A 71,157-nucleotide genomic window follows, 5' to 3' on the forward strand; every position below is an offset into this window, starting at 1 on the left:
AGGTTCCCCACCCCTGTATTAGATTGTAAGTATCTTTAGGACAGGGTCTTTGTCCTATTTATCTTTGGATCTCCCCCACCACCTGGAACCTAATAGGCACTTACTAGATGCTCCTTGAATTGAATTAGTAGGTGCTTAATAAATGTTTGTTGAATGGCCAGCCAACAAAGGGATACAGTAAACCTGGACTTGCCTCCATTTTAGCAGAGGTGGGCCTTTCTAGAATTAAGCATCATTTAGGACCAGTGTTTTCAGAAACATAGTATTAATTCCTAGGAAAAAAAGGTGGGAGATGAAAGGGGCCTCCCTTTTATAGAAGGCATTGAAACTAAGGTCAGTCCATTTTTTTTCCATTGGCAAAATGCCCTAAGTGGAGGAAGAAATTGATTTGAACAGTGGTAAGAGATAATATAGATATTGTTAATGAATATATGAAAATTCAATTAAAATTACATTAACTATTATTCTGATCTCCTTAGCTAGTTACTTTCAATTCAGAGTAGCATTTGAAGAGCAGTAGCAATTTTACAAGAAGATTTTATTAACTAATTTTTTTTTAATTTACTGCGTTTGAACTCAATAAGAGACCTCATTACAATGCATTATGAACCTTAGCTAGTTCATTGGTTGGGATTTGTTGAGATCATTATTTTGACAGGGTATTTTTAAAAGGCTTTGGAAGAAAGCTGGGCTCTCACAGAAATTCCCTGGAATTCACAGAAGATGGCAGCAGAGCCAGGGGTATAGGTTGGAGAAAAGTCATCTTGGCCATGCTTTGTCAGTCTTGATGGTTCCTTGCCAGCACCTAACGCAATGCTGGCTCGATGGCACACACTCCAAGACTTATTTTTCATTTGTCGACTTGACCCAAATCGTTTCCCTACCAGCTCTGTTGAGATGTGATGATCAGACCCCACTCCATCTGAGCCAAAGATGGGAGATCTCAGCCCTGAGTCACCAGCTTCTGCTGGCTTCGTAAAAAGGCACCAGTCCTACTTGCCGATGACTCAGGGAGTAGATCTGGACTAGTCTCATCTTCCTTTCTGTTTTCGTTTGTCAGAACTGGGCCCCTCCTGGTTGTAAGAAGTTGGGAAAGTGCTTGAGCCCGCCAGAGTCCGCACCAAAGAAGTGCTTTTGGCCCCACTAGCTGCCCCGCCTCCCCGTGGATCCCAGACACCCACGTGGCAGGTGTGGGGAGCGCATCTGCCCTGGTGGGGTTGGTCATAAAGGCAAGAACATCAGATGTGAAAAGACAAGTTGTCACATCCCTCGGTTCCAGCAGTGATTCTCGTCAGCTCCCTGGTGAGAGACTAGAGCGTATGCCTGTCTTTGCAAGCTGTTGCCCAGTGTTAAATTTCTCTGTAACGTTTCTTTAGCGAGTGAAGGAGTGTGGCCCAGAGAAATGACCACTCAGGAGAGAAACACGAAACTCTCTTCTCTCCCTATTAAAAATCATGTTTCCCAAAGACCCGCATCTGAAAACAGAGGAGTAGACTTGAACTTGTCCTAAAACCTGTTGCCAAGGGACCTCCCCTCCCATATCAACCACAGGGTCACTGATTGGCAACAGATAAGGAGGAAAAACAAATACCCTATATTTCTATTCTCTTTTCCTCTTAAAACCTCCAAAGGCTTTCTGACCTGTGTATCTCGTTCATCTTCACATTGGTGCTGTGAAGGAACAGGTATTATTATCCCCAGTGGTTCTAATTACCTTCTTGACAAGCTTTCTCTTGGGCCTGGAACCTCAGTTCAGATAGCCTGAGAGAGAGAGAGAGAGTGTGTGTGTGTGTGTGTGTGTGTGTGTGTGTGTGTGTGCACGAACCTCTATCATCTTTCTCCTTCATATTTCAATCCCAGTATTAACAGTTCAGCTGCCAAACTTGGGTTTCAGTAACGAAAGATGGAGGATAGAGGAAGGAACCTCGCATTGCAGAGAGATCCTTATATTTGTCATCTAACCCAGCACATCCTGCCCGAAGGCTTCCTAGTTTCCTCTTGAGCCACTCTCCCCACTGCTATGGTCCACCGATGGTCCAAATGGATAGATAGTGTGTGTGAGGAAGGAAGTCTAGAAGAGGGCTGGGGTGGGTATTTAAAGAGAAGGGGATACTGAGGCTATTGCCCTCAGCCTACAAAAAAGTGGAAAGACCCTGCCTGTGTGCCCCACCCCCCAAAACACACACACCGCTGAAAATGGAGATAGCCAGATTCCTGTTTCTTGTGTTGTCTTCAGTGAGAATCTGCAATTTCAGCTCCATCAATTTCCCTGTTTTTAGTAGGGATTTAGAGAGGAGTGGAGAGTCACTTATCCCATCCCCCAAGGCTGGCATTAGACTGGAGAGCACTCCAGAGCCCAGCAGGCCAGCCTGCAGTTCTAGAAGACAGCTTCAAGTTAGACAGTGGGGTGGGGGAGGGAGGACCATGGCTGGGAGCTTCAACTCTTCTTTTCCTCACCACAGTGAAGAGTCAGAGGGAACAGTGGGCATCTTTTCCTCTCCTTGAAGTGACCTCAAGGGATGAAAAATGGGAGCCATGCTCCTCGTCCCTACTGCAAGCTAGATAAACGTAATGTTTTCTCTGCCTCCAGAAAGCTGGCTCTGATTTGGAGATGCCTTCTTGGGGCAGATGCAGCATCCTCTGTGTGCCTTACTAGAGAGATGGGGGTGGTGGGGTGAGAGGGGGAGGGAGAGAAACAGGTCTTCAAGGATGGGAAGCAGGAATTCCAGGTCTTTCCATCTCTTCTTCCCAAAGACATTGGCAGAACTGAAGGCAGTGTGTTCCCCACCTTCCCAGTGGCCCTCTACCTCCATGACGAGTATGAAATACGACACAAGAGACATACCTGGGAGCTGGGGCCCTTCAGAGCAGGCTTTGTGCTCCTCTGTCTTTGCTCTGGAGCAGCAGGATAGGGAGTCACAAACCTAGTCCTCAACGACTGACATATTTAGGAATGCCTAGAACTATACCCTTCTCCCTTCCATTATTAGGTGTTCATTGTGGGCGTGGAGCTATTTCTTGGGCGTAGGTACATCTGGCTCCCTGACCTTCCTGTCATCGAGGCAGGGAGGACCATCTAGGTTTTCACAGTGACACTGCCTGCCCTCTCTTGGTTCTTATACTACCTGTGACACTCTCTCCTCAGTCTCCTCTGCTGTATCTTCATCCACATTATGCCTGTTGACTGTGGTTGTCTCCCAATGCTCTATCTTGGCCCCTCTTTCTTTTTGCTCTGTGCTCTTGGTAATCTCACCAACTCCAGGGGGCTCAGTTGCCTCTACATAAATGATTTCCAGATCCATACTTCCAGCCATAGCCTGTATCTCATGGTTTTCATTCCTACATCTCCAACTGCTTATAGACCCCTCAAATGGATGTCCTATAGACATTTCAAACTCAGCAAGACCAAAGCAGAAGTCATTATCTTTCCCCTCAAACCAACCTCTTTTCCTGAACTTCCCTGTTGCCATTGAGGGCACCACCATCCTCCCACTCAGCCAGGTTCCCTACTTCTCTGTGGTCCTGGACTCCTCACTCTCGATAATCCAACTTAGCCAATCCATTGCCAAATCTTGTTTTTATCTTCATGATATCTCTGTATAATTCCTTTCCCACTGCTGGAGAAAGGCCCACTATTTATTTGTCCATTATATTATTCAAGATTACTGATGCAGTTCCAGAGATTTCAACTAATGGTTTTTAAACATCGATAATGCTGATTTTAAGAGTGGTTTGGTATTAAGGATGTAAAATAAGTATTGGATCAAAAATAGTGCTTGTTAAAAAAAAAATAATTTTCTATTCAGGATGCGAAATAAATGATTGCAAGGAAATAACCACTTCTGCTTATCTGAATGTATTTTTTCCCCATCAGATTTGAAGGTTGGCAGTTACCCACAAGGCGATCTACATTTATTAAGCACTAAGTGCCAGGTACTGTGCTAAGTGTTAGAGATGCAAATAAAGCCAAAAGAAAGACAATCCCTGCCCTCAAAGAGCTTACACTTTAATGGAATAAAACAACATAAAAGGGAACTGAAAAGCTGGGGTGGGAGGGGGAGACAGGTACTCATTGGGGGACCATGGCGTCCAAGTCCTGAAAGTCACAAGCAGAGCCAGGAGAATGAAGTTTGACTAGCCTGCTCCCTCCCCAAAATGGAGGCATCCTGGGAGGAAGTCACCAGTGGGAGAAGGGAACTAGCAAGGCAAAGGGATGCTCCAGGTGTGGAGGCCCCAGGCATAGAAAGAAGTACCAGGGTGACCAGAAAGCCAGACAGAGCCAGGAAGGGAAGTTAAGCAAACTTGTTTTTGAATTAGAGACCTATTTTCTCTGGCTTCCTGGACTTTCCTTCCTCTTTCACAGGGGAAGAAGGTTAAGGCTGCTGTGATCATGCCCTTCTCCAGGGGTGTTGTATTAGATGAGAGAAAACACACACACATACCACAATGCCCCTCTTTCTCCCGCCATCACCTCAGAGTCCAGAACTTGGTCCCAGAACCCAGTTCCCATCTTGGTTCTACTAATTATTCCCTGCTGTCCTTGGGCAGTCACCTAAATTCCGTGGGCCTCATTTTCCTCAACTGAAAATAATGGTGTTGGACAAGATCAGTGCTTTCAAATTCAAGTAGAAATGGATCCCATCTTGACTGAGAAGACCACAAATTGACATGATCCCGTGTTGCATTTTAATTTGTTTTGTTAAACATTTCCCAATTATTTTAATCGAGTTCTGATACCACTTGGGGGTTTTGCAGGCTTTCGCCCCTGGGCCCCAAGTTTGATGGTGACTTCTATAGGCCTTTCCAACTCAACATCAGATTGTTAATAATACCTTCATCTCCAGCTGTCCCCAGGGACATTTCCTCTGGAGCGCCCTACTGGCACCTTAACCTTTTGCCTTGTATTTATCTTGTACAAATCTCATGTTATCCCCATCCTGGGTTGTATCCCCAAATAGAAAGTAATAAGCATATTGTATCCCTAGCACTATAGTAGGTATTTATGCCCATATTGAATTGAATTGAATTGAATAACTCAGCATTGCCTCCCAAATAAAATCCCCAAACTCCCAAGACAAAAACTGGGACAATGGGTCAATGAAAGAGCACAGGAGTGAAAAGAGATTCTGTTGCCTGTAGGATAAATAGCAACCTCAGTTTAATTTAAGAAATATTTATTAAGTGCCTGTTGTATGCCAGGAACTGTGTATGCAAGATCAGAATAATCCCTGTCTTCAAGGAATTTACCTTTAACAATAAGTAAACATTTAAGTACCTACTATGTGTCAGGCAGTGTGTTAAGCACTGGGGATACAAAAGAAAAGGAAAAAGGAAAAAAATGTCCCTAGTCTCAGGGAGCTCACAGTCTAATTGGGAAGATGACATGTGAATGGCTATGTACAAACAAGGTAAAAACAAGATAAATTGGAGATAATCAACAGAAATAAGACACTTGCATTAAGAGGACCTGGGTAAGGCTTGCTGTAGCATGTGGGATTTTAGCTGAAATTGAAGGAAGCCTGGAAGGTAAATCTAAGAAGGGAAAGAATTCAAGGGATGGGGGTGGGGTGGGGAGGACAGCCAGTAAAAATGCATGGAGTTGGAAGAAGGAAACCAGTGGTACCAGATTACAGACTGTGGATGGGTTTGGGGGAGAGGAATAAGGTGGAAGAAGACTGGAAAACTGGGGTTGGGAAGAAAGCTAGGTTTTTATGAAGGGCTTTGAACACCAGACACAGGATTTTGTATTTGATCCTAGAGATGATATAGGTCTACTTGAGTTTATTGAGTAAGGGGGTGTCATGGTCAGACCTGTGCTTTAGGAAAATCACTTTGGAGGCAGAATGGAGAATGTACTGGAGTGGGGAGAGACCTGAGGTAGGTGGACCCCCAGCAGGCCATCGCAACAATCCAGGTGTGTGATGATGAGGGTCTACACTCGAGGGTTGGTATAGAAGGGGGCACATTCGAGAGATGTTGCCAAGGATACAGCGACAGGATATAGGGGATGAGAAGGAATGAGGACTCCAGTTGGACTCCTGGGTTGTGAGCCCGAGGGTGATGTTGCCCTGTACAGCAAAGAAAGGATGGTTGGGACATGTTGAGTTTAAGGCATGTCTACAGGACATCCAATTCCAGATGTACCATAGCCAATGGCAGATGCTAGACTGGAGGTCAGCAGAGAGGTTAGGGATTCTATTTGTAGAGGGTCTATTAGTGAAAAGCAACAAGCAACAGGCACATCGGAAGTTGTATGCAAAATAGATACAGAGTTATGTTATCAGGTAGGAGAACAGGTCTGATGTGAAGGACGGTTTGTTAACAATAGAACAGGGAGGTTTTCATCTTCTGGGCACCAAGATGGCAGAGTAAGCAGTAAATTGCCTTAATTCTCCCATATTCACCTCTAAACAACCATAAAATAGCACCCCAAAACAAATCCTGGAACAGCAGAACCAGCAAAAACATGGGGGTGAAACAATCTTTTAGGTCCAAGAAACTTGGAAGACCAGCAGGAAAGGTCTAACTCAGGTAAAAGGGGAGTACAGTCCAGGACAGAAAGTGACCAAGCAAGCTAGCAGCATGCCCCACCTCAGCATACCAGCAGGAGTTCCAGAGCCCCAATGTGGTGGAGTAGGCATACACCAACACCAGGACCCCCACATGCCTCAGCATAGCCAAGGGAAAGGGCAGACTCCAGCTCTAAGAATCACTTCATGCTTCAGTGTAGCCCCAGGCAAACAGGCAGCTGCCAGTGGCCAGACCACCACTTGCTTCAGTGTATCCCCTGGGGAAAAGACCAAAAAAGATGAGCAAAAAAACAACAAAAGAATCTGACCATAAGAAGTTATTATGGTGATAGGGAAGATCAAGACAAAATTCAGAAGAGGACAACAATGTCAAAATACCTATGGTCAGAACCCCAAAGAAAAATGAGAAGTGGTTTCAAGCCCAGAAAGAATTCTTGGAAGAGCTCAAAAAAGAGCTTAAAATCCTATAAGAAAGGTAGAAGAAAAATTTGGAGAAGAAATGAGAATGATGCAAGAGAATTATGAAAAAAGTCAGCAGCTTAGAAAAAGAAAACAACTGCTTAAAAAGTAGAATTGGCCAAATGGAAAACGAGATACAAAAATCCACCGAAGAAAACAATTCCTTAAAAAGTACAATTGGTCAAATGGAAAAGGAAGTACAAAAGCTAATTGAGGAAGACAATTCCTTAAAAGTTAGAATTGGGCAAGTGGAAGCTAATGATTAGAATGAAAAAAGTAGAAGGAAATGGAAAACAATTCATTGGAAAAACAACTGACTGGAAAATAGACCTAGGAGAGACAATGTCAGAATCATTGAACTACCTGAAAGCCATAATCTAAAGGAGGACCTGGACAGCATCTTTCAAGAAATCATCAAGGAAAACCGTCCTGATATCCAGAGGGCAAAATAGGCATTGAAAGAATCTATTGATCACCTCAGGAAAGAGATCCCAAAATAAAAACTTCAAGGAACATCATAGCCAAATTTCAAAACTATCAGGTCAAGGAAAAAATACTGCGGGTGACCAGAAAGAAACAATTCAAATATTGAGAAGCCACAATCAGAATTACATAGGACTTAGCAGCTGCAACATTAAAGTATCAGAGGTCATAGAACACGATATTCCAGAAGGCAAAGGAGCTAGGACTACAACGAAGAATCACCTGCCCAGAGAAACTAAGCATAATATTCCAAGGGGAAAAAATGGTCATTCAATGAGATAGGATTTCGAGCTTTCCTAAGGAGAAGACCAGAACTAAAACAAAAATTTGATCTCCAGTATCAAGGCCTCAGAGAAGCATAAACAGGTAAAAAGGGAAAAGAAAACATAAGGAATTCAATAGAGCTAAACTGTTTAATTCCTACATGAGAAGATGATAATTGTAATTTTTTTTTTTTTTTTGGCAATTGGGGTTAAGTGACTTGCCCAGGTCACACAGCTAGTAATTGTTAAGTGTTTGGTCTGAGGCTGGATTTCAACTCAGGTCCCCCTGACTTCAGGGCTGGTGCTTTATCCACTGCTCCATCTAGCTGCCCCAATACTTGTAATTCTTAAAAAATTGTATCACTGATAGTACAGCTAGAAGGAATATGATATGACAAAAAATAATTAAGGGATGAGAAAGAGGAGTACACTGGGGGGGAGGGTGGACAGTGGGCATCATTTGAACCTTACTTTCATCAACATTGGCTCAAAGAGGAATAATATACACAATCAGTTGAATATAGAAATCTGTCTTACCCAACTGGGAAGTCAAAGGGTAGGAGAATAAGGAAAGGAGAGAGGAAGGACTGACAGAAGGGAAGGAAGATGATAGACAAAAGCAGATATTGGTGAGGAAGGAAAGGGTAAAAGGAGAGAGGACAAACAGGAAAAATAAGAAGGAGAGAAATACACAGTGAGTAATCATAACTGTGAATGTGAATGGGATGAACTCTCCTATAAAACAAAAGTGGATAGCAGGATGGATCAAAAACCTGTATCCTACAATATGTTGTTTACAAGAAACACACTTGAAACAGAGAGAAACACACAGTAAAGGTAATGGGCTGGAGCAGAATCTATTATGCTTCAGCTGAAGTTAAAAAAAAAAAAAGCAGGGGTAGCAGTTCTGATCTCAGACAAGTAAAAGCAAAAATAGACCTAATTAAAAGAGATAAGGAAGGAAATTACATTTTGCTAAAAGGTACTATAGACGACAATGAAGCAATATCAATATTAACATACAATAATTAATATTATTAATATTAATTAACATATAATAACATATATGAGCCAAGTGGCATAACATCCAAATTCTTTAAAGGAGAAGTTAACTGAGTTACAGGAAGAAATATACAGCAGAACTATTCTAGTGGGAGTTGAAACTGCCCCCTCTCATAACTCGATAAATCCAACCAAAAATAAACAAGACGGAAACTAAGGAGGTAAATAGAATATTAGAAAAGTTAGATATGACAGACTTTTGGAGGGAACAGAATGGAAACAAAGGAATATGCCTTTTTCTCAGCAGCACATGACACCTATGCAAAAATTAACCATGTATTAGGGCATAAAAACATCAAAATCAAATGTAGAAAGGCAGAAATATTAAATGCATTCTTTTCAGATCATAATGCAATAAAAATTACATTCAATAAAAAGCAACAGAAAGAAATTAAAAATTAATTGGAAACTAATCCTAAAGAATAAGTGGGTCAAAGAACAAATCGTAGAAACAATAATTTCATTAATGAGAATGACAACAATGAGGCAACATACCAAAATTTATGGGATGCAGCAAAGCATTACTTAGAGGAAATTGTATTTCTCTAAATTCTTACATCAACAAAATAGAAAAAGAACAGATCAATGAATTGGGCATGCAACTAAAAACTAGAGAAAAAAAAGCAAATTAAAAATCCCTAATTGAGCACCAAATTGGAAATCCTGAAAATCAAAGGGGAGATTAATGAGATTGAAAGAAAAAAAAAACTATTGAGCTAATAAATAAATCTAGGAGCTCGTTTTATGAAAAAAAAAACCAGTAAGATAGATAAGCCATTGGTTAATTTAATTTTAAAAAGAAGTAAACCAAATATCCATCATAAAAAATGAAAAGGGTGAAGTCATCACCGGAGAAGAAGAAATTAAAGCAATCATTAGGAAGTATTTTGCCCAATTATATGCCAATAAATCGATTAATCTGAGCAAAATTGATAAATATTTACAAAAATATAAATTACCCAGATTAACAGATCAGGAAATAGAATGCCTAGATAACCCCATCTTAGAAAAAGAAATTGAACAAGCCTTTAATGAACTCCCTACAAAAATATCCCCAGGGCCATATAGGTTCATAAGTGAATTCTATCAAACATTCAAAGAATTCATTCCAGTACTATATAAACTATTTGGAAAAATAGACAAAGGGTACACAAATATGGTGCTGATACCTAAACCAGAAAGAGCCAAAACAGAGAAAGAAAATTATAGACCAATTTCCCTGATGAATATTGATGCAAAAATTTTGAACAAAATACTAGCAAAATTACAGCAATATATCACAAGAATTATACACTATGGCCCGGTGGAATTTATACCAAGAATGCAAGATTCATTCAATATTGGGAAAACTACCAACATAATTGACCATATCAATAACAAAACCAACAGAAATCATATGATTATCTCATACATGCTGAAAAAACTTGGGACAAAATACAGCACCTATTCCTATTAAAAATAATAAAGAGCCTAGAAATAAAAGTAGCATTCCTTAAAATGATAAGCAGTATCTATCTAAAACCATCAGCTAGCATTATCTGTAATAGGGATAGGCTAGAAGCCTTCCCAAATAAGATCAGGGATAAAGCAAGGATTCCCATTATCATTGTTATTATTCAGCATAGTACTAGAAATGCTAGCTATATAGCAATAAGAGAAGAAAAAGGAATCAAAGGAATTAGAATAGGTAATGAGGGAAAAAAAACTTTCACTCTTTGCAGATGATATGATGATATACTTAGAGAACCCTAGAGAATCAACTAAAAACTACTTCAAATAATAACTAACAAAGTTGTAAGATATAAGATAAACCCACCTACATCATCAGCATTTCTTTATATGACCAACAAAGCCTAGCAACAAGAAAGCGAAATTCCATTTAAAATAACTGTAAACAATATAAAATACTTAGGAGTCTACCTGCCAAGACAAACCTAGGAACTATGTGAACACAATTACTAAACTCTTTTCACACAAATAAAATCAGATCTAAACAATCGGAAAAATATCCATTACTCATGGGTAGGCCAAGCCAATGTAATAAAAATGACAATTCTGCCTAAACAGATTTACTTATTTGGTGTCATACTAATCAAACTACCAAAAAATTATTTGATAGAGCTAGAAAAAATAATAAAAAAAATTATTAGGAAGAACAAAAGATCAAGAATATCAAGGAAATTAATGGGAAAGAAAAAAACAACACAAAGGAAGGTGGCCTAGCAATACCAGATCTCAAACTATATCATAAGGCAGTAATCATCAGAACTCCCTGGTACTGGCCAAGAATGAGTGGTGGATCAGTGGAATAGATTAAGTACATGAGACACAGTGGTCAATGACCATAGTAACCTAGTGTTTGATAAGCCAAAAGACCCTACCTAGCCTTTACAATAAGAACTCACTATTTGACAAAAAGTGCCAGGAAAACTAGAAAACAAGAGGACACAAACTAGGTATAGACCAACATCGCACAACAGTGTGTCAAGAAAAGGTCGAAATGGGTACATTATTTAGACATAAAGGGTGACACCATAAGCAAATTAGAAGAGCAAGGAATAGTCTACTTGTCACATCTATGGGGAAGGAATGAATTCATGATTAAACAATAGAGAGCATTATGAAATGTGAAATAAATATTTGATTATATTAAAAAAAAAGCTTTTGTACAAACAAAATCAATGCAACCAAAACTAGAAGGAAAGCAGAAATCTGGGGAACAATTTTTATAGCGAGTGTCTCTGATAAAGACCTCATTTCTCAAATATATAGAGAACTGAGTCAAATTTATAAGAATACAAGCCATTCCCCAACTGACAAATGGTCAAAGGATATGAACAGAAAGTTTTCAGATGAAGAAATCAAAACTATAGGCATATGAAGAAGTGCTCTAAATCATTTTTTATTAGGAAAATGCCAATTAAAACAACTCTGAGGTACCACCTCACACTTATCCAGTTGGCTAATATGACAGAAAAATAAAATAAATGTTGGAGAGGATGTGGGAAAATTGGGACACTAATGCATTGTTGATGGCGTTGTGAACTGATCCAATCATTCTGGAGAGCAATTTGGAACTATGCCCAAAGAGCAACCAAACTGGGCATATCCTTTGATCCAGCAATGCCACTACTAGGTCTGTATCCCAAAGAGATCATAAAAAAAGGGGCAAGGACCTACATTTGCAAAAATATTTATAGCAGCCCTTTTTGTGGGGGCAAAATATTGGAAATTGAGGGGATGCCCATCAATTGGGGAATGGCTGAACAAGCTATAGTACATGAATATAATGGAATACTATGGTGTAATAAGAAAATCAGAAAAGCCTGAAAAGACTCGTATGAACTGATGCAAAGTGAAGTGAGCAGAACCAGGGAAACACTACGCAGTATCAGCAACATGGTGTGATGACCAACTATGAACAACTCGGCTTTTCTCAGCAACACAACGATCCAGGACAAGTATAAAGAACTCGTGAAGGAAAATGCTCTCCACGTCCAGGTAAAGAACTGATGAATTCTGAATGCAGATGAAGCATATTTTTCACTTACTTCATTCTTTTTTGTGTTTTTTTCCCTTTTGATCTGTTTTTTCTTTCACAATTGTGACTAATATGGAAATATGTTGTTTACATGATAGCACATGTATAACCTGTATCAAATTGCCTACCATTTTAGGAAGAGGGGAGAGGAGAGAGGGAGAAAAATCTGGAACTTAAAATCTAAAAATTGTCTTCACATGGGATTGGGGAGGGGGGAAATAAAATACTATTAAAATTGAACAGGGATTTCAGAGGGAACCACTCAACCCAGCTTTTAAGGCCCTCTCGAGCTTAACTCTCATTATTTCCCTTTATGAACTCGCCGGCCTCTGGCTAACCTGGACCCGCCATCTGTCTTCATGTCTTTGGGCAGGCCATTCTTTCCCCTCTCCCTGTAACTCTGCCTCTTAGAATCCAGCTTCCTTCAAGATTTGGCCTAGATCCCTCCTGTCCTTCCCAGCTCTTAGTACCCTCCTTTTGCAGCAATTACTTTGAATGTAATTCTCTGTGTACATGCTGGCTTTCTCCCCCCTCCCTCATGCCCCAAGTAGAATGTCAGCTCCTGGAAGGCTGGGATCATTTGATTTTTGACAGCACCTATGGTAGCGCGAGACCCCAGATTTTGGGTTGGGAGGGACCTCAGTAGGCCATCTGGCCCACCCCTCTCACTTCCCATTTTATAGTTGAGGAAATGGGTGCCAGGGAAGATTCGGTAGTTTGCCCAAGGTCACATAGATAGTAACATAGTAGGTGATTAATAAATGTTTGAGTCAAAGAAAATAGGGTTGCCAGCGTGGAGCAGAAAGAATCCTCTCCAAGGGTTCAGGGGTGGGGACCCTGCAGCCTCGAGGCCACATGTGACCCTCTAGGTCCTCAAGTGCGGCCCTTTGACTGAATCTAAACTTTGCAAGTTCCTTTTAATAAAAGAATTTGTTCTGTCACACTTGACTCAGTCAAAAGGCTGCACCCAAAGACCTAGAAGGCCACGTGACCTCGAGGCTGCAGGTTCCCCACTCCTGATTGTGGAGGCCCTGCAGGGCCACATTCCTGAACCTAGCCTTATCTCCTTCTGTGTACTCTATGCTCCAGACAAAGTCTACAAGGCACCATTCCCCTAAACACACTCTGTGCTTCCTAATTCACCTTTACCTCTTTTCCCTCTACCTGGAATGCTGCTAGTCTCATCTATGGAGCCTTCAAATCCCCCTTCCTCCAAGAAGCTTTCCCTGGTACCTGCAGCCAGGGGAGATCTGAGCTCCCTTTACAAGGAAGACAAAGCTCTTTCTGGACATATCTTAATCCTCCCTACTCCCTTAAGAGTGCAAGGTTCATTTAATAGTCACCTTTATCTCCCCCAAAAGGGCCAAGGACATGGGAGGTGCCCCGTAACTTTGTTGAAGCTTTGTCCTTGCTGAACAGAGTCAGTACAGAAAGAACCTGGAATTCATTCACCCTGGCTCTTCTGCTTATCAACTGTGTGTGTGCCCTCGGGCAAGGGGGCCTCAGTTTCCTCCTCTGCAAAGCAAAGGTATGGAGACTAGATCCAGCAATCCATTTCACCGAGTCTTTATTGCGCATCTCCCGTCACAACCATGGCTACCATTTACACGGCTCATTAAAGGTTCTCCAAAATATGTTAGCAAACGACTTTGCTAGGGGCCTCAGACACTTACTGGTTGAGTGACCCTGGGTAAGTCACTTCCTCAGTTTCCTCAGCTATAAAATAGAATAATAGTACCTACTTCACAGGGTTGTTGTGAGGATCAGGTGAAATGATAATTTCAATAAATGCTTGACACAGAGTACATAAATGTTAGTTGTTATCATCATCATTATTATTGAAGCGCTTGGTACATACTAGGTGCAATATAAATGCTAGCTATGGTTATTAAAGTGCCTGTCACAAAGTAGGTGCTTTTAAATGCTAGCTGTTATTATTTAAGCTCCTGAACATAGTAGGTGCTATGTAAATGCTAGGTAATATAATTATTATCGTTCCTGTCACACAGTAGGTGCTACATAAAATTAGCTGTTATTATGTATATTATGAAAGAACCTGGCACATAGTAATAATATTATATTATTATATATAACATATATAACAATATTAACACTATAGTTCCCATCACACAGTAGGTGCTATATAAATGCTAGTTATTATTATAGTGCCTGGAACACAGTAGGTGCTGTTATTAAAGCTCCGGACAAACAGTAGGCGCTATGTAATGCTAGCTATAATATTTTTATTTATTGATAGTGTTATTATTGTCCCATTTTACAGATGGGAGCCTGGGACTGGGAGAAGGAAGCGCCCGTCCCAGGGGCAGTCCCAGCGCGGCGGTAGACCACAGCGCCACCTAGCCGCCAAAGACCGAACATTCGGAAGCCGCCTAGGCCTCGGCGGAGAAGGGGACACGTACGCAAGCCGGGCAGGGGGCGGGGCCTCCTCCCCTCTCCCCCCCCCCCCCCGCCCTTTCCCGCGCCTGCGCAGTCAGCGCCAGCACGAGGAGCCGGCATGGCGGAGTCCCAGCTGACGCTCGTGGCCCGGCGGGTACGGAGCTTCCCCGACTTCCCCAAACCCGGCATCCTATTCCGGTGAGGGCTGGGGGCTGGGGGTGGGGACGGGGACGGGGGCGGCGGGGTTGGAGGGTCCGGGCTGGGGGAAGGCATCGCCGGGAGTGACCCGCTCGGTGCTGCGCCGTGGGGATTCGAACCCGGAACCTCGCCTCCCAGAAGCCCCCCAGCCCTCTACTCCCTCGGCTGATTTCACAGGTTTTAAGTTTACAGAGGGGGAAACTGAGGTCCAGAGAGGGGAGGTCACGTGCCTACGGGCAAATAGACATTACCCAGAAGAGTGGGATTAGAACCCAGCCTCCCTGCGTGATCCCCAGCTGGGTCTGTTGGAGCCGGGGGTGGGTGGGTGAGGGGTCCTTGGCAGTGCCCCCCCGCGGAGCCTCCTGGTGTGCTCCGCTCCGCCCATCGTGCTGCTGCTCACTTGCTTCCTGAGTGACCGCGGTCACCTCGCCCCCTGGCCCTCCCTCCCCCCCCCCTCCACCCCCACAGGCCGACATGGCTGGACCAGGGGTCCCGGGGGGCTGTGGAGCCCACCCCGCAGTCGCCTCTGCCCGCAGCCGTGCGTGCGAGTGAGCGAGCCTGCCGGTGCAGCTGACCCGAGGGGAGTGGCCCCGGGGTGCTCCAGCCGTCCCGCGGGGTCTCTGCCCTCTGGCCTGACCCCAGCCCCCTCCCTTTCTGTGCTCCTGCCTAGCCCGTCATTTACACTTCCCCAAACTGGTCTCCTCTCTTGTACCCGTAGTGCCCTTTACCCTTCAGAGGTTCCCTGACCTTAGCTTGGGCAGAGCCCTCACTGAGTGAGTGTCCAGCATTAGCCTGACCCTTGACCCCTGCCCCACCTCCCCTCCCCCAAGTGTAAATCACAGCGTCCAAGGTTTGGGGATAAAAGGGACCTTAGCTCATCCACCCAACCTGTCTGATAGTTAAGGAAGATGAGCGTCCCACCTTTGAGGATCTCCTTTTAGTTAGTTGTGTCAGTGGCTTACAACTGCCTAGATCTGTCTTTCCCCAGCTGTGGGCCAACCTTCTCCTGGAAGCCTTTCCTGATCCCCCTTAATGCCAGGCTTCCCCACTGTTGATTCTCTCTGTTATCCTGTCTCTGACTTGTTTGTGCAAAGTTGTTCAGAGGCATGGTGCCTTTCCCGTAGATGGAGGACCCCTGCCCTGCTGGTGCCCCTGGCAGCCCTCAGGTCCCAGAGGGACATGTTGGGGAGACCTTAGAATCACCACCAGCTAAACAGCTGCCTCTTTGTACCTGTGCTAATCATCCCTGTGAGACTGCAGCTTCCAGAGGGCAGGGATACTTTGACTTGTCTTTGCATTCCTCTTCCCCCCACCAGGACACAATAACTGCTCATTTAAGTCTTGACCCTTGTTAGATGAATCAACAAAGTGGGTCACTGATGATGTCCAAAGTGCACCCATGGAGTGCTGGAAACACCTGTGTTGGTGGTAAGCAGGTTTAGGCCTGGTGCTGTAGCCTGTGACCTTGAGCAAAGGCTACCCCTCTGTAAGATGGAATAATGATCTCCGCCTGCTCACCTTGGGGGGGCTTGGGAGGAGTCCATGAAGTCCTGCTTTGCCAGGGCTCTTCAGAGGCCAGGGGGCATTCTTCCTGGGTGTCCTTCCAAGTCTCTTCGGGGGGCCAGGGCCTGGGAGGCCTCTTTGTCTGGGCTGCCTGGGTGTTGTGCCTCAATTTCATGGGCACACGGTTACCAATCCCCATTCTTTCCATCCTAGGGACATCACTCCTTTGCTAAAGGACCCAGATGCCTTCAGGGCTTCCATTGAACTTTTGGCTGATCACTTAAAAGAAAATCACAAGAAAAAGATTGATTATATTGCTGGTGAGTGAGGGGTGGGAGGGGTGAACCTATCTACTTGCATGCCTACTTCAGTCTGGCTGGGCTTGGTGTTGGAAATGTGCTTGACACCTAAAATTTAGTATCAAGAAAGTTTATTACAGAGAAAGTCCAGAGGATTAGACGTTTCTGGCCAGAAGCCGGCTCCACCCCTCTTTGGGAGGAATGGGCCCCAAGTGCAAGGGCGAGCATGCTTTTATGCATTCAAATTCAGCCTGAAACCTCCCAGGCCCGGATTGGTCCATCTCTTCCGGGGTTACACTCCTGCTTACATGTTTCCCCTTGATATGCTCAAGTATCTTCCCCCTCCCTTGGTCATACATCCCATGACTCATTAATGAGAGTCTAATTTTATTCGGGGTGTGTCAGATAGTAGTAATGAAGGTCAATAAGCAGGCACACTAACATTTTTCAGGTGTCCTCAGGTTGACCTTAACTGGTCTGAGCTGGCTCGACCCTTATCTTGAATTTGGAGTCTTTGGAGCCATCACCTTACTTCTCATCAGTTAAGCCCTGCCAGTGTACTACTTCCTGGAACTGTTCTTTAAATCTCTGCATTATTCTCTTTTCCTGTGGAAATATAACCTTTATCTGACTCTCACACTTGGGATACAAATAAAAACAGTTCTGTCCCTGTCCTCAAGGATTCTACCACCTGATGGGGAAGGTAATGGGGCTTAGCTGGTGGGAAATGGGGAGAAGACTGTGCTGCTCCCTCCTTAAAATGGAGGCCCTGGAGCCTCTGGACCTCCCCCAGCCAGGGGGGCAGAGGCTGCTGAGGGCCATTCATTCTGACCACAGGAGATTTCCCCTGGAGGAATTTCCTGGGGGGAGGAAGGCTGTACAGAGTAGGCTGGAGAAGGCCCTGAGCAGGGTACCTCATGAAAAATGGGGCTAAGAAGTGTCTTTGCAGTCAGCCAATATGCATTTATTGATTGGCCAACTCACGTCTCGTGGGGTCGCTGTTCGGGTTGTGATGGCTCAGGGGGAATATAAATAGCAGTTGTTTCTGTCCTGGCCAGACACCCTGAGGCTCTTCCTTTGCAAGACTGATTTTTTTTTTGACTAGGTAAAAGAAGCCGTTCTTTTTGCATCATTTGATACCTAGCCTTTAATCACTGAATGGGCCTTGCCTCAGTCAAACTGAGACCTGGGAAAGATCTTAGCTTGAAAGGGCCAAGGTCCCCCCTGCGTCCTGGGCCATCTCCAGGCATCCTGATCCATGTCTGGCCACTGGACCCAGATGGCTCCGGAGGAGAAAGTGAGGCTGGTGACTCTGCACAGCCCTGCCTCACTTAATTCAGGACATCACCTCCTGGGGTCATTTGGTCCTCTTTGAGAACAAAGGACAAATAACACCTCCCTCCTGCTCCTGTACTAAGGGAAGTCTGATCCTCTGGTCACCAGGAAAAACAGCAGTGCCTGGCATGGAGTGGGTGCTTAATAAGTACCTGCTGCTTTCCCTGGGTCCCAAACACAAGAAGGGCTTTGAAATGTCTTAGATCCGCCAACCAAGAGTCATATGAATACATTTACATTGTTAAAAACCAGTTTTCTTGATTCTTTTTGCATTTGCCTCACAGTTGTTTCCAGATATGGGGGACCAAAGCCTCCCTTGAACCCTCTCTTGTGACAAAGGAAAAACAGCAGTTATGTGGGACAATGCATGTGGCATTCTGCCCCATAAACCCTTCCTCTGTCAGGAGGCAGGAATGTTTCGTTCTCTGTTCTCCGAGACCAAGATTGATTATGATGATTACGCAAAGTTTGGCTTCCTTCTAACATTTTTAATTACATTTCATTTTTATTATGTACATAATCATAAACACACACACGCTGCAGTGGAAACGAAGAAAGGCTTGTGTGATAATCTGGGAGCTTGCATTACTTTGGATTTTTCCAAGCATTGCTTACATTTTAACAAGGTCACATTCCTTTCATTTGTATTCTTAGGATCCTGGTCCATACTCTGCCTCATGGGATCATGGGATCGGGACCTTAGTCTAGCCCTCTCGTTTGACAGATGAGGAAACCGGGGCAGCTAGGTGGTGTAGTGGATAGAGCACCCACCCTAGAATCAAGAGGACCTGAGTTCAAATCTGGCCTCAGACACATAACACTCACTAGCTGTGTGACTCTGGGCAAGTCACTACACCCCAGTTGCCTCACACACACACAAAAAAAAAAAATGAGGAAACGAGGCACAGAGAGTTCACAAAATGACCTGCCTGAGATCACACAGGTGCATTCAGCAAAACCAGAAACCAGACTCGGGTCTTCCAACCTCCGAGTTCAGTACTTTGTCCATGCCTTTTCATACAAATCTCTGAATTCTTCAGATTCCTGCCCCAGTCTGTTTCTGAATGGTTGGACTACTTCACACCTCCACCAACAGTGTGTGCCTACCTTCCTACCACCTTCCTCTTTGATTGTTCCCACCCATTATCCTCCACCATCTACCATCTTTCCTACTGATTGTCTGCCATCTTTAATTATTTCCACTGACTGTCCACCATCCACCATCTTTGATGGCTCCCACCCATTGTCCACTGTCCCAGTTGGATGGGTGTTCAGTGGAACTCAGGTTTGTATTTTTTTCTTATTGGTGATTTGGGATATTTTATCATGTACTCATTGGTAACTTGAAACTTTTCTTTAAGTCAGGACAACTTGAGTTCAAATCCGGCCTCAGACCAAACACTTGACACTAGCTGTGAGACCCTGGGCAAGTCACTTAACTCCAATTGCCTAAAGAAAAAGTATCTGTTCACACCCTTTGACTACTAACTATTTAGGAAACAGCTCTTGACCTCGTTATTGGTTTGTGTCAGTGCTGTCTGCTGGACATCTCCACGAGGATGTCCCAGAGGCATTCCAAACTCAGAATGTCCCCTCCTTGCCCATAAACCCTCTCCTGTTTCTGCTGAAGTCCTTCCAGTCGTCTAGGTTGTAGAGTAATCCCCAGTTCACTCTTTCCACACTGCCCCATCTCATTGGAAGGCAGGTCCTAACGCTTCTTTCTCCACAGTATCTCTCCTGTCCAGCTTCCCTCCCTCAACGCCATCCTGAGCGGGGCCTCCCTGCTCTCCCACCTCTGGGCCTTTGCACAGGCTGTGTGCCGTGCCTGGAATCCCCTCTTCTCACTCTTGCCTCTCAGGATCCCTGGCTTCTTTCAAAGTACAGTTTAAGATCTGCCTGCAGCACAGAAGCCTGATCCCTGCTGCCTGCCCTGATTACCTGCCTTTATTACCGTCTCATGTATTCTGCATCTACTCCTGCATGGATGTTGTCATCCCCTCCCCCAGAACGTTCTGACTCCCTGAGAAGAAGGACTATTGAATTTCTGTCCTTGGGTCTCCCAGAGGCCCGGTGATGGGGGCACAACAGGTGAGGAAGCCTTTCTTTGGCCCCTGGTTTCAAGACCCGTCTCCCTCTGCCCTTGTGCCCATCCCACTCTCTGCCTTTTTTCCCCAGCGTTAAACATCCCCGATTTTCTTCCCCCCAGGTTTGGATGCTCGAGGTTTCCTCTTTGGTCCCTCTCTGGCCCAGAAGCTTGGGATAGGGTTCGTGCTCGTCCGAAAGCAAGGGAAGCTCCCAGGGCCCACAGTATCCTCCAGTTACTCCCTGGAATATGGCCAGGTGAGTCGGGGCTGGGGGAGGGGACGGGCGTAGGACAGCACCTTCTGGGACCAGCAGGGTACGGGCCGGTATGCTAGATTCAGAGTCAGAAAACTCGGTCTTCAATCCCAGCTCGGCCACAGTAGGCAGGTCATCTGGGCCTCCGCTTCCTCCGGCCTGTAAGGTGAGGGGGTTGGGCTACCTGACCTGCACGGGTCAGCTCTGAATCCTTTCCTCTTCCTCTTCAAGTATCCGGCGGCTCAATGATGCCTTTTGATAGGAGTTTCTGGCACGGCTCATCCACGAGCTTCCTTTCAGTTCATCAGACTGGCCTTACATGTCAAGCCAGGGAGCATTTATTGGGCACTTACCGTGTGCCAAGCACTAGGGATATAGCTACAAGCAAAAAGGACAGTCCCTGGCCTCAGGGAACTTACATTCTAACGGGAAGATGAGAGAAGGTTGGTGTTCATGTGAGAGATGGGGGTGAAGGTTACAGTGAGGTGTGGCTGGTCTGTGCTCTTAGCTTCAGGAGGTGCTGGCCAAGGGAGATGGGGCAGAGGGAGCGTGGTGACAAAGTCTGGAGGCCCCCAGATTCCTCATTCAGCAGTAGGGATGGCTTGTTGGAGTTAATGATAACAAAAAAAGGTCTCTTGTGCCACAAAATCTTTCAGAAGAGTGAACTGGCTTTAACCAAACTTGATGTACCATCAAGGTCAAGCGGGATGCACGTTGGGGACATTTGGAGGTCCAACCTGCCGTTTGAAACCAAAGGGTGGCTGGTCCACAGCTTTGAGGGGCTTCTGGGGGTCACCTAGCCCAACCCCCCGATTTTTGTTTTTGTTTTTTTTTAGGCAATTGGGGTTAAGTGACTTGCCCAGGGTCACATAGCTAGTAAGTGTCAAATGTTTGGTTTGAGGTTGGATTTGAACTCAGGTCCTCCTGACTTCAGGGCCAGTGGTCTATCCACCGCACCACCTAGCTGCCCCCAACCCCCCCCCCCATTTTAAGGATAAAGAAAGCGATCAGCTTTCATTTTAAATGAATTTTAATTGGCAGTTAACCCAGAGGCAGAAATCTTGAAGAAGTATAATCACACTAGTCATCCAGCCCAAGGCCCTTGTTTTATAGACAGGAAGCTAAGGCCCAGACCTCTGTGTCCTTGGTCACCCGGGGAAGTCAGTGTTGGAACCAGGACCCAGTACAGTACGTTTTTGGTCCTAACGCCATTGCTTTAGACCCAGTGGAGCTTTCTGAAGGCTGCCGAATCCCTCGATGGGAACCCTCCCTGACAGCTGGTCCCAAAGAACCATCCACAAAGATCCTAGCAGTGTGAACGAAAAGAAGAGCAAAACAGACCTGCCTGTGTGTCATTATCATGACCAACCTTGGCCCTGGAGGAGATGAGAGCATGTTCTGCAGATGTGGGGGCCGGGGGCAGGGAGCGGTGCAGATGTCGTCAGGCATGGTCAGTGGTCTTGATGGGACATGCAAGGTTCAGCGGGGAGCAGAAGGGGAGGGAGGCTCGTGAACTGGAACCCTCGGCAAGCCGAGTCACAGACCCTTTCCAGGAGCAGCGACGGCCAGTTTGATCATGGTTCAAGGACGGGCGATGTGGCTGGTGGGAGGTGGGGTATTCTGGGCAGTGATTAGATCGTAGGAACCTGCAGTAAAGTACAGCCCTGGGTGCAATGAGCAACTAGGACAGCCACCAATGGGGAGAGACCCTGCCCAGCGTCCGGCAGTGACAGGGTTAAGTCTGTTGGAGCGGGATTTGGGGGGGTCTGGGAGTGAAGAGATAAAAAAGTTCAGCAACGTTTGAATGTCACGGAAAAACCAAAGGCATTTTTAAGTTGACGACAAAAATGCCAGCAGCACCCGCCAGAGGCCAGAGCTTCTGAGCTTAGACCTGGCCCCCATTAGCAGGCCTGAGGTCTTCAGGTGGAGGCCAGATGACCGAGACGGTGGTGATGCTGCCTCCCTCTGCCATGACCTCACCTCATATACTTGGAAAGGCCGCTGGAAGGGGGGGGTTGGGTCCTGCTACCAGGCGGGGGGCTCTTTGCCCACTTCACCAGCTTGGGGTTAGCACTGGCGTCCTCTAATCGTGCTTTTACGATGGTGCTCTTCATTTCTGCAATTCAGACGCGGGCCCAGTGTGGCAGGGAGGCCCCCAAACGATTCTAAAACGTTTTCACCTACAGACAGTGGCTGCTGAGAGCGGCGGGGTCGTGAGAAAAAATCGGATGATAATAACTCGCGTTTACATAATGCTTTACATATCTTATTTTATCTCTACAACAACCCTGGGGGAAACGGAGGCAGACAGAGGTGAAGTGACTTGCCCAGGGTCACACAGCCTATGGGGGTCTGAGGTGGGATTTGAACCCTGGCCTTCCTGACTTTATCCAGTTGGCCTCCTATAGCCTGGACGGCCTGGACCAGTTCTTTAGGCTTGCCTTAGTCACCTCGCCATTGGGTAGGATTTGCTCTTCTGCACCCAGTGACCTGAGGCTTCATTCTTCAGGCAGAGCTGGAGATCCAGGAAGATGCCATAGAGCCCGGCCAGAAGGTGGTGATCGTGGACGACCTGATGGCCACCGGAGGTAATCGGGTGTGGACAGTAGTGGGGGGGGGGCCTTTGGACCGAGCAGCTGTAGTTAGCCCCAGACGAGTGATGTTTGTACAGCACTTTACATGGAGGATCTTTCAAGCTTCATAATAACCCTCTGAGGGAGGAGCAGTAATATCTCCATTTTACAGGTGAGGAAACTGAGGCCGAGAGAAACTAAATGACCTGCCCAGGGTCACAAAGCCAGTGAGGCTGGATTTGAATTTGGGTCTTCCTAACTCTAGGCCCAGCACTCAGTGTGTTGCGTTAGCAAGCTGCCCATATCACGCAAGGGATGAAAGCAGATCACAGTCCCTACAGTCGGCCCAGAAGGCTCAGCTTGCTAGCTGATGTATGTCAGCAGGCATTTATAAGATGCCTACTATGTGCTAGGCACAGTGCTAAATGGTGGAAATAAGAAAACGGGCAGAAAGAGCACCCAGTCTGATGGGGGTCTGAGACCGCGTGCGAACAGCCACGTGCAGGCAGGACGCAGGTGGGACACGTGGGGGAGATCCGGCAGGCTGCGTGCAGGAGAGAGCGCGTCATGGAGCTTACCCTCCCAGGAGCCCTTAGAAGCCAGCTTCTCTCTCCACCTGAAGCCAGGGTTGACTCGATGCCCCTCCTGGCATCACTCTGGCTCTGTCTGTAGCCAAGCCAGATCAGGCCGCCCATGGTGAGCCTCAGGCATCGACCCTAGCCTCTCTCTGGGAGTCCCCTCTGACCGGGCCCCAAATCTTCCTCACCTCCATGATGCCCAGTGTAGGCAGGGCTCCTGAGGGACCCCTGCCTTTCCCTTAGGGCCCAGCGTCAGGCTGCTCACGGATGCCACGCCCAGCTGATACCTGGGCACCAGGGGAAGACCTTTGCCCAGGATACCAACTGTTTGTGTGGGGCTGGGCACACCAGTCTGCCTCCCTGAGTCTCAGTGCCCTCCTCTGTAAAACGTGAGGCATACTGGATAGTCAGTCAGTGAACAATATTTTGTCATGTGCTTGCTCTGTGCTAAGCACAGGGATACAGAGAAAGGCAGAGACATTCCCTGCCTGAAGGAGCTCACGTTCTAATGAGGAAAGAATCCAGGAAGACCTGGGTTCCAGTCCTGCCCGACACACCCTTCTGTGTGACCCTGGACATGTCAGTCAGAGGTGGGTGTCAAACACAGCCAGAACCAGATTAAAATGTTCTTGGGAAATATTTACCAAAAAACAAATGCAATAAGACAGAAAATACTGCATTTTAAAACTAAGCCACCAGGCGGCCGCAGGCATCCACATACTATCCATATGGTTCAGTGGGCCCTCTTTCTATTTGGGTTTAAGCCCTGCTCGAGGTGCCCCTAAGACTGTGAATGGAAGGAGCTTCCTCCCCGGGAGTTCCCTAGGTGCAGGGTTTGGGGGGTCTCGGGTGAGACAGGACAGGTGGAGGGGGCCCTACCATCCTTGGGGCACCCACCACAGCCCTCAGAGCGTCCTGACCAGGTTGTCGCCCCGCAGGTACCATGGGGGCGGCCTGCAAGCTGCTGCAGAGTCTGAAGGCCGAGGTGCTGGAGGCCCTGGCCGTGGTGGAGCTGACGTCCTTGAAGGGGAGGGAGAAGCTGGCTCCTGTGCCCTTCTTCTCCCTGCTGCAGTACGACTGAGGCCGGGCTGCTGTCAGCACCTTCCCCACCAGCAGAGACCACAGGCAGGTTTTCATTTACACAGTCAGGAGATCTGGACTTCGACCTGGGTTGCCAAGTGCCTCCCCCTGGACGGGCTCGGCAATGGAAATGTGAACCAGTGCTCATCCTCCTGGAGAAGCACCTCCTCCTCAGACCAACAGAGGGCTCCAAAGGGCCTGCCGGTCTCCTATCCGTCATGCAGCCTCTCACTCCCCTCCAGAGGAAGGCAGCCATCTTGGCCCTTTTGTGCCCCACCACCAGCCATGTGCCACTTGTCACTCTGGACTCCCCCCCACCTCCCTGCTTGGAGGGTAGAGACCAGCTCCCAGAGAAGGGCTCTGCTTTCCAGAGGGCACACCTGGGCAGTGCCTCACCTGCCTCCACAGCCAAGGACACTCTTCTCCCTTAAGTTGGTACAAATGAAAAGTTGGCCTTGTGGCTCAGTATTTGGCATAGTTGAGTGGGTTAGTTTCCTGGCCAACCAACTCAAGTATACCTGACAGGTAGCAGACCTCTGACCTGTACTAGTTGTGTGACCTGAACCTCTCTGCCCCAGATTGAGTGATATCTCTAGAGGAGAGTTCTTGACTCAAATGGAATATAGTGGGAGAAGGAACCGTGGGGCATCATCTCTGACTGTAAATACAGTTAAGAGCCATACTTCTTTTTTTGTTTTGGCTAGGCAATGGGGTTGACTTGCCCAGGGTCACACGTCTAGTAAGTGATATGTGTCTGAGGCCAGATTTGAACTCAGGTCCTTCTGAATCCAAGGCCGGTGCTGTATCCACTGTGCCACCTAGCTGCCCCCATACTCACAACCCCAGCAGGTGGAATTCTCCCCACCTGGTGCCGTATCAGACCCCAGGGGCCTAGGCAGATCAGTGAGACCGCTCAAGGCTTAACTCTTGATCTCTCTTTTTACATGTTTTTATTCGTTTTCACTGTGCACATACAATGTACAATCCCTCGTATCACAACCTAAGGCTCCCTGACTTGCTACAGGACGAGGCGTCTAGGCCCTGGAAGGACCAGCGTACAAAGGAAAGAACCAACTGGCCAGGCCTCCTTTAGAGAGGTGACACAATGGGAGCCCTGTAACTAGAATGAAGACCAGAATGTCTTGTCTCCGCTGTGATGCTAGCTGTATCCACTGATTAAATCATTTATTAATAAATGCTGGGCAACTGTCTTTCTTCCAGGCCCAAGCTGACACCAGGTAGAACACAGCGGCTCTGAGATGCTCCCCCAAGAGACTTAGCATTCAACAAACAGAAATAAACTCCATAAAAGTTGAATGCCAACACACTGAACACCCAGCAAAGCAGACACCTGGGCTTTTGCGACTGGCTGCTTGCTGGGCAGTGGTACACGGGTACTCCAGCAGTGGGTTACGAGTGAGGCCAAAGCCCATCCACATGGTAAACCCTGTGTATGTCGGGCCCCACTCAAGAGCTCCTGCCTTAGGCCCAGGGGGGAGGCAGTGAGGACAGTCAGGGGCTCTAGAAGCTGCAGAGATCAGGGCAAGGGGTCTGATCATACATCCTGCATCTACAAAGAATCTTTATTTTCCAGCGGGGATAAAACGTAGAAAGGTCTCACTTTGTGGGATTTAGTGTTTTTAAAAGATTCATCATTCCATGCCTGACACACACATGCCCCCTTACACCTTCACCCACAGCTCAGTGCTCAGATGCTAGCCCAATCTTCCAGGAAGGGCCTGCATTACAGCTTCTCCTCCTCCTGGGTAATCCTAGCAAGTCTCTCTGAAATGTGACCCAGGTCCACAGACTTGTCCAGCCTCAGGTAGGTGTCGGTCCTGATGCGATGGAGACTGAGCCAGTCGGGGAGCAGCTCTGAGAGGACCTGCAGGTGCTTCTCCATCTCCCCTGAGGACACACGACACACGGCATGAGTCCCCAGCCCCTGCCATGGGCAAGGCCTACCAGCAGATGACACACAGGAGCCAACCTTTCCCAGCCCCCAGGACAGATCCCACTGGGAAAGAGACAACTTTCCCTGAAGCCAGTCTGGTGTGAAGAAAATCACCAAGGCCTCTAATTAAACATCGCCAAAGAAAGCACACTAACCAGCCTCTTAAAGCCAGGTCCATGGGGAAAAAAATAATTTTTTTTCCAAGTATGGCCAATCAGACCTCTGCCCCATAATTCCAAATTCCTACTAGATGCAGAACTGGTCCCAAGTAAATAAATTACACACATGGGAAGAGGCTGGGGCCTCCAGCTGGCAGTCAATCGGTATTTTTTGTTGTCCCGTTGTGTCCGACTCCATGTACCCTTGCAGGGTTTTCTTGGCAAAGATACTGGAGTGATTTGCCATTTCCTTCTCCAGCTCATTTGAGAGATGAGGAAACTGAGGCAAGCAGGGTGAAATGACTTGCTCAGGGTCACACAGCTAGTAGGAGTCTGAGGCCACATTAGAACTCAAGGAGATGAGTCTTCCTGACTCCAGACCAGGCACTCTATGCTCTATGGTGCCCCTACCTGCTCAAACATTTACTAAGCACCTATCGTATGCACTATGGTAAGTGAGGACACAAAGAGCTTCCCCGTTATAGCCCTCAGCTTTAATCGAAGGGAATTTACCCCATGCTCTGTCTCCTTCCTCTGTTCCAGCCTGTAAATACTGGGGTCAGTCTCCCAGGGACCCTGACAAAAGACCTGGAACAAACCCTCATGGGGACAGCCCCATCAAAGGTCAGGGATCAGCTTAGCCTAACTGCCCATAGGTTTGTGAGCATTTATTAAGTGCCTACTATGTACCAGGCACCGTGCCAAGCACCAGGGATAAAGAAAAGCCTGGAGGACCTCACAGACTAATGGGGACACATTAGCCTAACTGCCCATTGCTTTGTGAGCATTTATTAAGTGCCTACTATGTACCAGGCACCGTGCCAAGCACTGGGGATAAAGAAAGGCCTCAAGGACCTCACAGTCTAATGGGGAGACACATAAACAACCACAAGAAGTAGAGCACAGGAGAGGTATCTCCCAGGGAGCACTGCCGGGGAAGCATGGCCAGCCCCAGAAGGGCCTCCGGCACAAAGTGGGATCTGACCCTGTTTTCAGAAGGCCCCACAGCAATCTCCCCACCCCGTCCCTGGCAGCCTCCATCGAGGGTGACCTACGTACCAGGCAGCATGGACGAGCGGTAGCTGCTGACCATTCTGGCGCAGGTCACCTCCATGGTCAGCGCCGGCTTCTTCTCGGCCACAAAGACGCTCCGAAGGATGCGTGCCAGCTCGGGCAGCCTGGACAGCACCAAGAGGCGCTCCTCCTGCTGAGGTCTGCGGGTCATCCTCGCCTGCAGCTTCTGAGTTTCCTTGGCACGGATCTTGGGAGGGAAGGGAAGGAGGCAAGTGGTCAGGCACGCTGGGCCTGGACGACACAGGAGTCCCCTCATCCTCACCACCTGCACCCTCCACGTACTACTCACCCGCTCCAGCAGAGCCTGGGAGACGCCCTTCAGGGCACTGGGGGAGCTGGATGGAGAAGCTAATTTCAGGGGACTGCTGAGACCGGGGGACCCTGGTTTGGGGGGGCTGCTGTTGTTGGCTGTTTTCAGAGCCAGATTGGCCAAGGCCTTTTCCATCTGTGTCCAGAAGTGAAAACAGACAAAGACACACACACAATTACCAGGACATCTGTGATTCCACTAGGAAGATGATCGACACCCCCCACTTCAGCCATCACTTCTCTCTACCCCCTGGGGCTGATGGACACGATCCTTGAAGGGCCACACCCTCACCTTCGGCGTCAGCATCGTCCGAGCTCTGGCCAGCATCTCCTGCGCAGTTGTGACCTTGTCCGTGTGAGGCGGCGTCGGCAGCTCGGCAGGGATGATGTCCGGCACCTCATCCACGTTAAATCTGGGGTGCCACCTGGTTAGCTGGTCTTCTGGTACCACCAGTGGTGGGCTCAGGGAGGCGAGGAAAACCTTGGAGGAAACGAACAGGAGGTGAGACCAGCACCTGGCCCTGCAAGAGCAGCCAAGCCTCCCGGATGGAACGCGGTGCTGGGGCCAAACACCCTCCAAACTAGTCACGTAGGGAGCCACGAATCAGTCAAGGGGCCAGAGGAGGGGGGATGACAGATACTCCTAGAGACTGGAGCACGAACTCTAACCAGCCACGTGCAAACACGTCGTGCTGAGCCAGTGGGACCAGGCCAGAAGGCCTGACTGAGACCCATGCTAATGGCAGTCAGACGTGATACAGCAAGGGGATGGGGAAGATCTGGGGGGAGGGGAAATGCTTCTGCCACACAGAACAGAATCTGGCTCTGCCTTCCCCCAAATCTGCTCACCTCAAGCCCGCATGCCCCCACAATCCCACTCTTTGTTCCCTTCACTTTTATACCCCTACTTTTTTTGGGGGGGATTGCAAGGCAATCAGGGTTAAGTGACTTGCCCAGAGTCACACAGCTAGTGAGTGTCAAGTGTCTGAGGCTGGATTTGAACTCAGGTCCTCCTAACTCCAGGGCCGGTGCTCTGTCCACTGTACCGCCTAGCTGCCTCTACACTCCTGCTTTTGGATCAAAGTTTGACGTCTGAATCAGTGGCAGCACTTCCTCCAACCGCAGAATCACAGTGCAGCCTCAAGACTGCCCTATGGTCTGGCTCAGCCGGACTGAACTCCATGCTCCTGGTTCTGTTTTCACTGGACCTTAAAGGTCTCCCCATGTCCTTCCTCACACCTGTTGGTCTTAATGGCACTATCCCATCCCAACATACTACACTGAGAGTCTTTCCCACTGCTGGGCATTCAGGCTGCTGCCAGCGTGGGAAGGAGCCTTTATAATGCCATGACTGTTCTTTGTGGAGACGATGAAGAGGACAATGCAGAAGCCATATAAAAATAAATTCTCGCAGTGAAAAGTTAAAAAAGAAGAAAACAGGGGTGGCTCGCCACAAACCCAAACCCACTGGTGAGAAATACAGTTCAGACCTGCCGTCCTGCTGGGGGCAGGTAAGGGGCTGCAAGCTCGATGACCCTTCTCTGCTTAGGGGTCCACGTCAACACGAGGAGTCTGGTACCATGGGCAAGACGGCCTCAGACGTCCTTGCCAGCCCTCCCTGCTCACCTTGTGGTGTTCCTTGACCAGGTTCACCAAGTTCCTGCCGAAGGTGCGGCGGCGCTGCAGAAGGTGGGAAGCTGACAGCTGGGCGGCTCCCTCGCCACCCTCTTCTGGGGAGAGAAGGCACATCTCGTTACTCGGCGACCCCTCAGCCCCAAGCCGCGACCCCCTCCGCCACTCCAGCCACACTGGCTCCTGCCCCGGTCACTACGGGCCACGATAACCCACGTCAAGGAACACTCACTTCTGAGTGACCGGCTGCAAAGAGGCTAAGGCAGTGCTGGGGGACCACACGAGGCACGGAGTCAGGACTCTGGCTCGCCCCAAGGCACCGCTTCTGGGGTGGCTCAGGGCCAAGCCTCAGCTGTGGGGGGTCAAGGGCACAGGCTCCCCATGATCCTCCTCCTCGCCCCGAGGCTCACCCACCTTGCTCCAGCACAGGCTCGATGGTGAGCTGATAATCCGATCGCTTCACGCTGTCATTAAACGTGGGGATGTTCCGCTCCTGCCGGAAGCGGTATGATGCTGGGTAGACGGTCTTGATCTGCCCCACATTTCGCTCCTCAAACCTCCTGACAAAGACAAGCATGGGGCACTGGGTGAGTGAGAGGCCTGGCCCCTGAAAATCACCAGACATTTGTCACCAAGTCCCCAGGCCATTCTAGGCAGTGACCAGACCCCACCCCTGTGCCAAAACAGTTTCAGCAGAGAACTCACCTTGGTGCTCACCATGGGACCCAAACACCTCTGGTCTCAGCCAGGAACAGGGGAGCAAACAGACAGCCACACGTCCCCTGACCTGGAGTCAGGGAAGCCTGAGCTCAAATCCTGCCTCAGGCTCTTCCTACCTGGTGACTCTGGGCAAATCAACTAATCTGTCTGTCTCAGTTTCCTCATCTGTGAAATGGCAATAGCAACACCTACCTCACGAGGTTGTGAGGATTAAACGAGATAACCCATAAAAATTCCTTTGCGAACCTCCAAGCGCCATAGAGATGATAAAACTGAGATATTTATAAAGCACTTAATGTGTGCCTGGCACATAGTAGGTGCTTATTAAGTGTTCATTCCCTTTTTATTAGATGCCACTGTCGCTATTAATGATGAGCGGCCCTCTCTTTCATGTGTGTGAAATGATTACATGAAGGCCGCCTCTCTGGTTCCTACAGGCGAAGCTTCTAGGTCCAGAAGGGAGAGAAGGCAGAAGGAAAACAAAAGATTCTTTCAGCAGCGGCTGAGCACCAGGGTAGATGCCTGGCTCCAGCCCGAGGACCCCTCCTCCTAACACCCTAACGAGACTCACTTGCGCATCATGTCCTGGACGCCCTGTTTGACCTTGGCAAAAGTCACCGTCTCGGAGCGATTGAAGAGCATGCCCACGATGGTGTCCATGCTGCGGAACATCTCGGCCAAGACCTTATACTTGTAGGGCAGCGTAAGGCCCGGGGGGCCGGCCTGGGCGAGGGTGTGGAACCGCTCATAGGCAGGTGCAGGGCCCTTCGACGTACTGGGGCAAAAGCAAACCAGACTATTAGCCTGAGAAGGGTCAGACACACAGAAACCACCTTGCCCTCTCCTACCCTAAAGTCTGGTCCCGTCCCAAGCCCAGGAGTGCAGTCTGGGTCACGGGCCTAAGAAGCCAGTGTGGTCCCGAGGCCAGTTCAGGGACTTCAGAAGGTCCAGAGATCTGGGTCCCCCACCTGTAACTCCTTAGTGGGCCTGACCTCCCCAGACCCAGCCCAGCCTCCTGAAAATGCCAAACAGTTCTGCCGATCTTTGGCCAGTCCAGATCAAGTTACCCCCATACCAACTGTGATCAATAGCTTTTTTTTTTCAAATGATCATATATGTAATATGGAAATATATTTTACATGATTATACAAGTATAACTTGTATCAGATTGCTTACTGTATCAGGGAGGGGGAAGGAAAAGGAGGTGGTAAACTAAAACTCCAAAAATGTTTTTAAATGTTAAAACTATTCTTACATCTGATTGGGGGATAAAGTAAAATATTATTGAAAAATAAAGAGTCGTATACCTCTGGGTCAACAGTCCCAGCTCTAATTGCACATAATACGGAACGGGGTATCAAGAGTACAAAGCCTGGGTTCTAGAACTGGTTCTTACACTTTCTAGCTGCGCAGTTTATGAGTAAGTCAGTTCCCCTGCTACAAGCCTGGAATCTTCTCACATCAGATGTGGACACTAATAATTGCATTTACCTTCATCCCTGGGTTATGGACAGGAAAAGGCTTCACAAACCTAGCGCTCTAATAATGAATATCATTATCAGTGAAATGTGAGCCATGGTGATGAACCATGGTGATAAGGGGCAGGACTAGACGTATCCTTAAAATCTCTCAGAGCACGAGGAAGGTGAAGGGCCAGTGTCCTGGGCCAGTAGAAACATTGAGAAGCCCAGAAAGAGTGCCAAGAATGAGACAAAGTGATGGAAGCTGAGTCAGAAAAATAGTCTGCAGACGCTGGAAAGGACAACATCTGTGAAGCAGGCCAAACGGAAACTGCCAAAGTGCAAAGCACATCTGGACCCCAAGAAAAAGACAAGAGGAAACGCCCCTCCCTGTCCCACGTGAGAGTCTACGGGTATAAACACTGCATTAAATGTCAAGAGATTTTTCAGTGGGTTCACTGGATTTACTGATTTTATTTTTCTCTTAAAAAAAAAATTCTTTATTATAAGGAATGGCTCTCTGGCAGAGGGAGAGGGAGGGATGGGGGGAACACCTAGGCTCTGTAAAAACAAAAGACAGCAATAAAAATACACAGACTGTCCCCAAAGTCTTAATGCAATTTCAGGCCACTAAAGCTTTACTAGCTTGTTAAAAGATCTTTCAAAAATATTTTAATTTAAATATCTTTTTAATTAAAATTTAAAGTAAATTTATTAAATATGCTTATGTTACATATATACATATTTAGAAATATATAAATGTTACATATAAATACATTTAAATTTATATTTAAATTATATATTTATTCATATTTAATTTTTAAAAATTTTAATTTTTATTTAAATTATTTCATTCATATTTAACTTTATATTTAAATTAAATTTTTAAAAAAGTTTAATTTAAATTCTTAAATTAATTAGATTTTAAATTAAATCATTCATATTTAAATTTAATTTAACATATTTAAATTAAAATAAAATAGAGTTGAATTAAAATAGAAATTTTAATGAAAAAAGCTTTAATAGTTTACTAAAACAGCACTTTTTATTTAAAATTTAAATTTAGTATTTAAATATACTTTATATAAATGAAATTCAAATTTCATTTAAACATTTTTAATTTTATGAAGTTATCAAAGTTTTGTAAAATTAAAAATGTTTTTTTCCTTAAATTATTAAAGTAACTTATTAAAATAGCTGTTAACATTTTTAATGGCTTAAAACTTCACTAAGACTTTTGGGACAGATACCCTGTATTTTGGGGGGGCGGGGAAGAATGCTAAGTGGGAATGTTCAACTGAGCACCAAGCCCACCTGCCATGGATGTCTATCCCCGCAGACTGACAAAGCCTCAGATTCTTTCTGTATCACCAGGAGGAGGGAGAATGTTGCTGGGTTCATGGTTGTGGGGCATGTTAGGCCTCTCAGGCTCTTGTCCCCCGCTCCCCTCCCTACCAGGCTCTCACCATGGCTCCACTGTGGGGTCCCCCACCTCCTGGGGCCCTGGCTCTTCACTTTTCTTCTCGCCAGCAGAAGTCCCAGCCTGGATCCGGGCCCCCAGCTCCCGGGCACGCTGCAGTCGGTTTTTGAGGCTGACACTGGCATTCGGGGTGGAGGTGAGGGGTGCGGCTCTGTGGGTCAGCTCCCGAACCTTCTGCAGCCGAGACTTGAGCTCAGCAAGGTCTGGCTTTGAGTGGCCCTGAGGGGTAAGAACAAGAGTGAGAAGGGACACCCAGCCCAGGCACAAAGACCCCCAGAAACTCTCCCTTATGGAGCAGCTTTGCGCAGACAGATGGCTCGGCAGAGGCAAACCCCATATGTAAAAATTCAAATTCAGACAAAATCAATGGAGGGCATTCCTTATTTTATATAAGGATTATTTACTTTCAAAACACAACAAAACACAAACCAAGGGCTCCTTGAAGCAAATAGCTCCCCCAGTTTAAACAGATTTTTACTAAATAATATCTCACACACACAGAGCACTATGTAATTTACAAAATACTTTTCCAGGTGTCATCTCAGCACCACCCAGGCCATTACAGGTATTAACATTCTCATTTTACATATGAAACAACTTCGTTTCAGAAGGGGATTAGATGCCATGTGCAAGGCCACAAGCAGAGCCCAGGTGTCTGATGCCAGCCTGAGCAGTTTTTCAGAGTGTGCCTCGAAAGCAAAGTAAAGTTCGACGTGGCACCTTTTCACAGACCGATTCTATTCCCTTCCTAGGCCTAAGGTCCAGGAAAGGCAGGATTACAAAGCTACCAGGGCTGAGAAGGACCAGGTACATGGACAATATTCATCTCTGCAGGGATTTACTTACGATGCCTTCTGGGAAATCCAGGCTGGCTTTCGAGGCTGGGGAGAGGGGAACAGTCTTTACCTCCTTCCCCACAGAGGGGGAAGTGGATGAACATGAGCTAGAAACCTGTATGAGGGACAAAAAATGAAAAGTCAAGGTCGGCATCTGCGCATCTTTCTGCCTTCAAGGTCAGAGCCAGGTGCATTCTGGAAGCAAACATTTATGAAGCCCTCCCCTAGAACCTAAGAGAGCAGTAAAGGAGTGATGGGCCCTGACCTCAAGGACCTTAGGTCACACCAAGTACATGATGTGACCAATTAGAGAAAATGACAGCTCACCCTCAGATAATGCTTTATGGATTATACGGCTAGTAACATACATTATCTCATTCCATGCTCACAACAACCCCGTAGGATGATTTGTATCCCCATTTTGCAGATGAGAAAACTGAGGCTAAATTGGAAATTGAGAGAATGCCCATCAATTGGGGAATGGCTGAACAAGTTGTGGCATATGAACATAATGGAATACTACTGTGCTATAAGAAATGATAAGCAGGCAAACTTCAGAAAAACCTGGAAAGACATATGGTCTGATGCTGAGTGAAGTGAGCAGAACCAGGACAATGTTGTACATAGTAACAGCACATTGTGCAATGACTAATATTGATAAACTTAACCCTTCCCAGCAATACAAGGATCTACGACATCTTCAAAGGCCTCGTGGTGGAAAATGCTATCCACATCCAAAGAAAGAACTATGGAGTTTGAATGCAGATCAAAGCATACTATGTTATTTTTTTTTCTTCTGTTGAGCTTTGTTTCCTCTTTCTGGTGGTTTCTCCTATTGGTTCTAATTCTTTCTTACCACATCACTAATGTGAAAAAATGTTTAACAGGAATGTATATGCATAGCCTATATCAGATTGTGCGCCATCTTGGGGAGGGTGGTGGGGAGGAAGGGGGAAAAAATTTTAAACTTAAAAGTATATGGAAGTGATTGCTGATAAATCAAAATATATTAATTAAAAAAAAGAGAAAGAAAACTGAGGCTGAGAAAGATGTAGTGCCATGCCCCAAATCACTCAAGAAATAGCAGAGCTGGGACTTCAGTCCCCCTCTTCCTGAGAGCTTCTGTCTGAGCCCTCTTCGAATTCATGAGTACACAGCCTCTACACAGACAGCAGCTGCTTGAGGATGGACAGATGATTAAGAGGGAGGAGTCTCAGACTAACATCTCCACATTTCTGGTTTCAGTCTAGCTCGGTCCACCGCATGTGCTGGGTGCTTAGAGTCTGCTGAATAAATGCCGGAACTAGCCCACCTCTCCCTTACACAAGGTCAAAGGTTTCCTACTGAACCATTCACCCCTTTGTAAGAACAGTGAGAGGTGAAAGCACATATTCAGAAAGTGAGGGGCTGGGAAAGGCCTTCAAGACCATCCCCTCGGGTCAATCACTCCTTCCACCATTCCCGTGGTTCATACATTTAGCTTTTTAATTTTACCATATTTTTACTTAAGGGAGAAACTGTAGTATAATAATAATCATTTTTAAAAAACACTGGTCGGGGGAATCAGGAGGCCCAGGTCCTGGTCATGACTCCATCACTACTACTGTGCCATCATGGACTAGTAACCTCCCCGACCTCTCTGGGTCGCAGTTTCTTCACGCTTCAAATGGAGATAATGACATTTGTGCCCAGTATTGTACAGAAAGCACTGCAGCAGTGTAAGCCATTACCGTTAAGATAATCCCTAGAAATCACTTCCAGCTTTAACATTCCAAAATTGAATCAGAAAACCCTCAGATATCCTCTGGGACAAACCGCCCCAAAGAGAAATCCATTCTGCAAAATCCTTAACAAGTGACCACTTGTCCTTCGATCCAGCCTCCAAGTGGAGACCTCCCTGGCAGGGGAGGCGGCCCACTGCCCTCCTGACAAACCCACCCAGCGACTTGGCAAGCAGAGAAATGAGAACGTGGAACCGTATTTCTGTGCAGGGACTCAGCCCCTTTGCTTCTAGTTCTGGGAGGAGGATGAGCGCAGGGGACAGTCCTTCAAACGCCCCCGGGGCTGTGGCAAAGCTTCCAGGTCAGTCCTTTGCAGGTGGATCCGCCTACCTAGTCTCCGGTGCAATAACCTAAGATCTCTATAGATACTGAGCTGGAAAGGCCCGTAAAAGGCCACAGAGTCGAACCCCCCATTTTGTAAATGAGGAAGCTGAGTCACTGAGCGTGACACGTGAAAACAACCAATAACTCTCCCTGGGGGATTCGAACGGAGAACCCCCTGAGTAGAAGGCCAGTGCGCAACCAGGACTCAGTACTACGCCATGGGGTGGCCTCCGAGGTCACCCCTGCTGCTGGCCTCTCCCCACGGCCGCCGCTCAGCCCAAACCCCGAAGCTGAGCCAGGGGCTGGGTGCTCAACACCCTTCAGGTGTGGCTCCATCTTTAAAATAAGTTAGTGGGGAGGCCGTGGAGCGTTTTAGGGTTTGCGAAGCTCTTTATCAGTGACCTCATTCGGTCCTACAACCAACCCAGCAAGCTCCGCAGGAAGCGCTCGAGCAAAAAGCATGTATTAAGCGCCTGCTGCATGCCAGGCACTTTGCTAAGTAGCTGGAGGAGGAAACCGAGCTACAGCCGGCTGAGACCAACTTGGAACCGGGTCGTGCTGTACCCACAAAGACCGGTTCTGATGCTCTCCTGGGGGCTCGCTCACCGTGACCTCCGGGGCCTCGGGGTCGGCGGAAAGCACCAGCCTCCTCCGGGCCGCGCGCCGCACTGGGGGGGCCTCCGTTTCCTGGTCCGGGTCCGAGGCCTGGCGGCTCCGCTTCCTGCCGCTGCCGCTCGGGGTGCCCGTCGGGGCGGGGGCCGAGCTGCCGGACGCCCGGGCCGGGGTGCGCGGGGAGACCACTCGGGGCCGGGCGCGCGCCCCGGGGCCCAGGGTCCCCTCCGGCTTGGCGGGGCTCCCGCGGAGCTTCAAGGGGCCGCGGAGGGCCGACGCTTCCGCCCGCGAGCCCTTGCGCAAGGCGAAGAAGTCGGTGACTCTGCGCTGCGCCATGGCGAGCGCAGGCGGGGGAGCGCGGATGGAACGCTGAGACCACAGCCGAGGATACAAAAGGATACACAACGTTCCAAACGGAAGCCGCAGCTGGGTTTCGCGCCACTGCGCGCCGTCCCGCCCCTTCCGGCGAGGCCCCGCCTCCGCCGCGCGGGCTCGGCAAGATGAATTAGGAAGTGGAGACCGCCGCAGGCCAATCCCAGGCTTCCTCGAAGAGCCTCTGCCCCGCCCCCACCCAGCCCCGCCTCCCGCCTTTTGGGGCTGGGTCTGGGGAGTTTCTCCTTTAGGTCGGAGGGAGGAGAAAAGGGAGGGCCTTTGGAGCGCGGGAACTGCGCTGGAGAAAAGTGATTAAAGGTTCCCGCCCTTTAACCCAGAGCTCCAGTAGGGGGAGAAGTCAAAGCAAAGGGAGGGCTGGTGCGCACCAATTTATTTTACTTCTGTAGCAGCAAAAAAAACCAACTAGATGCTGAACCAGGACCCTTGCGTTGGGGAATGGCTGTGATGTAATATTACGGCACCTTTTAAAAACTGATGACGTGGAATTCAGAGAAACTGAACTAATGCAGGGAAGAAACCCGAACCAGAACTAAATAATGATGATAATAATAGCGAACATGTACATAGTACTTACTATGTGTCAGCCGCTTTATAATCACAGTTTTATCTCATTTGATTCTCAAAGAGAACACTAAAAGTTGCCTCTTTTTGTATCCCCAAGCGCTTCGCACAGTGCCTTATTGCACAGGCAATAAGTGCATCATGAGTGTTGATTGATCGTTTGACATTGAACAGAGAATATGCACAAAGTCGAATCTCTAAATGCACTCGTCTCCAAAGAGCCGTGCTAGCCATGGGTAGGTAAGATATTAAGCCCTAACTATGCTGGGAACACAAATAAGAATAGTGCCTGCCCTCAGGGAGCTTACCGTCTAATAGAAGAAAACATAAAAGGGAGCTGAAGCGAAACGGGGTGGAAAGAGAAGCCCCACTAACGGGCATTGTAAAGAAAGTCCGAGAAGCATGGCTAGGAGACCTGGCTGGCCTGAGCCTCCTCCTTATGGAGGTTTGGGGAGAAACCAGCCAATCCGAGGGAGAAGGTGCAGGGGAAAAGTCCAGAATGACATGAGTTTCCAAGTTGAAAGAGATCTCTGGAATAAGAGGAGAAAATCCAGGAGACTCAGAAGTGTAGGCTAGAGGGGAATGAAGATCTAGTTGGCCTGGGTGTCCTCCTTCAGAAGGAATGCAAGTATTAAATCCTTAGCCAGGGCTGGTCCAATGTGGAACAAGAGGGAGGCTGGAGCCAGTATGCATAACTATTTTCAGCAAAGATCCCACTCTTTATCTAGAAAGCAAGGAATCCTGGGTGTCTAGTGAGAACTCTGTTATAAAATGAAACTTTAAAATCCAATAGAAATTGTTGGGGCTTGTTTGAGCAAAGTTGTTGAGTATTTGTGGGGCATGTCTCCTCTCTCTGAGCCTCAGTTTCTCTACTCACACCTCTCACCTGGAGAGTTGTAGTGGGCTCCTATTTGTTCCCTCGATCTTTCTTCTCTCCAGTCCAACTTTCACATAGCCACCACAGTGATTTTCCTAAAACACAGGTTTGAACAGGTTTGTCTCTACTCCCCAGCTCGATAAACTCCAGTGGCTTCCTGTTACCTCTAGGACCAAAAGCAGAAGGTCTTCTGTGTGACCCTTCAAGCTTTTCACAATCAGGCCCCTTCCTAACTTTCCAGTCTATTCACACGTTAATCCCCTCCATGAACTCTGACCTTCTTGGTCTTCATTTCCCATCCTTGTGTCTGTCCCTCCTGTCTGGAACATCACCAGCCCTCCCTGGAAGCCTCCGTTTTACCTTCAAGATTCAGCTCTAATACAGAGGCCTTCCTGGGTCTCCCCAGGTAAGAGTTCCTTCCCTTCCAAGGTTTCCTTGTATTTGACTTGGAATGTGTCTTTTATATACCTGTGTTTTATATGTGTATGTACATGTTGGTTCTCCCAAGAGAATGTAAGCCCCTTGAGGGCAGAGCTGTTTGCTTCTGTCCTTGTATGCTTGGTATATTTTACAAGCTTAATAACTGTTTGTTGACCCATCAATTTTTAAAAATGAACAAGTTTGACTAAATCAAAGCTTTAGAAGTAAAGGGGTCATTAGACGCAATAAAAATCAAACCTCTCCTTTTACAAATGAGGAAACCAAGGCACTAAGTTTTGAGTTTTTTTTTTTCTTTTTTAACCTAGGTTTATCCTGGCATCAGGTCCTGCAGTGTATCCACTCTATTGTGTTTCCTTTAGCTGGGGTATAATGTCTCTCCCAGCTCTAAATTCTATGATCCCATAATGAAATTGGTTTTCCTAGTTCTCCTCTCAACTTTTGGCAGAATTTCCTCTCTACCTGGGTATCTGTGCCCCATTGTTGACCGCTGTCAACTAGTGCTATCCAGGGAAGGGTCCAATCTCTAGCACTGTCTCATCCAAGCAAAGGCACCATTTCTGTCAACCATTACTAAGTTTGTTCTTAGAAAGACAAACAAAATTAGGCTGAATATGAGTGTTTATTTCTCTCAAAGCTTGTGAAACATGTATATAGAGATATACATGGGAGCTCACCGTGAGACAATGAACCCAAAGATGGACAGACAAAGAGGATTTTTATATGTTCAGGGCAATTCCCTCTCACCCTTCCCTCCCTTCCTGGCTCAGGATGCCAATGTCAGCCAAAATTATGGTCTCCAAATGTTTAACCATGATATGAGAAAGGAGTTTCTTAAATGAATAGGTTGTAAATACAATAAGATAGGAGAATGTCAAAGTGTTGATTGAAATTATAGGTCCAAAATATCTGTGTTTCTTTTACCATTAACATGACATAACATAGCATATGTCCATACAATACTAAGATAAGTCCCACTGTTCAAGGTAGGGTCTGGGTCAAGGCACCTTAGTGGTTATAAACAGAAGAATGCTCTTGGTCAGCTTCAGTTATTGACACAGGAAGGGGCATTCTGGGTTCACTCAAAGAATAATGCAATGCATGTCCAGAACACACAAAGCATTATGGTAGATTAAGCCCAAAGTAGACTGAAATGTCTCTCCTGGTTGGCCAAACCAGGTTTTAGGCTTTTCTCAGGTGTTGGGGTTCAAAATGGTTTGGAGACACGTCTACATTCCCTTCTTTTGGTCAATGGTGCGCCAAAAGGTGTCACCTGAAGACCAAGGGAAAGCTTCACTCCTCCTCAAGGAGTGGGAAGAGATGTCCACTTGGAGCAGGCATCTTCAGATGATCTAGGAGTCCACATTCACAAGTTGACAGCAGTCAGAAAGACCTGATAGGGGCTCTTAGAAGACATATAAGATGGCAGTTGAGAGAAAACAGCATAACATAGGTCCTTACCACGCAGGGCCAGGTTCAAGCAATACAACAAAGTTTTTCTCATAATTCACAAAATTGCATAATTACATTAAGTCAGGTACAGATTAAACTACTTAAAGGGCTCACAATCGATCAGTCTTGAGAAGGGAGATTTACGTGTTACTAAGATAAATAAGAAAACTTAAAGCTGATCCATACAAATCAATACAATCATTATTACCAACATTAACTAACATTAAGTTCCTTGTATCCCAGTAACCTATTCCCAATGTCCATTTAAGCAGCACCTTTTGAATCCCAGATATCTCATGTACAATAGGTTTTATTCTTAGGCAGTTCAAAAAGGGAATTCTGCTTCTCTGGTTTAAATCTAGAAGTTCCCAGATAATTCTGACTTAGTATAAATTAGCACAATCATTTAAATTTGGTTCTCCATTTTTGAAACTTTAGAGAATTTCAATTTTTATATCATCTGCTGCATCTGTCCTTGCCTAAATCCTGTACCTGGTATAAGAATCCTTTAAAATGTGAGGGTCCAACCATAAAATGAACTCTTCTGCCTTTTAAAATTATTGGACAGATACTTTAATAAAGGAGATATAATTTCACTTAGTTTTACCACTATCCTATACAATTTTTCAGTAAAAATACAAAATTGAGATCTTATTACCAAAACATGCTTAAAGCTTGAATTTCCGTGATAGACAAATTTTGGAAGCCAATCATATACATCAGTATATAATTCTTAGATGGATCAGTCTGTTGCTTTTCTCAAAATTTGCTATCCTTTTTAATTAGACATCTATCACATTACATCTTTGTCTTATTACTTTGTCTAATCATTTCCTCCTTAGGAGGATGTTATCTCTATATTATTTATTTGGCCATGAACATAAGTTAAAATTATAAGCTACTCATACTTGCATCTTATTATGGTAACTCAGAAATGTTTTAGTATCCATCTAGTATTTTATAGATTTAGTATTGTACTTACAGAACATCTTGATTGTAGAAATTTGCTATAAAAAGAAAAGAGGGACAATGTCATATATCATATCCAAAGGAAAGAACTTCCTTAACTCTGTTTGATTCCAAACATGAGTCATATCTGATAGCCAATCATGTAGTCACTAGATGTTAAAGGCAGGTCTCAGGATTAATCAGGTGGGGATTTTTCCTTTTCAGAAAGGAAATAGCACAATTGGGAAACAGAGTCAGGAAGATCCTACCTAGGCTGTGTCCAAGGTTGTCCTCAAAACAAACAATAAACTTCAGATGACATTGATTGCATTTCCATATTATCACATATAGAAATTATTGATCCTACTACTCTTGGTATTTAAAAACCACTTCAAGGTTATCAGGCATGGAACAATTGCATTAAATTAGGGAGATAATAATAATGTTGTCTAACATATGCCAGTCATTGTGTTAAGCACTTTACAATCATTATGTCATTTGATCCTGTAACAACAACCATTATTATTTTTCCTTTTACAAATCAGGAAACAGGACAAACGGCTTGCCATAAATTACAAAGTTGACACATTTCTACAACTGGCTTACCAAGAGCAGAAGTTGGCTTCTCACCTCATAATGCTATTGCCAGGCCTTGCCAGGGGTTTGGGTGGCTGGTGCCAGGGTCTTCCCAGTGGTGATAATTCTTGGTGGCAGGGCTTAGGGAATCTAATCGTAGTTCTGACCCATCTACCTCTCCCCTCCCCACAGCTGCAGAATTTACTGAGGCTGATTCCGTTTGCAGCTGCTGGGCCAGGGTGGGTAGAATGTATTGAACCTGGATGATACTCCCAGGCCTTGCCCAGAGGGGTGGGTTGCAAGGTGCCCATGAGCACAGGGCTGTTAGGGCCACTGCTAGTCTGCAATAGCTACCCCTCCCCTCCTTTTGCCAGATGGGGAAGGCTGATCTAAACTTTCCTACGATCCTCCAGTATTCTCTTCCCTTTTATAATCCCCATACTGAGATACTCAGGTGTTGGGGTTCAAAATGATTTGAAGAGGAGTCTATACCGCTGACTGGGCAGGACAAGCCCCAGGGTTCCCTCAGGTGCCCCAGCCTCCTTAGACAGTGCTTGGGAGCTAAGTGCACAGAGGAAGGTGGAATCTGGTATCTTCCCAACCATCAACACTTCCTGGTTACCTGAGGGATGCTGACCTGCAAAAACTCCTGTCCCCGTCCCTGGAGAATCATTGCTTCCCCTGCAGCCTGGCTCCTCTCCCTCTCACCCTGAAGCTAACGCCCCAATCCTTCACAACAAACATAATTCATTCTTTAACACAAAGTTTCCGAGATCCAGTGGACCAGCCACTTACTCCTAGACATATTCATTATGCCTTGGACAGAGCCTTCCACATAACAGGCACTTGATAAATATTGCTTGAATTGAATTAATTCAAATGAAATTCATTATCTAATCCCTCTATTGTCTGGCAGCTACCCCTCTGACAACCTCTGCTATGCGGAAAGAGCCCGGATGAAAGAAGACCGGACCTGGAACCAGAACAACCACCCCCATCCCCCACTCTCCCCCGCCGCTGTGGCTAGTTTCACTTTTAGACTACTCCAGTCGCGAGGAGATTCCTTCCTGATACAGGGCTGAAACCTGCCTCTCTGAAACGTCCGCCTGTGTGTCACAGAGCTTGGGCAATATGTTTGTAAGTGATTTCCATGTAAAATGTCTGAAATGCTGAAGTTTGGGTGCTTAAGGAGGTAAACATCTGTTACTTGGGCGTTTTGCTTCAGGTTAGATGCCCAAGTTTCTCCCTCGAAGGAAATTCCATTCCAGTAAAGTAATGCCGGCACGCCTCGGAGTTCGTTCTTATGGAATGATAATGATGAAGATGAAGATGAAAACTGGAATAGATCTAGGAGCGTAGGTTTAGAACTAGGAGAGACTTTAGAGGCCATGGAGCCCAAACACCTCATTTTACAGATAAGGAAACTGAGGCTCAGAAGGATTAAGTGACTTGGCCAGAGTCACAAGGCTAGTGACTGTCTGAGACAGGATTTGAACTCGGGTCTTCCAGAACTCTATTTTCCATACTCCCTACTTTGACAGTTTGGTTTTATGGTTTATTAAGCACTTGCCATAGGACTAGTCTGTTACGGTTCTTGGGTAGGATAGGGATACTTTTGTAGTGGAATTAAACATCAAGGTCAGCTTGGACCTAAGTGTTTTTTTCAGCATTCTCTTAGGAGACTGTAGATATAAGGAGGACATTTAAAAAGTTCAGAGACCTGTGATTTATTCCATCCATGTGGATACTTCTGCTAATAGGATATGACTTTTTCTCTCTGCCTTAATTAACAATTTAAAAAGATGTGGTCAAACCAATTAATTTCTTGGCAGCCAAACCTCTTTTAATGATCCTTTTGGAACTTAAGTAGGTTGAGCCTTGGACAGGACAGATGCAGTTTACCCTTGTCTGCCCTTGGAAGTCTTCCCAATTTTGTAAAAATGACTGATATGTATATAGTGCTTTGTATACATTATGTTATTTGAGATTTGACACACTCCTATTATTACCCCTATTTTACAGATCAGAAAACTGAGGCTTAGAAGAGCGTTTTAAGTGTCTTGTCCATTTGAGGAAGGATTTGAATCCAGGTTTTCCTGGTTCCAAGTCCATTGGGCCACACTGCCTCTTGGGACCTGTAGAGCATTTCCTCTGATATACTAGCTTTCCAAAATGCTGCAGTGAGTCATTGTAAGATGACTTTGGAAGATTACATCAGTATTCTCCAAAGTGGGGACCCCAATCCTTTGGCGGGGAGCCTGTGGCCTGACCCCAAGTGGTATGTGATCAACAAATCAGAGAGTGGGAAGATGGGTCACATCCCACCCTCCCCAAATTAGCCAGCTGTGGGGCTTGTCTTGTGCACAACCACAGATCAACTGTGAATGACTCAGCTATTCTGATCAAGAGGATGCTCCAAGTCAATTCCAAAGGACCCAGGATGAAAAATGCAATCCACCTCCAGAGAAGGAACTGATGAACTCTGAGTGTAAATTTAAGCGTATTTTTTCACTTTATTTTTCTTGCTTTTTTTTTGGCAACATGGCTAACGTGGAAATGTTTTTTATGACTTTGCGTGTATAATAGGTTTCATATTGTTTGCTTTCTCAACAGGTGGGAGAGAGGCTGGGGGGTGGAAAGAATTTGGAACTCAAAATTTAAAAAAAAAAAAAAGTTAAAAATAAATAAATAAATAAATCCTCTGTCAACACCAGGTCAGGTCAGGTGACTGCAACAAGTTGTTGGCCAAGCTCAGTATTCCAATTCCTTTCTCTACCATCCCCCTGTCCTAGAATCCTTATTTTCCTTCAAACTACGAAGGGAGCTCTAAAGGTGGCAGAGGGAGGGTCTTCAGGAATGCCAATAGGAAGCAGGAAGTGTGCCAACCACCAGGTTGGCCCTTTGATCAACCCAAGTATTCGTCCTCCTCATTTTCCCCTCCTCAAATAGCCTTTCATTTATTTCTTGTATTTTTGTTTTGAGGAAAGGTCATATAGATGAAACCTGAGAATTATATGTGAATGTCCTGTGTATGTTATATTTGTTTGTTATTGAAAAGAAGGAACCTACAATATGAACTCATGTTGGGGGGGGCGTGGGATGGTCATTTGGTTTCTTGTTTTGCCCATGTAGGTTCTATATGGCCCATGCACGTAAAGGGGGTGTGTGTGTGTGTGTGTGTGTGTGTGTGTGTGTGTGTGTGTGTGAGTTTGCTTTTGCCCGTGTAGGTTAGGTGTGTCCACATGGGTCTGTCCACATATGGTTCAAAGGGAGGCAAGAGTAGATATTTCTAGAAGCATCTCCTCCCCCTTCTTTCCCAAAGAAGCCTTTGATTCCTGCCAGGAGCGTAAGCAAGAGGATGGGGCCAGAGGCTTCTCTGCAGAGAGAAGAGGTACTGGGCTAGAATTAGGTCTCTCTACTCCCATAAATGTTATTGTTGTTGGTGTTTCAGTCACGCCCAACTCTCTGTGACCCCATTTGGGGTTTTCTTCACAGAGATACTGGAGTGGTTTGCCATTTCCTTCTCCAGCTCATTTTACAGATGAGAAACTGAGGCAAACAGGGTTAAGTGACTTGCCCGGGGTCACACAGTTATTAAGTGTCTGAAACCAGAGGTGAACTCAGGAAGAGGAGTCTTCCTGACTCCAGGCCCTGCTTTCTATCCACTGTCCCACCTAGCTACTCTTTGGCTTATGGAAGTTAATTTTTAGGTTCAAGCTATGCTTCTGATTATTATTCCTTAATGGGAAAGAAGGACCCCAAGCTGTTTATCCAAGGTTTGACTCCCTTTCCACGAAATGCCAGTTCCACAGTGAATGCACATAGCAAATAGCAGATAAATCCATTTATCCAAACTGATAACAAAACAGAAATCAGAGTTAGTAGCAGCCAGGGGCACAGTGGATATAATAATACTAAGTCTGGAAAGGTGAAAACCTGAGTTCAGATCCAGCCTCAGACACTTACTAGCTGTATGGTCCTAAGTAACTCATTTCACCTCTGTCTGCCTCAGTTTTCTAAACTGTAAAATGGGAATCATGATAGCACTTCCCTCCCAGAGTTGTTGTGAGAATCAAATGAGATATTTGTAAAGTACCTGGTACATAGTAGATGCTTAATAAATACTTGTTCCCTTCTCTTTTCAGTGCATTCTCTCAAACCTTCTTCTGTTAATAACAAATTCCTCTTCATCCTAGATTCTCCTCATCTACCTTCTATTATCTGGGGCTCACTGACGTTTACCTTTCTTTTTTTAAATTTTTTTTTATTTTTAACATGTGTTTTTAAAACTTTGGGTTATAAATTTTCTCCCTTCCTCTCCCCACCCACCCTCACTGAAAAGGCAAGCATCTTGGTACAGGTTATAGATGTGTAGTCATGCAGAACACTTCCATAGTATTCCTGTTGTGAAAAACTAAGTATATTTCCCTTCATCCTATCCTATCCCCTATTTATTCTATTCTCTCTTTTGACCCTGTCCCTCCTCAGAAGTGTTTGCTTTTGATTATGCCCTCCCCTCTATCAACCCCCTGCTCTCTTGTTCCCTTCCCCCTTATTTTCCTGTGGGGTAAGTTAGATTTCCATACCCTGACCCCCCCCATTTCTTGGCACTCCCTCCCAGGCTATTCCTTCTCTCACACCCTCTGGTGCTCAGGGATGGGAAGCCGGCCTACTTCATGCTTGCCACTGCCATTTTCAGACCCTCCCTCTGTCGCTATCACTCATATGTCTCCTCCTCCTTTAAAGCTCACTCCATACTGTCCAGATACTTGCTGCCATAATCTTTGGCTCTCTAGGTCCCTCCCCCCACCAAAAAAAAATATCAGTATCACAGTCTTCTGTATCCCAATCTACCCTCTTTGGGCTTCCCAATTCCCCAGTCTCTACTGTAGCAATCATCATCACACTTTAAATGCCTCCACCAAATGTGGCCTCAGACACCTACTAGCTGTGTAACCCTGGGCAAGTCATTTAACCCTGTTTGCCTCACTTTCCTCATCTGTCAAATGAGCTGAAGAAGGAAACGGCAAACCACTCCAGTATCTCTGCCAAGAAAATGCCAAATGGGGTCACAAAGAGTCAGACATGACTGAAGGGACTGAATAGCCACAAACATTTTTTTTAAAATCACAACACTTTAAATTTTTTAAAAATACATAAAGCATTTTCTCATAACCCAGGAGAATGATGTTTCCAGTAACTAGTGCTTGGTTTCTTTCTCTGTTTCTTTTTTTGGCTTTGGCGCTCTTAGCATTTTGTAAGGCTGCCCAAAGACCAAAGCCTGCATTTGAGTAATAATTTCAGGGCTAGGAAGGCAGAGAAGGGAGATGCTGCCTGGTATGAACTTGAAGAAGGAAGTTTAGAGACAGAGCATTTGACTTGGAGACAATCTTCTCTTCTTACATCTTCAGAGTCCCTTTTTCTTTGGTAACCGAAAATCTCACACTTGGTTGTGTTAAAATTTGTCCTCTAAAGTGTCTCACTTATCGGTGTCACATTTGGATGCAGATTTTCCTCCTTAAAGCAATAAAATGACAAATATATGCCATGCTAGGGGCCTGGAAATACGTAGATGAAAAATGACAGTCCCTGTTCTCAAGGAAATTCCTGGGGTGGTAGAAGTGACTTGCCCAGGGCCACACAGCTAGTAAGTATCTGAGGCTGGATTTGAACTCGGGTCCACCTGACTCGGGGGTATGTGCTGCCTAGCTTCTGTTTAGCTTATGGCTGAGGGATAGTAAGAAAGACAAAGGAAAAGTAGTAAGAGAAAAAGATGAGACATTATGCACAGGAGAAAGGCAGAGAAAGTTGTAGAGGGTTGAACTAGATGACGTTGGAAGTCCTTTCCCACCTTGAGAGTCTGTGATTCTATGACCTGAAGAACTGACTACAAATTTTGGCTAGGTGACTATTGTCAGGTCCAAGGTTAGGGAGCTCAGCCATTTGAACTCCTGGTGAGATGAGAGAAGAATATTCCAGGGGTTCCTTTTGTTAACCACTCTGGCCTTTTGTAAGTATAGCATAAGGGGTGGTGGTGGATATGATTCCCCCACCCCAATTCAGTTGATATAGTCACAAAAAAGCAAAGAGGAGATAATAGAGGTATTAACAGTTACCCTTTTTTTTTTGGTTAGGCAATCGGGGTTAAGTGACTTGCCCAGGGTCACACAGCTAGTAAGAGTCAATTGTCTGAGGTTGGATTTGAACTCAGATCCTCTTAACTCCAAGGCCAGAGCTCTATCCACTGAGCCACCTAGCTGCCCCTAACAGTTACCTTTTAGTGATCCCTTTACAAGGTACGAACATCTCTCTGATTGAGACAGATGGAAACAACCTGATTGATTAAGCCCCCCAAACTAATTTTACAACTGAGAATTTTAAATAGTTAAGCCCTGAGGTGTTAGAGAGTATCTCAGTTCAAGCCAGTCATGGAGGAGGAACCCAGTACCTGAGGGAGACATGTTCATGGGGTGTCTCTTCTTGATCTTGTCACTTTGAAATGGAGTTACTCAATGGTAAGAGACGCTGCATCCATGAGGGCACAAGGTCACACTTTCCTAAGTGGACACAAATGCAGAGAGGCAGTCCTTTGAGGGAGGCAATATCATTAAGGAATGAATGAGACCCTCTAAAGCAGAGAAGAGAACCAGCTGTGGAAAGGAATAGACCCTGGGAACCCAGCCAAATAACCCACCTAGCAAGAACACTGCACCCAAAGGGAACCACATGTGGACTGTGAGGAGGGAAAGGTCATCCCATCCCTGCAGTGCTAGGGACCTTAAGTTCCCTTTGCCACACATGTATCCTATACGTGTGCCTCATTATCACTGAACTCTAGATTTCAGTCCACTATTCCCACAGAGGCTACGTATGTTTGTGGGAGAGTGTGCCCCAGGTTTATAGGGAGAAGGGAATGTTTTGAAGCTACTGGTTTTTTCCTGTGCCATTTTAGTAAATATACCTATTGTTAATTGTACCTATTGGATAATTGTTCTTGGGAAGCACACAAATGAGGGCTCATGAGCTACAGTAGTTAGGGTAGTCATCCATAGGATTTCTCTCAATACCCAAGATAACAGCCACCCCTCTGTGTGCAAGTGCAGGTTTGGGGAGTAACCCCAGAGGGGGTTGTTACAATAAGTGTAAAGTAAGCATATTACAAGCTTGATTTCATAGCAGCCCTGTGAGGTAAGTAAATATCAGATACATACAAAATTGTACAAAGTAGTCATTCATTCAAGTCATTTCAGGGGTAATTGAGTGATGCAGTGGATAGAGCAGCAGAAAGACCCAACCTCAGAAGAACTTCTGGCATCAGACACTTACTAGCTGTGAGACCCTGAGCAAGTCACTTAACCTTTCTCTGCCTCAGTTTCCTCATCTTTATAATAATAGCACCTACCTCCCAGGGTTGCTGTGAGAATCAAATGAGGGGAATATCTTGCAAACTAATGTAACTGAAATGGAGCATGCATGAAGGTGAATAATATGGCTCAGAAGGGTAGGTGGAAACCAGACTGCAGAAGGCCTTAAATGTCAGTCTAACAAAAAAAAAAAAGAAGAATGAAAAAAAATGACAGTCTGAGAATTTTATATTTTATCTTGGATACAATAGGGAACAATTGAAGATTTTTGAGAAGAAGAGCAACATGGTTAGATCTAAGTTTTAGGAATCTTAATTTGGTAGCTAAGGGGAGGATGGATCAGAGTAGAGGCTGGGGGCAGGGATATCACTTAGGAGGTTCTTTCAATAATCTAGGCCAGAGACGATGAGGACCTGGGCGGTTGTTTGATCAGAAAGAAGAAGACAGAAGGGAAGAGAGATAGGGGAGGACAGTGGACCACTGATAAGATGTGGGAGGGGCTGAGGACAGCCCAGGAGGCCAGGGCTGTAAATGAAGGTGATGGGTCTCTCGACAGAAAAGGGGTGTTTGGAGAAGAGATGGGTTTGGCAGGAAATATGAGATCCATTTCGGATGTATTATATTGAAGATGACCAGGAAATACCAACTTGGAGGAGCCTAGCAGGCAGCTGGTTCAGAAGAGAGATTAGGGCTGTGCATATAGACTTGGGAGTCATCTGGACAGAGATGATAATTGAACTCATGGGAGCTCATGAGATCAACAGTGTTCTTCCTTTCTCAATTTTTATTTTTTAGTCATAGAATGATAAAACTGGCAGGATCTTTAGAGATGACACTTGAATCCAACATCCTCATTTTAAAAAATTAATGCTGCCTTTTCTTTTTACATTATAGTCATATATAATATCAATTTTAATTAATATTCAACTAATTATTTAATTGATATTATATATGTATATATGACATAGAATGCCTTATATACTCCCAATGAGCACCTCCTTTGTAACAAAGAAAAATCATCAAGCAAAACCAATCAACACAGTTACCATATCTAATAGTGTATGTAACACTCCACAACCCTTGACCCTCTCTTCTTTGTCAAAAAGAAGGAGATGAATATCGTTGTTATTCTGGGGTCAAAACTAGTCACAAACACTAAGATTCTGTTTTCAGGTTCTTTTCATTTACCTTAAGAGCAGCTAGGTGGTGCCATAGTGCATAGAGCACCCAGTCTGCAATAGGGAAAACTCAGGAATCTTCTTAAGTCCAAATCTGGGCCTCAGCCACTTACAATCTGTGTGACCCTGTGCAAGTCACTAACCCTGTTTGCCTCAGTTTCCTCATCTGTAAAATGAGCTGGAGAAGGAAATGGTAAACCACTCCTGTATCTTTGCCAAGAAAACCCCAAATGCGGTCACAAAGAGTAAAGCACAACCGAAATAACTCAACGAGACATTGCATATGTTGTTCTCCTGATTCTGCTCATTCTAGTCTGTATTAGTTCATGATCTTGCTATCCAACCTCCTCATTTTCCTTAGGGGGAAAGGGAGGCCCAGAGAAGGAAATTTAAATGTTCAAAGTTACCAGCTAGAGAGTGGCAGGTCCTGGATTCAAACCCAGATTTCCTGACTCCTCCCAGTTCAGCACCATTTCCACTAACTAATGCTAGATTCCCTTTATCCTTCTGGACATCTTTCAGGCACCCTGCCTGGGCATGAATCCATTTTATTGTCCTTTCCTGATATCTCTCCTTATCAAAATTTGTTACAATTTATATTCTGTCAGGATTCCTCATTCTCTACGAGGACTAATCTTATAAATTAACCCATGATTAAGTGATAATGGCTGATAATGACTTAATAGGGGCATATGATGTCTTAACCCAAAAGATTGAGTTAATGCATGGTGGAATTTTTAATGCTGTGGTAGGCAGTGGGAAGGAATTTTTCAACAAGAGGGAAATTCTTCACATTAGAACAGTCATCATGTACCGCCTCTAAGTTGTTGGTTAGGTTTATTCCTCTATAAATTGGTGGGAGACACCCAACTCCTTGGCACATCCTCAAAACCCTTTGATACCATCCTCCACTCTCTCCTCCTCTCCCCCAGGCTTGCCCTTCTCCTTTGCCCAAAGAGCTCTACATCTGCCCTTGATCCCATCCTCTCTTACATCCGCCAGCAGACTGCATCTTCAATCATCCCCCCTTTACAACCTTGACCTAACTTATTTTTCCAGTCTCCTTGTACGGTGGGCAGATCTTTCCCAGGTCTCAGTTTGTCTGAGGCCTGGGGCCTGGTAGACAAAGTTTGAATAGCTAGGGGGTACAGTGGATAAAGTCTGAATTCTTCCTGAGTTCAAGTCTGGCCTCAGACACTTACTCTCTGTGTGACCCCGGGCAAATCATTTAACTTTGTTTGCTTCAATTTCCTCATCCGTAAAATGAGCTGGAGAAGGAAATGGCAAACAACTCCGATATCTCTGCCAAAAAAAAAACCCCAAATGGGATCACAAAACATCAGACACAACTGAACAACAACAACTAAAATGCACTCTACAATCCGGCACCGTGGTAGCCTAGAGACAGGAAGACCTGTGTTCAAATGTAGTCTCAGACAACTAAGCTGTGTGACTCTGGGCAAACCACTTAACCACTGTCTGCTTCAGTTTCCTCATCTGTAAAATTGAGATAATAATAGCACATACCTCCCAAGAGTTGCTGTGAGGATAAAATGAGACGATGTTTGTAATGCACCATATATGCAAGCTCATTATTATTCATCCAAACTAGTTTTCTCTCTGTTCCTCACCCATGATGTTTGATGCCTTTGCAGGGGCTGCCCCCCGTGCCTGGAAAGCTCTCTTACCTTACCTACACCTCATAGAATTCTCCTCTTTCTTTTTGGCCCAAAACACCACTTTCTACATGAAGCCTTTCCTGATTGCCCCAACTGCTGGTGCCTAACCTTCTGATTGACTCGCTCTTTCCAGATTAAGGAGGAGGCCCAGACTGAAAGCGTCTTCATTCCCGTCCAGGCTGCATGTGCTGACATCTCCACCGGACTTTGTCTTTTGTTGTTGTTTTTCAGTCATATCCAACTCTTCATGACCCTATTTGGGTTTTCTTGGTAAAGATACTGGAGTGGGTTGCCATTTCCTTCTCCAGTTAATTTTACAGATGAGGAAACTGAGGCAAACAGGGCTAAGTAACTTGCACAAGGTCACACAGCTAGTCAGTGTCTGAGGCCACATTTGGACTCAGGAAGATGAATCTTTCTGATTCCATGGCCAGAGAGAAAGACAAAAGCAAAGAGATGTAGATAGAGAGAAAGGAAAGACAGACAGAGAGAGGGAACGAGAGAGACAGAGACAGAGAGAGACAAAAATAGGGAGGGGAAAGGAGGGAGGCCTATATATGCATATTTATCCTTGTTGCCTCTCCTACTAGAATGTCAAGTCCTTGCAGGTAAGCATTGTTTCATTTGTTGTATTTATGTAGCCAGTGCCCAGCACGGTACCTGGCATATAGTAGGTGCTTAATAAATAATTACCGAATTTAATTAAATCAAAAGTGATGGAGCCTATGGAGTTGTATCAAGGCAAAAAGCCCTAAATGATGGAATCAGGGGCATTGCTTTCAAAAAGGCCTCTCAGTGTTGCTAAGAAGCCACTAAAGAATTTCAAGGTAAATTAATTCTCTGCTAGGGCTCTCTGCTGCCAGGCTCCTGCGGGTTTGAGGCAGCTGCTTCTGGCCTCTAATGAGAAATGCTGTGGTTGCATCTGGTCAAACATGTCGTCCTCCATGAATTCATTTGGCTCTTGACCTGAATCAATCTGGATTTGGTCCATCTGCCCACAGGTAACCTTCAAAGATGCCAAAGAAGAATGGGGTGACACGACATTCACTTGTCTATCTATAGCTCACCAGTTCTATGACTTTAGGCAGGTAAGTCACTTAACCACCCTAAGGCCCCATTCCTTCATCTATGGAGTAGTTAATTATCTGATGCCCTCAATGAATCGTTGGGTAGATCTAATGGAATAATGGATATGAAAGGACTTTGAAAAGTGTGGAATGCTATAGAAAAACAAAGTTATTACCATTACAGATTCAAGATAATGTGGACTGGAACTTTTTCTTTTTCTTTGCAAGAATCCCACTATATGACAATCTGGCTTTACATGAAAAATGGCAGGTAGGGGTAGAGGAATGCTTTATTTTACAAAAGGATTTACCATGATTTCCTTTAGATGGCTATTTACTTAAGGGCCTTTGTATGTGCTTGATTCATTTATGTAGTTAGTGTGGGTGTAGGCATGGCGCCTACCCTTACCGCTCTTCTCTCTAAGTCTCTTTTTAGGTTGGCTCACTGACCCAACTTTCACCAAAGCTAACAGGTCTGACTGGAGGCAGGGGGAAGGGGGGGAGGGGTTCCTAGAGACAACAGCCACATTGTTGCATCCAACTCAATATCATAGGGGTAACCCTGGTGCGAGAGAGTCATATTTCTACTCCTAACAACTATAGCTCCTGAGCCCCAACTGGCTTAGTCTACTAAATCAGCCAAAATGCTACCATTAACTTTTAACCAGAAACATTTACTAAACGCAATTACGAAGCAAGAATAATTAAAATATGACATTCTACCATAAATCTGGAACACGTTCTCCCATTAATGGGCAAAGTGTCTGTTGGGAAAAGTGGGCACAAATGTATAAAACCATAGTATGGAGGGCAGCTAGGTGGCACAGTGGACAGAGTGCCAGGCCTGGCATCAGGAAGACCTTCATCCAAATCCAGCCTCTGACACTTACTAGCTGTGTGACCCTGAGTAAGTCACTTAACTGTGTTTGCCTTAGTTTCCTCATCTGTAAAATGAGCTGAAGAAGGAAATGGCAAACAGCTCCAATATCTTTGCCAAGAAAACCCCAAATGGGGTCACAAAGAGTAGGACTCGATTGAAAAATGACTGAACAAGTATGGAGACATGCCTGGGGCAAGTCTCAATTCTAGATTATATATATAGTCCTTAGCATCCTTTGTTTCTATCACGAAAAGTCTGCGTAATTATCCACTAATTGGTGAGGTCACCCCCTAACGGGTGAGGCCACTTCCCTGTTAGCTGCAGGGTACTATCGCTCCTCTGGGCTGTAGAGATAGTGTCAAATCCTTTTAACCAAACAGAAACCCTAAGCCTGCAGAGCTTTTCCAGGTATCCTTCTTTGTCTGGACTCTGAGGCAGAGTTACATTGTTTCAGCAAAAGCAGTTTCCTTAAGCCCATCTGCAACACATTCCTACATCTTATCCCTTGACTGGGCTCTGAGGAATTTCCGCTTCTCAGGCAGTAGATGGCAGTGTAAGGAAAAGGAAACATAGAACCTTTCTCCTACAGTTAGATCATCCCAACATCAGATGGGGTACAAGTTCTGAGCTCGTCTGGTGACCCACCTCTGAGAAGTCTCTCAGACCCACTCAGAGGTCTGGTCTTGACCGTCCCTACTAATCCAAAGCACTGTCTCTTGTGTAAAATAACTCAATTTTATCTTACAGGGAGAAGTCAAAATCCACATTTGTACAGGCTAAGCCACAACTAGGCAATATACAGTTGTGCCAAAGTCTCCAAATCCACAGGTCTCAGGTTTCCACTCTTTCAAGGTAAAGTCTTCTTCCAATCCCTGGGAATTATATCATAGGTGATCAAAACTTTGAAAGTTTCTGAGTTTGAGAACTAGGAAATAGCTTCCAAGAGGGAGCAGAATTCTTCAAGAATGAAGACAGTTGTCATTGCAGCCCTTATAACTGGAGGACTAGAGCCACATTATGAGGTCCAGGAGATCTGGAACTTGCCAACCCCGACTACTACCATGGGCTGCTTAGACAATGTGGTTCAGATCAATTGTGAGAGAAGATTGTTTTTTTCTCCAAAGTATACTCACTTTCTAGGAGGGTTGCATGGGTTGTTTGAACACTTCATATTTCTGTATCTATTCGTGGGTTCCTATGAATCTTTTGCATCTTATGCACCTTCTGTGGGATGAAATAAAAGTTATCCTATACATGAAGTTTATTGAATACATTTTGGACCTTTGTGGGAGTTGGGGACTGTTGTAGGTTAGGCCTGATTCAGGCCAGTTTGGTACTTCCTTCCCAGGATTGGAATGAAATGATAACATTTAACAGATAAGACAAGGAGCTTTACTTATTCATAGAATGGAAAGGAGAGTCATTAAGGACATAGCACTCCTTCATGTAGAACTAGTCTCCAGATGAAATCATGTCTGGTTAGAAGGATGTGATGGCTTGCATGGCAGTGTTATGTTGGCCAGGTCTGAGGAATACTGACCCCTCATTGGGCTGGCTTTTTATGCCCAGGATCAGTGGTCTCAAACTCAAATAGAAAGGGGGCCACATATTGACTTGGAAAACCACATATTAACATTATCTATCTTCTCTTGTATTTTTATTCATTTGTTAAATGTTTCCAATTGCATTTTAATTTGGTTCAGGCCCCACTTGGGACTAATTCAGCCTGCCTAGTGTTTGACACCTCTGCCCCAGGGGACTAAGAAGTCAAATCATTGGTCCAAACTGATGAAATTAACCAAGTCTCAGGAATAGCTTCCCTGCCTTTGAAGGGGGAAAAACTAGCACAGGGCCCTGTTACCCACATTTGGGGAAACCTAGATATGAGCTATACCTCAGCTTTATTTTGGAGATTTGCCCCAGAGTTAAGCTGGGGGTGGGGAAAGGAAATGAGTCAAAAAGAGAAAATAACCCTTTGGGGGTCAAGGCCCCAGTATGGGACCCTGTCTTTGTGAGGGAGGCCAGAGACTTGAGGGTGGGTTACAGGTTATGTATGTATCCTTGGGGTCTTAATAAAGCCTTGCACATTGGAGCCTCTCTGGAACATATTCTTTGAGCTGAATTGAATTGAGGATAAAGCCCTTTCTCTACAAAAACACTATGTGGCAAGCATTATTGTTCCCATTTTGCAGATGAGGAAATAGAGAGTCAGAGAGACTGAGTGACCTCGACTTTATTTGAACCAAGACTTCACCTGATTCTAAATTTAGCCCTCCTTACTCTAATTCTCTGAAAAAGTTGACAAGTAGAAGTGGAAAGACTGCCAAAATGGGCATCAAGGTATCTCAGCTCTCTTCCCAGTTCTGCTACTAATTAGTGGGATCAACTTGGGTGAATTGTTTAGCCTCAGTTTCCTCATCTGCAGAAGGAGAAGAGTATATTAGATCATCGTTTCCCACGCTGTGTCCCATGGGACCATGGTGTTCTCTGCCGTGTGAAGAAGGATTCCAGGAGAATGTCTTTCATGCTAGAGTTGGCTTTCTCCCTAAGGTAGTAAAAAAGAAAATTATACATGTCAAAAATAATTATTACATATAGACTTTTCAATATGAAAATAGGCTGAGTTTTGCTCCAGAATTTCCACAATTTTTCTTCATTCCAGGCTGCTGGGTAGGTTGGTTCTCTGGGAAGGACTGACAAGAAGACGAAGACATGAATAGGTAGATAGATAGGTGAGAGGCATCTATCAAGCACTTACTATATGTCAGGCACTGTGCTAAGCACTAGAGATACAAATACAAGCAAAAAAAAAATAGTCCCTGCCCTCAAGGAGCTTACATTCTAATGAGGGAAGACAAACCGTAAAAGGGTGTTAAGTGGGTGAGGGGGTGTAAAATGATGGGTACCCACTGCCAGAGCATGGTGGCAAAGTCTATAGTTAGAAGCTCAGCAAGGAGGGAAATGAAACGTGGAAACTGAGCCCATCCCTAAAAAAAAGATCCCAAAAGAAATTCACCAATGGGAAAAGGAGACAAGCAGGTGGAGAGATATTGAAGAGAAAGTAATAGGTGCTGAGGGTAGTTTCAGGGTGAGAGGATAGCTGAGTCATAGCGGTTAAGTCTGTAAAGTCAGAAGCACAGCCGGGAGGGAAATGAAAGCATGAATGACTAGTACCAGAATACAAGTTGTAGATGGGAAGTAATGAATGATCACAAATGCACTGGTGCTCACCTACAGCTGTAATTAGACATTTTTTTAAACCTAGGGCACAAACAGTTTGTGGGTAGGGTGGCAGTGCTGGTGAAGAGGACAGTAAAAATGCAGGTGGAGTTGGCCAATAGAGGGGCAACTTGAAAAAACTAAGAAGAGAGAATCTGGGAAAGGGGTACCCCAGTGACAGGACACTAGAGGCAGTGGTTATGCACAGTTCCCCAATATAGCAGGAGCCAGCAAAGAATCAAGCATGAGAATAATAATTGCTTTGGAAAGGAATAGTGCCCCAGCAGGATTTGGCATCATGGGACAAAGCCCCATTGGCCTGATGTTAATGTCTGCTCTTGCCCATACCAGTAAAATCATGAAACCATCCGCATATTGAAGTAAGCATTCCAGGCTTCTTCCAGGATCAGCATTTAGAGATTCCATTAATATATTTCAAATGTCAAAGTGTTTTATGGTCAATGAAGAAAATGTCAGAGTCTTAGAACAAAGAAGGTCAGAGCTAGAATAGACTTTCATTCCTGGTGTAAACCTTTCCTTCTACAAAGGAGGAAGCCATCCGAAGGGAAATACCTTACCCAAATTCTCATAGTGAGTTATTGGCACAACTAGAATGAGAAAATCCAGATTTCTTCAATCCAGGGCACTTTCTATGGTATCCCCTATGCTGATGGACCTCCAGACTTGGATTTCCCTTCTGGACCTCTAGAATTCATACCCCTAGTTCCTGGGGAAGGAAGTTAATATTTTCATTTTAGGAGCTCCCATCCTAAAAATATTAATAGCTCGTGTTTATATTATACTTTGTTATTATTATTATTATTATTATCACCCCATTTTACACCTGTGAAAACTGAGGCAGACAGGTTAAGTGACTTTCCCAGACTTGCTGTCATGCAGTCAATAAGTATCTGATTTAGGATTTGAACTGAGGTTTTCCTGCTTCCAGGGAGCAGCTAGGTGGCGCCATAGTGCACAGAGTGATGAGCCTGGAGTCAAGAAGACTCATCTTCCTGAGTTCAAATCTGGCCTCAGATACTTACAAGCTGTGTGAACCCTGTGCAAGTCACTTCACTCTGTTTGCGTCAGTTTCTTTATCTATAAAATAAGCTGGAGAAGGAAATGGAAAACCGCTTTAGTATCTTTGCCCCCAAATGGGGTGACGAAGAGTCAGACATGACTGAAATGAGTGAACAACTTCCTACTTTCGGGTCTAGCACTCTATGAGCTGGACAGCTACACTACCCGCCCAGGGCCCAGCCCAATTGACTGATCACTGGGTGAATGAAAACTAGCCTTCTTAGCCCATTGTGTCTACTAGCTGGCCCCTTCTGCTACACCTTCACATCCCATCCAGCCATCCAGATGTCCTCTCAGGCCATCTTGCCATGGGTCTACTACCAATGACCTGCTCCTCTTCATCTAGACCATCATTCTCCACACCAGACCTGGACCCTTCAGCTTTCCCACTCCCCTTTTTACTGCTTACTCTGGCTATAGTTAGCAAATCACTACCACCATTGCTTCTGGAAAGGGTGTGTCAATTGTAAATGCTATCTCTGTGACTCCCCAGACCCAAATTCCCTTCCCTGGTCTCCATTTTCTCTACTCCCTTTTCTGTGTGCTCTCCCCTACTGTAAATGTAAGATCCAGGAAGGCAAGGAATATCTCCTTTTTATTTTAAGCATTCCCATTGCTTAGCCCAGTTTCTGGCACATACAATACACCGTTCATCCATCTTTTCATTAAAAAAGAGGAAACAGGGGAAAGAGTGGGTGGGTGAGAGGGAGAAGGGAACAGGGCTTGTTGAATTGAGGATGTGTGTGTGTTGGGACTGTTGACTATTTTGAGAAAGAGGCAGCCAGCAGAGGAAGTATGAACAGCAGTGAGTCCTGAAAGGCTGAGGAATGATGCCGGAGGGGAAAGGGTAAAAGATGGGATTAGGCAAGAAGCAAGAGAAGAAGAGAAGGTGATGTGGGAAAGCTGTCAACCTGAGACTGTTGGTGAGGACAGTCATGTTACCTGTTGGGGACGAGGTTACCTGTATACTCCTCTCTCTCAGCAATAGATTTAAATGACTTGCCCAGGGTCACACAGCTAGTAAGTGCCAGATTTGAACTCAGGTCCTCCTGGCTCCAGGGCCAATGCTCTATCTGCTGAACCACCTAGCTGCCCCACCTTTACTGTCTTAGAGCAGGAGCCAAGTTGCTAATGTTTGACTCCCTGACTGTGTGACCCTGCTCAGGGACCTAATCTGAAAAAAGCCTCATAGCCTGGCCATAGAAATATTCCCCATTTACTTCGGGAAGATCTTCCTCTATCTGACTATAACAATTCACCTTGGGTACACCAGGGTCAGCTCTTGCTTTTCTCGGGCTCTAGGCTCTGTCTGTGATCACTCCTGGTGTCCATAGTGGAGAAGTGCAGGTGACAGGGAGGGTGGAATTTGGAGAGGGATTGGTACAGGTCTGAGCTGAGAAATGTCTCCAGGGACAATGATCTAAGCAAAGAGTCACAGGGCAGGAACGTGGGATAGACTCAGCTGTAACAATGGCGGTTTCACATGTCCCTACATGGCTTTGTACCTGCTACTGAAGTGTGAATACACACCTTCTTAGTGCCACTGTGTGGATTTTATGCCTGAAAGAGGAGGGCTGATTTCAGTTAATTCAAGCTCAGAATCCAGTTAGGACTCTGCTCTCTTTTGGGAGCACAGGCTTCTTTCTTATATGGGGTATATTCTGTGCTGGGGAATTTTACTTTTTATTTTTCTCAAGAAAAAATAAGGCTAGGGGCAGCGAGGTGGCACAGTGGATAGATCTCTGGCCTTTGAGTCAGGTGGACCCGAGTTCAAATCCAGCCTCAAACACTTGACACTAGCTATGTGACCTTGGGCAAGTCACTTAACCCCATTGCCTAGTCAAAAAAAAAAAGTAATAAAAAATTTAAAAAGAAAAAGAAAAAATAAGGCTAGGTGGGGGGAGTGGGTGGGCAGGGGACATAGAAAAAGAAAAAAGACACAGGATGTATCTTCCAGACAGCACAGCAAGCCCGATCTACAGATTCATAGAAAAAGGGCACAGAAGTTGCTCTGGAATGGAAAGGGGGGGATCCCCCGACCTAGAATAGTCACTGGAACCTTCCTGTGCCTTGATGCTGCCTCAAACGGTCTTAGGAAAAGCCTAAATTTACCTCTTCAAATTGTTCACCTATTGCTTCTGACCCTGCCCTCCAAGGCCAATCCCTTTTCTACGTAACAGCCTTCAGATATTTGAGTCAGAGGCTCAGCCTCTAGATTACAGAGAGCTCAGTCTTCTTGATTAAATCAATCAGGAATGAACTCCATCTTCCCTCTCTAAGCCTTTGAACTAGCTGTCCTCCAATGTCTGGAATGCTCTCTCTCCTTGTCTCCACCTCCCAGGCTCCCCCAGCTTCTCTGGTTTCCTTTGAGTCCCAGATAAAATCTCACCACCTCCAGAAAGCCTTTCCCACTCCTCTTAATTCCAGTGCCTTCCCTTTGTTGATTATCTCCAATTTATCCTGTATCTAGTTAAATATGCTTGCAGCTGTTTCCTCCATTAAACTGTGAGCTTCTTGATAGTGTTTTGCTTTTCTTTATATCCCTAGCACTTAGAACAGTGCCTGGCATGCAGTAGGTGCTTAATAAATGTTTATCAACTAGGCTTTGAGATGGCCTAATGGTCTCTCTTGAATCAGCCAATCCATTAACACTAGAAGAACCAGGTACATCAATTAAGGTAAGAAGTTTCGGGGCAGCTAGGTGGCACAGTGGATAGAGCACCGGCCCTGAAGTCAGGAGGACCTGAGTTCTAGTCTGGCCTCTGACCAAACACTTGACACTTACTAGCTGTGTGACCCTGGGCAAGTCATTTAACCTCAATTGCTTTAAAAAAAATAAATTAGGTAAGAAGTTTTAAAAATAACTTTACTGTAATTTACTATATGTATATAATATAGTAATATAATATAATATAATATAATTTCTCCTGTCTGTGCAAATGCACTTTGAACAGAAATAATTACAAGCAGATATTATAATTTTACTTTGAAATTTTAAAAATTCTCTACTCTCACTATTTTCTTTGCCATATGAATTTTTAAAAAAATACACTCTGTCAGCTGCTGCAGTTTGGTACTCTATGGTATTCTTCAATTCTGCTTCTTCTATTAGCTTTACACCAGGTGGGAGAAATCCTTGGAAGCCATTGGATGAAGAGAAATGACAAGGGTCGTGGTCTTGGCTAGGGAGACTCGGCCACATACTGTGGGTTTTATGTCAAGTAACAGGCCAGATTGCCTTGGCATTTTACCCCTTTTCCAAGGGGTCTCTTTCTCAGAGACTTGGCTGGAAGGCTTCCATCCTAAATTGTCAGATGCTCAAGGTGAATCTATCTCCCTTAATTTCTCTCTTCTATAGGCTAAATACCTCCATTTTCCTTTTCTGATATTCAGGCAGTAAGTATATTTAAAGTTGGTTTGTTACGCATTTCATTGAGAGGTACTTCCTATTAGCCATGAATATGAGAATAGTCAACAAGGTGTATTTTATTAAGCACATTCTATGTGCCAGGCACTGTACCAAGTGCTGGGGATATATAGGCAAAAAAAAAAAAACCCAACAAAAAACAAAAACAAAAACAAAAAACAAAACAAAAAAACAGAACCTGCCCTCAAGATGCTTATAATCTGATAGAAACACTGAATTCTGGGACTTCCCTCAGCTAGAGCAATGGAAGTGCCTGAGGGAAGTCACTCAGCTAGTAAGAGTCAGAGGTAGGATTCAAATCCAGGTCTGTCCATCATCCATTGCACCATGCTGCCTCATGTAAAGGTCATGGGGGCATCCATTTGGAAGTAGAAGGGACCTCAAGGTCATCCAGGCCAACTACCTAATTTTACAGCAGCCTAGAGAGTTAAGGGATTTGTTCACGTTGCCACCGCCCCTGTTCCACTAACCAGTTTCCTATCTACTGCTTTGCCCCTGTGGAGCCAGCCTCAGGTGGACATCCTGGGTCTTATTGGTTCTCTTCTTTCCTGTGGTTGGGGATGGAGAAGGGAAGAGGACGCACTGCTGTCCAAAGCCCCCTACTTGCCTCATTTCAGCCTCATCACCTCCTCTGTATGTACCTTGGAAACCCTGGGTCTCTGAGGGATCTTGAAGTACTTCCTGCAAATCACATCACCTCTCTGTACCTCAGTTTCCTTATCTGTAAAATGAGGTGGTTGGGCTAGATAACTCCCAAGCTCCCTTCTAAATTCATGACACCATGATTCCATGATTAAATAAAAAAGCCAGTTAGTCCAACCCACTCTATTTACAGGTGTGGAAACTGAGGCCCAGCGTTATTAAGGAACTTGCCTAGGGTTACGCAGGTAGTAGGTAGAAAAAGTGAGATTTGAACCCAGGTCCTCTGACTCCAAAGGCAGTTCTCTTTCAGCTCCACCCCACCTGCCTCCTTTACTTCACTGGGGTTTCAGAAGATAACGTTTTATTACAACATTAGACTTTCAAGTTAGATTAGTAGAGTGGACAGAGGAGCAGTGAGTGAGGAAGATCTGGGCTGAAGGACAGCTTCTCACACAGACTGGACTCTGACCTAGGACTAAAATGCTTCAGAACACCACCTCAGACCTTAAATTGCAGAACGATGGTTGGACTGTGTGAGTAGAGGGTCCAACCAAAAAAAAAACTTATTTTGGTAATCTCCCTTTTTTCACTTAACCAGGATGTGCCACTCCCCTGACCATGCTACACTGAGACAGGCAAGTGGGCAGTGGATAGACAGCTAGGCCCAGAATCAGTTCAAATGTGACCTCAGATACTTCCTAGCTGTGTGACCCTGAACAAATCACTTAATCTGTTTCCTCAGTTTCCCCAACTGCAAAATAGGGATAATAATAACACACCTACCTCCCAGGGTTGTTGTGAGTCTTAAATGAGATAATATTTGTAAAAAGCACTTAGAGCAGCGGCTGGAACATGTAGGTGCTTAATAAATGTTTCTGGGACAACTAGGTGGCTCAGTGGATAAAGTGCTGAGCCTGGAATCTGGAAGATATGAGTTCAAATCAGGCTCTAGATATTTACTAGCTGTGTGACCCTGGACAAGTCACTTAACCCTGTTTACCTCAGTTTCTTCATCTGTAAAGTGAGCTGGAGAAGGAAATGGCAAACCACTCTAGCATCTTTGCCGAGAAAACTCCCAATGGGGTCACAGAGTCAGAGAAAACTGAACAGTAACCAACCATAAATGCTTTTTTCTTCCCTTTTATAACTGAGGACTGTTGGGTACAATCAATGGGATATAGTAGAAAGAGTACTGAATTTGGAGCGAGTCTTGACCCTGACCTTTACTTGCTGTGTGACCCCAAACACGATCTCTGTGCCTTACTTTCTTTACCTACAAAATAGGAATAACAATGCTGGCACTTGAACTCCTGTCCTGGGGCTGTACATTCCGGATCAGTGAGGGGTCTACATATTAAGCCTGATCCAGACCTAGCACACCGCTCTTCTGCCACCTTGGTGCCAGGCTGATGCCCATCTACTCTTCCCCCTCAGCCCACAGATCAAACATTCCTTCCTAGCTACCACTCGCCTCACTGTTGTCTTCCCCTATTAGAATGGAAACTCCTTGAGGGAGGCTTCTTGCTTTTTGTCTTTGAATTTCTAGTGTTTAGAACAGTTCCTGACGTAGAGTAAAAGCTTAATAAATGTTTTTTTTTTAATCTATCCATCCACCCATTCACTATTTACCCCATAGAATTACTGTGTTTTATAAACCTTAAAACATTATAGAAGTATGATATCATCGTTATTGTTATTATCATTATTATTATTATTATTATTATTAATGTCAAGAGCTTGATGGGAACGGAGAGGGAGAAATGCCTCTTTACCTTAGATGGCTCCAGTCCTACCAACCCTGTCCCTGTTAGAAAGCCTTTTATGTCCTAGACAGACTGGGTCTCTTCTAAGGTCCCTTCCAGCTCAAAATCTATGCTCTTAATGGACTCATGAAGGAGATGGTACAAACTTCTCATTCCCTAGGGACCTCTACTAATAGAAGCAGGGCAGTCTGTCTGGGTTCTTTTAGGCAGAAAGATAGAGGAGATAACTTTTCCAAGAGCTTTCAAAATTAATGCCACCACTGGCCTTCTTCTGTATCTGTCATCACCAACCATCATCACCAATAACAGCTTTCAGCCCCCAAGATAAGAAAACCCAATCATTTCCTCTAATGGGATTGATTAGAGTTTCTTTATTTCACATTTAAAGCCTTTCAGAACCTGGCTCCAACCTACCTTTCCCAGCCTTATTATACATCACTTTGCTTTGCATACTCTAGGGTCCAGCCAAATTGGCCTTATTATTGTTACTCATGGATAACACTCCATCTCCTGTACCCGTGACGTTGCACAGGCTGTCTGTAGGATGGCCTCCTTCCTCACTTGTAAAGGCCTCTGGGAAGTTCTAGTTTCCTTCAAAGCTCATCTCATTCACCACCTTTTGCATGTTACCATCCCTGATTCCTTTTCCCCTCAACTGGCCCCCAATTTCTAATGCTTCCCTCTCAAAATTACTTTGTATTTATTTTTGATAAATATTGTATCTACTTATGTAACAGAAGCTGAATGGACCTATAGGGACCATTCCATGGAACATATACCCAGAGCTCCCCTGGAAACTCCTGGGGAATCCAATAATCAATAAACATTTATTGATTATTATATCTCCAAGGACATAGTGCTCAGTGCTTGGGCATCTGGAGTTTAATAAACTTCCCGTACTTCTGGCCGTTTGGTAGTCCAGTGCTGAAATGATTTGGCATTTTAGAATGACTTCCAAATGTTGCAGTCCCTTGGTCCTCCCCCACCTCTTGATAGTGGAGGGAGGGGTAAGGGGTGTTGCATTTGTTCAAATAAAAAAATAGCTTTCAGAATGGCATCTTGCTGTCTCTTCCACATAACAATCTCTCCCTTTGACTTTCCCATGCAGGGAGTTGGGGAATGGGCAGTGCTCCTTCTCCCCACCCTGCTGACCCCAGGGGCAGAGTAGAGTCCAGGAGGTGAGCTTGCACCTGGACCCCCTTCTGGGCTTGTCTGCTTTGTGTTTCCTTTCCTCAGTAAGCAGCCTTAAGAGTTTGAAAAGCACAGAGATCTTTGAGTGCAGTGACTGTGTCCACCAGAATGCTAGGCAGTAGCACAACAGATGGAGGGGGTGGAGGGGTTGGCTGTAGAAGAGGCTGAGCACGAAGTTCAGAGAAGGCTTTGGTTTGAAGTGGAATGATAGTATAGAGCCTAGGTAAAATGTAAAATGCCAAATCAGCACTTTGAAAAATTGCTTTATGTTTTCCTGAAGTTTAAATAGCAGACTTTCAGAAGATTACAAGAGTAGTTATGTGTTGCTGCTGAATTCGGTGTTAATCATTCTGTAAATGCATGTTGTGGTTCTTTTATGCCTAACTTTCTTTTGTGAGTAGAAATAAATTATTTGTCCCATACTCTGATTCACATTGTGCATTATCTCTTTTACTCCTCCCTCTTTTGGGGAGGTTACCAGAATGGGAGACAATATACTAATGAATGTGAGAAAAAGTAGTCCCCTCTCCCCAGAGGCAGGATCTCCAGTACTGAACCCAGTCCAAACCACTTGACTAGGTGCAGGATACGGATGGCTGAGTGCTCCAGACCTTATGGGCCTAGCTGAATGACAGCTAGACCTCTATATAGAGTGTCCCAAAAGCAGTTTTAAGTTTTCTGAGCAGTTTTAAGTTTTAATAATTTTAGTATAAATGGTACCAACTCCCCAGATTTTTTTGAAAGGCTAATTATTTAAAATTTTAAATTATTGATGTTATTTTAATTAAATGATTACCCAATAATTGTTTAACATTTTTAACTAATAACATTTAAAATTGTTTTATTAATAATTTTTATTATTTTATTTATTAATTATTTAATTAATTTAATGATTATTTAATATAATAATTATTTAAATTTTAAAAATTTTGATGTTTCTTATTCAAAGTAAATATAACCATCATCTTGTGCTATGTATTGCCTACTCAATTTTCGAACTTTGGAAAAACTGTTATTAGCTACTGCTCAGTTTGCATTTGTAATCTTGTTCTTAAGATGATCCAAAGAACAAGGTTTTCATGTATACATGACAATTTTTACATTATCCCACCAAAAAAGTCTAGTGGAGGTAAATCAGAGACCAAATGGCCAACCAACAAGCCTTCCTCTAATTTGAGAAAGTATTATCACACACATAATGACAGGGTCCCTTGTCAAACTTAACATAAAAATTTTATTTTTCAAAATTCACAAAACTCACTAAGTGTAAAAAAAATTTAAATCATAAAACTTTGAACTGATGTTTTTGTAAGTTTGAAGGATTTATACTTCTGATGTTGTTAAAGCTTAAAACTGCACTAAACCTTTTGGGACACTCTATATATTTATGCTGTCTCCCTCTACAGACTTTTAGGTCCTGGACTGTTTCACTTTTGTTTTTATAGTTCCAGCACCTCCTGTAATGTCTGGTATATGAGGAGGCCTACTAAACACTTTTTGACTGATTCATTGATTCTAATAGAATGCTACCTTACAGTTGTACCAATGAGACACTGTTTACTAAAGATGAAAGTTCTTTCTGTTCCATATCTTCTACCTTGTTACATTTTCCCAGATATCAACCCAGTAACGAATCACAGTTTTGGAAGCAAAAATAATCATAGTGAGATCGTACCTCCCTGTCTGTCTCACCCTACCAGAGGTTGCAAACTAGATTGTGAAAACCCAATTTTAATGGTCATTTCTGGAGTGACCCCCTGTAGGAGCTGTCAATACATTTGTCCCTTTTATGAACATTTATGAAAGACGTTCTGAAGCCAGATTTGAACTCAGGAAGATGAGTCTTCCTGACTCCAGGCCCAGCACTCTATCCACCATGCCACCTAGCTGCCCCATGACCAATTTAGTACATATTAATTAAGTGAATACTGTATGATGAACATACATGTTTGACCAACAAACTTATATTACTTACAAAAGAGACAGTCCCTGTGATAGGGAACTAGGAACAAACATTTATTAAATAGGCAATGTGCTTTATAAATATTATCTTATTTGATCCTCACAATAACCCAGGGAGGTAGGTACCATTATTATCCCCATTTTACAGATGAGGAAACTGAGGTAGACAGTAAGTGACTTACCCAGCTAGTAAATGTCTAATGTTGGATTTGAATTCACCTCTTCCCAACTTCCAAGCCCAGCACCACCTAGCTGCCTAAGCTTGAAGTAAGAAAGACCTGAGTTCAAATCCTGCCCTGACACATTAACTCTGTGACCATGGGCAAGTCACTTGAATTTTCAGAGCCTTTGTTTTCTCAGTTCCTATAGTAGGAACTATAAAAAGGAAGATAAAGATATTCTAGTGCCAAATTCAGGGGGTTTGGAGCCCCAGATGAAATGCTCTATGTAAACTTTTTTGCAAACTTGAAAATACTGTATCAATGCCAATTATTATTACCTCATAGGGTTATTGTGAGAGCAATACTTTGCAAATGATAAAACACTGTACAAATGTAAGTTGTTATCAATCAATATTTATTAAGCACCTACTATGTGCCAGGCATTGTTCTAAGTGTTTATCAGTTTTAAATTGTTTATACTGAAAGAGGTAGCCTGGCATAACAGAGAGACAGAAAGACCTGAGTTCAAATCCCACCTTTGATAGATACTACCTGTGTGACCCTCACAGAAACCTACTGAAGGATCATAGGATTTGGAGCTAGATGGGGCCTCATAAGTCACATAGTCTGACCCCCCTCATTTTACAATTGCAATCAAGTGATTCTTGCAGTAATATTCACTCAAAGAATTGAAGCTAAGTTCTATTGTTTGTCAAAAGAAAATGTATAGTTGAGAATCTGATATTTCCTCTTGCATATGACCACTCATCCTACTTAGGGAAGCTCTTGTCCTTGACTGTTCTGGATATAAATCCATGAAGTGATTTTTTTTTCTTTTTTGTTTCATTCCATCTATGTTTGTTCCACACTGACTGGAGAAAGAGAAGCCACCTACCAATTCTTTACTATCTTGTGGTTACAAGTACAGCACATGGGCTATTCAGCTAATATTTCTTACTCTCAGAACATGATTAACCCACTTTCTCTTCTGGTCATACATATCCTTGCTGATACCTTCTACATAGGAGTGTGTAGGTAAATGTTTAAAAACTCTGGAAAAAAACTATACAAAGAACACATTTTAAAGTTTTTTTCAATACTAACATTTTCTTCCTTACTTTCTAAAATCTAGACAATCAACAAGACAATTAATCAAGCTCTGATTTGTAGCATTTGCCGATTTTCAAGGTATAAATGCTCATCCTGAAAATTTAACAATTGGTTCTTGAGGTCCAGCTGGCTCTAGTACACCCCTGCTTTTATACCACTTATCAAATCATACAGCTGAGCCTAGAAAGAATGTCAGAGGCCATCTGATCCAACTGCTTCACTTTACAGATAAGAAAACTGTAGCCAATGGATATTAAATGATTTGCCCAAAGGTGCATAGGTAAGCATCAGAGGTGAAATTTGAACTCATGTCCTCTTACTCCAGAGTCAATATTCTTTCCACAATACCACACTTCCTTCCCACTTGTCTCAACTAAATCATCATCATTGGTAACATGCTACAGCCTGCTTACCTACACCACACCTCTTTCCTTGCTCTCAGAGTCACCTGTATTATGATTCCTCTGACATCACCCTCTTCTGTGATTTGATGCCACCCAGCATTGCCAACAGACCACTGGTGCTAAAAAAACAAACAAACAAACAAACAAAAAAAACGTTGAAGCATCCAGTATTGTGCCTCCTTTTAAAAAGCCTTCCAGTAAGGTTTGGGATTGCCTGATCATTTTCTGTGAAAGTCTCTTTGAAGTCTTCCTGGATGTGAATTCCCAATTTCCATTCTCTTCATGCCATACCATGGACTGGTTAGAAGGCTTGGACAGAAGAAGAATATTAAATAAATTGGAGACAATAGTTTTTTATGCAAAGCATATATTTGTGTATAATTATGTCCCACCCCCTTGGAGATGCATGATGGAAAGGCCCTTCTGTCCAACCGCACTTCAGAGCAGCAGAAGATATCCTTCAACTACTTCCTATTGACCATAATAACCCTTTTAACTGGTGGCCAACTGGACCTCTGGGGATTTGGGAAAAGGACAATCTCTGACCCTCAAGCCTTTCTTTCCTGCTAGCCTCTGTCTTCCCTGATAGAAGGTAAACTCCTTGAAGGCAAGACTGTTTCATTTTTGTCATTGTATCTCCATCCACACATAGGAGGTGGTCAATTAATGCTTATTGATTGGTTGAACCATTTAAAAATTATAGTCTTAGAGACTTTCCAGAAGCCAAGAGGTTTAAGTGACTTGCCCATGGTCATATAGCTAGTGGATGATTTGCACATAGTAGGCAATTAGTTAATGTTCGTTGATTGGTTGAATCATTAACAAATTATAGTTTGAGCATTGCTGGAAGCTGAGAGGTCTAAGTCCATACAGTTAGTGTGTATCAGAGTTGAGATTTAAGCCTGGGTCTTCCAACTCCAATGGGAAAACTATCCACCACTCCACAGTGCCTTCTTTTACATGTTACAGAAAAGGAAAATGAGACCCAGAGAGGTAAGATTCCTGTCCAAGGTCACATACGTAATTAGCAAAATAAGGGTTGTGTCCTTGGATCCTGTGAATGCAGACCCAAGATTCTTCCCATTACAACCCCATGGCTAGCTCTCACCACACCCTATACCCCATCTCAGAAAGAAGGCAGAATTGTCTCAGCCAGCAGGGCCCCTGTCCACTCACTTTGGCCTCTCTCCGCCTACGCTTTAGAAAGCTGCCTTCACTCTCTGGCTAGAGAAGTTGAAGGTAAATTTTCTGAAGTGCCATCCCTCATCTCTACAGTAGTTTTCCATGTACATGACAGCCAGACTCTATGAATTTCCCAAGAAGTCCAGGGTTAGGAAGAAAAACATCAATATCTGGATTCCCTTCTCTGTTTTTCCCCCTTCTCCACCCATTTCTTAGAACCCCCTTGCTGGCAGAGACCTGCCTAAAGGAGTTTTCCAAAAAGACAGCTGTAAAGTAGCGGCAAAAACACCTACACCTAAAAAAACAAACACCTGGACCTGGGTTCAAATTCCAGTCCTGTCATTTACCTTAGGTAAATTATTTCCCCTCTGTTTCCTTCTCTGTAAAGCAAGGGAGTCAGAACAGATAATCTTTAGAGTCCCTTGCGTTTCGAAATCCTACAACCGGGAGGGCCAGGCAAGAGATCAGAACATATAGAAGGTCAGCAGGCCAGGCAGGCATTTTCAGGAGTCAAGACACAGTGAAGTCAGGACTTGATCAGTGAAAATGCAGCACCATGAACCTGAGCTGGGGGCCTCCTCATACTCCCTGTTAGGTCAAGGACTGATCCCAGGATTTCGACAGG

General features: G+C 44.9%; 3 protein-coding genes and 1 long non-coding RNA gene across 6 annotated transcripts in view; 3 read left to right on the forward strand and 1 right to left on the reverse strand.

The window, feature by feature from the left end:
• Positions 1–3,916, forward strand: part of GALNS (galactosamine (N-acetyl)-6-sulfatase) — a 70,489-nt gene extending 66,573 nt beyond the window's left edge. For 2 of the 3 annotated variants that reach the window (XM_027847248.1, XM_027847267.1), the window contains one exon: positions 1,061–3,839. In XM_027847248.1, coding sequence (XP_027703049.1) covers positions 1,061–1,147 — 87 coding nt within the window. In that variant the 3' untranslated portion in view covers positions 1,148–3,839. Of the gene's footprint in view, positions 1–1,060; positions 3,840–3,874 lie in introns of those variants that run through there. The other variant, XM_027847262.1, reaches the window with a different exon arrangement.
• A 10,917-nt stretch (positions 3,917–14,833) lies between these two features.
• Positions 14,834–25,098, forward strand: APRT (adenine phosphoribosyltransferase). The gene is made up of 5 exons (XM_027846171.1): positions 14,834–14,933; positions 16,650–16,756; positions 20,277–20,410; positions 22,917–22,995; positions 24,497–25,098. Exons 1-5 carry the CDS (start codon positions 14,854–14,856, stop codon positions 24,637–24,639), a joined length of 543 nt encoding a protein of 180 aa, XP_027701972.1. The 5' UTR covers positions 14,834–14,853; the 3' UTR covers positions 24,640–25,098.
• Positions 25,099–26,203: 1,105 nt separating this feature from the next.
• On the reverse strand, positions 26,204–39,728 carry CDT1 (chromatin licensing and DNA replication factor 1). Its single transcript, XM_027846272.1, has 12 exons — positions 39,710–39,728; positions 38,348–38,462; positions 36,973–37,648; positions 34,272–34,376; positions 33,412–33,644; positions 31,057–31,260; positions 30,180–30,325; positions 29,760–29,863; positions 28,426–28,614; positions 28,114–28,269; positions 27,810–28,011; positions 26,204–26,546 (listed from the first exon to the last, which is right to left on the reverse strand). Exons 1-12 carry the CDS (start codon positions 39,726–39,728, stop codon positions 26,383–26,385), a joined length of 2,313 nt encoding a protein of 770 aa, XP_027702073.1. The 3' UTR covers positions 26,204–26,382.
• A 3,547-nt stretch (positions 39,729–43,275) lies between these two features.
• Positions 43,276–55,615, forward strand: LOC114032430. The gene is made up of 3 exons (XR_003567830.1): positions 43,276–43,360; positions 53,446–53,532; positions 55,139–55,615. It is a non-coding gene; the product is annotated as an uncharacterized LOC114032430 (long non-coding RNA).
• The last annotated feature ends 15,542 nt before the right edge of the window (positions 55,616–71,157 follow it).

This window comes from Vombatus ursinus, unplaced genomic scaffold (genome assembly GCF_900497805.2).
Source record: "Vombatus ursinus unplaced genomic scaffold, bare-nosed wombat genome assembly UNPS02005286.1, whole genome shotgun sequence".
Lineage (NCBI taxonomy): Eukaryota > Metazoa > Chordata > Mammalia > Diprotodontia > Vombatidae > Vombatus > Vombatus ursinus.

Bases quoted from the DNA above. Each gene is read 5' to 3' on its own strand.
- CDT1 (XM_027846272.1), bottom strand. The intron at 33,645-34,271 runs GTAAGTAAATCC...CTTACCCCTCAG, and splicing joins TGGATTTCCCAGAAGGCATC to GGCCACTCAAAGCCAGACCT. The intron at 28,270-28,425 runs GTGAGGGTGTGG...TTCTGGACACAG, and splicing joins GGACGATGCTGACGCCGAAG to ATGGAAAAGGCCTTGGCCAA.
- APRT (XM_027846171.1), top strand. From the start codon at position 14,854: ATGGCGGAGTCCCAGCTGACGCTCGTGGCCCGGCGGGTACGGAGCTTC. The intron at 14,934-16,649 runs GTGAGGGCTGGG...TTTCCATCCTAG, and splicing joins AAACCCGGCATCCTATTCCG to GGACATCACTCCTTTGCTAA. The intron at 16,757-20,276 runs GTGAGTGAGGGG...TCTTCCCCCCAG, and splicing joins AAAGATTGATTATATTGCTG to GTTTGGATGCTCGAGGTTTC.